Here is a 56760-nt window from a genome sequence, read left to right as displayed (position 1 = left end):
AAGCGAAATTTACAGGATTAATATTTAATGACATGTTATGACAACCTTTATAAGCATGCTTATGTTGTCTCTTTTGTTAAAATTTTATTGATCTTATAGGTGTGTCAGAAGATTCTGCAAAAAGATTTCATTGATCATCACAGTTAATTGAAATGCTCATGAAATATTTTTCAAGACACGATTGATATATGAATAATATGTGAGCAGCTACTTTCTTTTGAAAGGGAAAGACATTCGATTATTATTATGTAAACTAGCTGCCAAAGTTTGATCCTGCAATAAATGTTCAAAACATACAGTTAATCCGACCACAAAGTAAGAAGATTTTGTCTTATCCTTGCCAAATTCCAAAGATAAAGATCAAAAAAACATGTTTTTATAGTGAGCGCAGAAGTATCTCAACCTATGAATGGCTCGTCTTGCAAGTAATCCAAGTTTATAAGAATGAAATAATTGTTCAAAATAGACCATTTTGTGAGTGAATATCGAACTAACAAGCTTGAAACTTACAGGGAAATAACATGAATGAGATCGAGAACATTGACAATGTCGAATCCAATAGCATTTTTTAACTTAGTGAATAGCATGAGCACAAAAAATTATATCACAGTAAACTGTAACATGTTAACTTATTTTCATGTGAATAAATATGTATTTTTGGGGAAGGTAGGGAACAAACTAATGTGATGATTGATTTAGAATACAAGATTTTTATGATGCAAGTAACTTTCATAAATGATAAGTTGTAATTTTTTAGGTTGAGGTACTTCTGTAAATAAGCAGGGCTTGACCGATCAGAAAAAAAGTAGGCGCCATTAGAATTTCTAAGTTAGGCACAGTCAAACACTGGGTTATAACGGCATTGAAGATTTTTAGAAATTTTGTTGCGATAATAGAGGTGTCATTACAACCAAGGTCGTTGTTTTCAAAGGCATTTTTAATGTGAAAAATGCACTCAGGTACAATCCAATACCAACAAAAATTAAGTTGTGTCACTATGATTAGGGTGACCACATTTTGTTGTGAAAAATATGGGAAATTAGGGTCATAAACACATGACATTACCTTTTCTTGTCAAAAATGTGGCCTGTTGTCCACGAAATCAACAGTTATTTCCTATAAATTACCATGGGCTGCAAACAAAATGCTTCAGCAGGTTTGCAAGGAATTGAAAATTATTTTAAAGGGGGGGGGGAATTCTTACAGCAATTTAAAAATTATTCAAATTATCTTCATCACTGATTTTAGCATTTGAATTAGTTAAAACAAGCATTGTTGAAAAAAATATGTTAAAAGAGTTTTCTAGGAATTTTTTGGATGATACAGAAACAACAACAGAAAATGTATCATTATAATCGAGGTTGTTACGTTTTCATTAACGTTATAAGCAAGGTTCATTAACATTATTTTTCATAGGAATCCACAGACACTGCAAATTATGGACGTTATAGCCAAGGTGTTGTTACGACCAAGGTATCATAACTGAGTTTGACTGCATATATTTTGCAGATAAATGTATGAAAAATGTCTAGATTAATGCTGGTTTTCTGTGACCTCCCTATTTCATATTGGTAGACACATAAATTTTGAAAATTTTATGTTATCCTCAGACTATTTTAGTAACCATTTACTGAAAATTTTAGGCGCCAACTCCATTTTTTCAGTTGCCATGAAAACTTGGGATTTGTCAAGCCCTGATATAAGGGACCATAAAAGTAAAATGCAGAGAATCAAGTTTTGTGAAAGTCATTCACTATGTAATATTTCATTCATCACAAAATGTCATTTCTAATTTTACCATTATCATTCAGTAAATAATGAATGCATTCTCAAAACATCTGTCAGTCATAAACTTCAAGATATGATTTTGATTTTAGTCTTTATATCCTTTCTCTCTTCAAATCAACTTTAAAGCTCTCAACAAAGCAGTTTGTCATATTAAAACCAAATGTCGTAATCAAAGTGAAACCTCCATTATATTATACGTGTAAAAATAATATGTATATATACAGTCACAAACTTCATCCTATGCATAAAATCTGTGATTATATGTTTACATCAGATTGTATAGTTTTTTTTTTTTTTCAATTTTATATTATCATTGATCTCTCAAATCAGATTTTTATTGAATATTAATTCAATTGCAATGAATTATTATTTTTTTAATTATCACTATAAGGTATACTGTAATTTAATTTGGTCACTATCAAATTTTGAATGATTCTTCCAACTCTTCATTCAAATCAGTGTTCTCCTCTGAATTTTTTCACAGCCAAATTGTAGCTTTTACAAAAACATGGTAAAAATGCATGCATATAACAATTTTTAAATTTAATCCTTTGACTATTTTCACCTTGAAGGGATATAAAAATTGTGTGAAAAATTATTTCAGTAAATCCAGCCCTATAATGAGCTGGAAAAGTCATTGTAGCGAATCTAATTGTGGAAATGAGAAAAGCTGTAAATGTTTCATTGTTAAAATATTTCAAATACTGCAGGGATGGACAAATCGCAAAAAAATCTAGCTCCAAAAATTTTTTTTACCTGGAAAAAAAGTACAAAATTATGCTTCTTTTGACTTTTTTCAGGGGATAGTCACCCTCTTTCATGTTAGCAGTTATACTGCTATATATTCCAAACATTTTGTGCTGCTCTCATCCTGCAAATTAGTAACTACATAAAGAAAATTTGAGGCGCCAATAAAAATTTTTTTAGTTGCCATAGCTACCTAGCACTTGTCCAGCCCTAAAATAGTGTTAGCCTATATATTTTTGTATAAGCCAACTCTTCCCCCAGCCTCCCCCCAAACTTGCAAATACCGAAACAGCAAAAAGTTTTATACCTTTAGATAAGCCAACCCTGAAAAATAGGTAAATTTTTTCTGCTCTAGAATCTCTTGGTACACGAGGGATCTCAGGTGATTTTGCATAGCAATTACCAGCAGTTGTCTCCACCTTCTAGGGCAGCCTTTTTCAACCTTTCCTATCTTGCAGCCCACTTTGAACTTACAGTTCAGTTTCCACGGCACACTTAAATTGAGATTTTAAGAACTGTATTTTTAATTATTAAATTATTAATAATAATTATTAATCATAAATTATTAACAATAATTATTAATCATAAATTATTTGTTAATTATTAGTCAAAAAGAAATTTATTGCTATTTATAATTAAAAAAATAGCTGAAATTCCTGAAACAAAACTTCATTACATATCTGAGTTACACTAATTTGTAGAATATTGTCTTTTTTTAGACAGGAATGCTCATAAAGCTTTTTCCGAAAATTCTAATTATGATCCGTTTTTATTTTTAGTATTGTTTATTACAGAAAAACTTGTTTCCACATGAATGTGAGGCTAAGAAGAAAAAAATTTTTTGTAAAATTTCAGAATGTGCTGTTAATCGAATCCTGAATTTAAATATTTTAGTAAATTAAATCACAAAATATAACATCAATTTTTCAATGGTTTAATTATGATCCTCTGTCATTTCATTGTCACTCCTATTTTGAGAGATATCACAGCATTTTTCTGCTTGGAGGGACACATGATATTAAGATGGTTCTGCTGTCGCATGCTAGATGGAAGCCATTTTGTGGGCTGTAGTTCATAAATCTTGGGTTGAATTTCCCCCAATCAAAAACTGACAAGCATATAAGCTCTCTCTGTCCCCCCACCCCAATATAGAAATGAATTTTTGAACAGAATTATTTGGCTTATGCATGAGTACATATAATAAATTTTGCATAGAAAGAAAAAAAGCAGATTCAGTTGTGAAAACAATAATCATTCCAGAGAAATGCTTTCACGACTGATATTGCCCCCATGGTCCACTCAACTACTGGCTCTGTGGAGAAAACATTACAAACAGATGTTATTTATATCTTGTTATATTTTTGCCATTCATTTAAAACTTTTACCAATTCACAAGATTTAACCATGATATTAACCGTTTATTTCATTTAAGTTTGACTAGTCATCAAATTTGGAAGGTTATTTGACAAATTAATTTTTACTGAATAGTGTATGAAGGTAATCACAAAATTTCTCAGATGAGCATAGACTCTGAAATCGTGGCCTCAGCAGAATATTATGTATACCTAGATTTACGTATGTAAATAAAATATAAAAAAAGTTCAATTTATTTCATGCATGTTTCATGGTTTTGTGCTATACTATTTATCGCATCGAGTGTATAATTGTTGTTTTTTTATACATAGGGACGAGTTTCCAGCATTTTGAAAAATATATTTCCTATCAATAGATGTTATATCCCTTTCAGTTGTAGAAATATCATGATTTTATTTTGTCTGCTTGTGCATATACATATATTGTTTGATTCATAATCGAGGCTGTTATAAGTGGTGTTTAAATAGGTAGGGCATTGTATGAATGTCTGAATTTTTGTGTGTTGAATATGTGCATGAGAACTATATTTTTGTAACTGTGGTTAATCTGTAATGTGTAAGGAAATGTCGAAATTCAGCTTGGCTCATGGTGGCTTGTATTCTTCACTTTTCCAGTCACATTATGTGATTTTATACATTCTATGAATATTCTTGAGAAGCCCAGGTATTTCTCCTTCGAAATGAACCCACAAGTTTTTAGTCCATGACTAAATTATTAAATATTTAATCAGCTTGTGCTGAAAAAAACTAACATTTTTCCAAGCTTATTCTGCTATTGTACACATATTCATATTTGTAAAAAAAATGTAAAATTGGCAATCTCTGTATATATGTTCATGAATTTTAACCGATTAATATTTCTTGTGATAAAATGACAATAACAGGTATTGATAAAGATTTGATGAAATTTGTCACAGAAACATCCTCATATGAATCATTGAGTGAGACCAAATGAATTCATTCTATTTTGGTTTATTGCCAAATAATACCCAAAAATTTATACCTTTAATGCATGTTAGTTTGAATTCTTTTTTTTATGTTGTATTTGTATCGTAGTTGTAGCCTAGTACCCAGGGTTAGGGAGGGCCCAGCCAAGTAAGGTATGAGATGAAGGTGATATTTTTTTAAACTTTCCCCGGGAGTTATGACCTTTTCCCATGTTTGAAAACAGTAAGTTTTTCCCTCTACCCACAGAAACTAGGCAGACCTTCTACACTATATTTATATAACATGAAAATTCAGGTATTAGCCATTTTCAATTCAAAATATAGAAGATGGATGGCGCACGAGTAGAACAAGAAACAAGCTTAACTCTGAAACATAAATACGCAAGGATCACACATACACTCACACATTCTATATGTACTAATTCATTAAAAATTTTCAGAAGGAATGTTTATGAGATGCATGCACTGTTAGATAGTAGTGGTAGTTTTTTTTTCCTGACACTGTCATGTGAAATCAGTAAATTTTGTGTCATCCAATCTGACAATCGCACGTAGATAATTTCAGGTGCCAATACCAATCTTCTATTCGACATGGCAACCCAACACTTGTCAAACACTGATATACAATATACTTTAGAGATATATAGCTTTTCTTTCACTGACTTGAATTAGACAAAAAGAAATGGAAAAAAATATTGAGATTTTAATATAATTAAATAATTTTAATAATTAGACAGATAAACACTGTCTTTTTTTTCATTTCCAATAATATATAAACTAAGAATAGCTGCATTTTTCTGCAGTTGCGAGGCTAGATACATTCCGGTCAGATGAAGTGAGACTGAGATCTCAGTCTCTCGCTGTTGATCAGTTGAAATTTCACAAGTTGGAAACTTTCATTTTTATCCATTATACCTGCCCAAGTAGGGCCGCTGCTGTTTTATTGTTGCAAAGAAAAGTGGTTTTTTTTAGATATACGAACAATATTGGGATTCTTTATGGCTGGACCATGATATGTATATAAGTTAAGGCTCACATGAATGTATTTTTTTTTCCTTAATGTACTCTATTTTAATATGTTAGTATCATGTACAGTCATCAATACGGTAAAATCTTGTTAAGTCATTCATCACTTACATTATTGAGAAATTATGACGGCTTAAGTGAAGTGCCACCAGTTTCAATGTGCAATATTGTGAAAATTTTGTATAATTTTAAAGTAATTTAAAATTTATCAAATTATGAATTAAAATTATAGTATTAACAAGTTATAGATTACAAAAGAAAAAAAAACAATGTTTACTTTTTTTTTGCTTTTACTATTTTATTTATATAGTAAAATGTGCTGATGTACACTTATCAGTAATTTATGATACAAATACAAGATAAACTCAAACACAAGGCTTAATTTTGACTTTGTGGGGGGGGGGGGGTCTTAGGCAGGGCAAAGCAGACACTAGAAGGCCTCAACTTGTGAAAAAATGTTTTGGTTTTCCAAGATATTTTGTTTTAATTTGAAGCCTTAAATTAGTGAGGCCTATGCAGAAATCTTGTCCAGCTTTAACAATCCCTGAAGTTTCTGGAACTTGTTTTTTTAGTTGGCAAATTGACTTTCTCGGCATAACTTTTATTACTAGAGCTGTTCCGTTTTCACACGTAAGGCTTTTATGGTCACTTTTGAACTTCTCACAAAGCTGTTATCAAGCTTTTTTTTGGAGGATGCCATAGAAGTCATCGATTCCTCTCTCTCAAACTTTCCCATAGTGATGAGTTAACTGAGTAAATCAGGGTTTAATAACTTTTTATCTATGAAAGAGCTAGATGGGGCTGAAGAAAAATGATGACTTAATTGGAGTGACGACTTATTAGGGCGATGACTTAACAAGGTTTACTGTATTTGTTCATTCAAATATAGTTCGATTCAATTGCTAAATCAAATGTTACATGAATGTTACTCAGGGTTTGTTAAATGAATGTCTGTGAATTAAGATTTTATTTACTTTATGTAAAGATCCATCAGTTTTGTGTGTTTTTCAAAAAATACTAATATATTGTCCTCCCTTATGCCAGAAACGTATATGTAATTTCTTGGGGGAAAAAAAACTGAAAATGTCCTTTGCATGTTTACTCTACCCATGTTACTCTATATGTGTTATTTTCTTAAAATGTTTTGTTACATGTGTTTCCATAGGGAATACACATTAGTGTTTCTGGCAAAACATAGATAGCAAAATAAGGGATCCAACCAGCCAGGGCCACAACTAGATGCTTGGTCAGCCGCACATTTTGGTGCCCCTCCCCCCTTGTAATGTTGAATGAGAGGTTAAAGGGTGAAATTTGTGCCTCTTTGGGTCCAGCGCCCAGCAGCGGACCTGCCTGTGTCCCGCACCCAGCTGATAAACCCAAAAAGTAAAAATTTGCACATTCATGTTTCTGGCATAAGGGGGATGGTATTTATATCAGTATTTTTTTGGCAAAATACAATCTAATAGAATCTAATTTAACTACAAATGGATGCAAGAATATTTTAAAAGATATGAAGTGTTAAACAAGTATTTTTTTCCCGCTCATCAAAAATATACCAAATGTGAATAGATCCAAATATATTTAGATCCATTCTCACATTTGGTATATTTTTGATGAACGGAACAAATGCTTGTTAACTTTAAAATAATACTTAGTTATTCTTGCAGAAATGAGACCAAGACTTTTGTATATCCTTAAAACCAAAAAGTGCATAATCTCAAAAAATAATTCTGCATTTCTATCAATCCATAATATCATAGAACTCTTTTACATTGCAATTTGATGTACTTTGGATACTATCATGTTTCTCATTATTTTCAAATCTATTTTTGCATGGTCCTTTTGGGTATTCTTGGTCCCTCTTATGTTTGAGAATGGACATTTGTCTGCGTCATCTTTTACTACATTTTCAAACCGAGCATAACTCAGGTCTATCGCCATGGGCAATTTACTACCTAGGGAGTTGTGCCAGAAGTGTGTGTGCCTAACAGTCTGAGTGAGTATCTAGTGTTGTGGCTGATTTTTCAGTGCTGCCATCTATATTTCAGAAGTGAAGTGTTGAATATTTGTAGGTCTGTTGCTCACTGTGGCGAGATTTTTTAAAGGGGAGATCAGTTCACATTCATGCCTTGAATTTGGGAACCACAGAAAACAAACTTCATCCGACCACCACCATGGTGACTGGAGTTCGAACCTGGGTCCTCACGATGTGAGTCCATCGCTATGACCACTCGACCACCACAACAACCATCTTTTACTACTGCTATGGTTAGAGGGGCAACGCTTTCTGCTAATGAAATTTCGTCTATTTCTGTGAATTGATGGGCTGTCAAGGGGTACCCATTTGGGTCATGAACCATGGGTTAAGAAACATTGCTTTTAATATGACTAATTAGCAAAAACTTCGTTTCGCAATGGCGACCCTGCAATTTTTTTCTCACTGAGCCTCTCATCTGGTAAGGGTGGCCCTGTTTTAAATCCTGTTATGTAGCTAAGAGGCAGCATCAGTCAATGAACATTGAAAGTGAAATTAGTGAAGCCTAACACATATTAAGTATTAAACAAAGCATTTAAAATAAGAAACGTGAATAAAGGTGGATTTGTAACTTCTCCACCTACAGACTATTCAGATTACTGCCCTTTTTCCTGTTCTAGTTACAAATACTTGAGTGTGATAATTTCTGCCGACCTTCATTGGAACATCAGCACACATTATATATTTCAAAAATGCCTTCAAAAACTTTTTTTCCTCTGTCGTAACTTCAAATATTCCACCCACCACCTTCGATATCTATCCTTCCTGTCCTCTCCTATGCCTACAAAATTTGAGATCCCTATACACAAAGCAATATAGATAAGCTGGAATCTATCCAAAATAAATCTACCCGCTTTATTTTAAACTGCTGTTTTCCTCTGTTTCTATCACACAGCTCAAATGCCAACTTAATATCCGCCCACTTACCTCCCGTAGATATATTGCTTGCATGTCATTACTTTCAAAATTATCTGCGTTATTTTAACATTGACACTAACCACATTGTAATCAAATCTTCACATTTTTCCAATAGACTCAATCACTCCCAAAAAGTGAAACCTTTTTTGCATCCACAGATTGCTTCAAATTTAGTTCCCCCCCCCCCCCCAATTATTGATTGGAACAACCTTCCATCAAATTCTGTACTTCAATCTCTGATTTTGTATGTAGCATCAATTGCCTATGTCAAATCCTATCACCGCACCTTTTTTTATAGGCCTTGGGCATACAATATTGTATAAATAGTTTAATGTTCTTGACCACCTGATGACTAATAATTTAAATTTGCCACCCTGGGCTTATAGCCTGTTTAGCCACCCCACCCAGTAAATACCCCACTCTGAAAATATATGATAAGCATTACCCAGGACAGCCATGGATTCTATCTTCCTTGATATGGCACTTAATGTGATATATATATATGTCGATGTACATTACATATCCAGAAGGTTAATATGCTCGCAGTGACACCTTAGAATAGGTGCCTTTAACCATAGACACAGCACTGAATAAATTTGACATTTGCATGAGGCCAATAACCAATACTGCACACGTCTTACCAAAGAGCTCGGCAGGCCACAAGTTAAAGACCCTTGTGTTAGAGCAATGTTCTTTAACCTTTTTTTGCTTGTGGACTGGCGAAAAAAAAAAAAAAATAGGAAGGAAATTTTCTACAGAGACCATCTGACAGATAAGGCAAACAAAAATTAATAGCCTACAGACACCATTTTACTTATTAAATCTAAAAAAAAATTTAAATTTTTTAAGTAGTTTGACATCCTTCTGCTATGTGGTCGTCTAGACGGTGTGCTGTTCTCTCATTGTAAGCAGGACTGGTCAAATCGCAAAAAAATCTAGATGCCAGAAAACATTTCACAGCCCAAATATTTTTACCTGAACAGGTCCAAAATAATGCTGCTTTTGACTTTTTAGGGCATAGTGACCCTCTTTCATGTTTGCAGATATTTTGCTATAAATTCCAAACATTTTGTGCTGCTCTCAACTTGTAATTTAGTAAAACTGTGCAAAGAAAATTTTAATGACCATAGTGAAATGGCACCTGGGATTTTTCCAGTCCTTATTATAAGGATCCAAGTTCGAACCTCTGTTGACATGGTTTTTGAACTTCAAGACACGAGTGCAAGCTGGTCTCCCATTTGGAAAAGGTTCTCCACAGAGAGCAGGCAGACCTACAACACAATACTTACTCAACATGAAAATTCAAGCATTCACCACCTTCACTTCAAAACATTTGTAATCAGATGGATTTCTTTCAGATGGCAAGCACCTGCAAGAACATGAAACAAACAAAACTCTGCAACATAAATACACAAAGGCCAGACATAACGTAGAATACACATTCTGGCATGTACCGATTCATTAGAAATTCTGCAGAGCAATGTGTATGAGGTGCATGTACAGTTACATAGTTCAACATCCACTGCTTCTTTGTTAGAAAATTCAGATACATGGCTGCAGCATTGTTTCTGAGACATAAACCATTGCAATAACTTCAATTTGATTTTTTTTACTGGCATGGCTCAACAATTCTTTTCATATAAATAGAAATTTCAAAAAGCATCCTTCTTATCCGGCAACACTGTAGCTCCCTAATAATGTAGCGTGCTAAATAATTTTAGTGAAAAGTTTTGTGATTGAAGAACACTGTCTTAGAGAAATCTTTTTTTTTAATATTTAACTTTGTAGGTCATTCTCACGAAATCAAAATAAATGTTAATAAAAAAAATTCTTAGGGACACACTTCTTCGCCAGCTGATAAATAAAATATCAGCCAGCAGCGAAGTTTGTCCAAAATTAATAATAAAAAAATGCATTTAAGTTTAACTATGTTAACAGATAGGCAAATTTGTCGTGGCATTTTGACTATTTCAGCACTAATTTGATATTTATGCTTGACACTCGCAACATATTTCACCTATTTTGGTTGCTCACTTTCAACTTCGGATAGGCACACAGGTACTCCAATCAGTTTTTTTTTGTGAATTGCATTTTTTATCAATTTCATGGGGGAACAACAGATTTCTAATTTGTCTTCGATTTGTTAGAGCATGATTTTCATATTCTCAAAGCAATCTTCAAATGATACTGTAGCTAGAATGTTGCTACCTAGAAATTTGGATTTTTTTTACTTTTTCCTCTTAACTTATGGCCAAACTTTTTTTTTGGTTACCTAATGCCAGGAGAAAGACTATTTTTGTTTTAGGATAAAAATTTATTTTAAAATTTCAAAAATGGAACAGCCAGGAGAAGGACATTCCCTTGCGAAATGAAATTTTTTTTTGAGTGAATTTTAAAAATCTAGTGATGAAAAAATTATAAATAAAATAATGACTTGCCATGAAAAAGGAATATAAAGAGAAAGTGATGAAAAAAAAAGAAAATTCTGTGCCAAATATATTAAACCTAAACTGTTGGGACACAGTTTAGTCCAATTTCGTGAGAATGACTCATATGTTATTGAAACTTTAATGGAGGGAGGAGATATACAGCTTATTATGCACTTCTGAATAATAACCTCCCTCTGGCCACAAGGAATAAAATAAAAATTATATTCAAGCATATTTATTTTATATATAATTTATTTTGTTTTATCCATGTAGTTACTGACAATGAAATCATAAATGTTGTGGACTTGTGAGAATGTATATATATCCATTTTTGTGTATGAATTGACTTTTTTTTTAATACTCTATCTCAAAATAGAGTATGCTTTATGCAGACAATCGTAAATTTATTTGATGCAGTTTACAATGCTGAGATGAAAAAGCTTTAAAATTTATTGTTATTTGATTCAAGGAATGTTTCTGTGAAGACATATTTTTTAAAACTTTTACCCATTTTTGAAATTGAAAATTTTCAAGTACTAATAAAAAAAATGCTTGCTTCTCAGAAAATTCTTTTGAACATTGATTTACATAAGATATTTGTTTTATTCTATGAAATTGTGGCAATGGAACATTGTGACATTGTCCACGGAACCTGATTTAACATTTTACCTATACAGGAGAAATATTTGAATTAAAATGGAACCTCTTGATAATGAACACCATGGAACTGGAGAAACTGCAAGACACCCAGGCTCTGTTGTAAGAAGTAATGTAAGCACTTTGGGCCCGCCAGGGCTCCAAAGCAGAGCAATGTGCCAAAATCTGTTATGTACATCGCAGAGCAATGTGCCAAAATCTGTTATGTACATCGCAGAACAATTAACGCTACTGCAGAACAATTGGGAAGAATTTTAAGAAAAAGTGTGATAAACACTATTACATGTATGGGGGATTTTTATCGCAGAACATTTCTAATCAGCCGAGTTCTCGTTGCAGGATAGTGCTAAACATTCTGCTTTGGGGCCCCAGGGCATCTCTAGCAAAACCAAAATTTATTAATACATCGATCACATATAGTGCAAGGTAATTAAAAATTATATAAATTGAAGAGAATTAATTTAATTAATTTAAGAGAAGAAAACTTATAAGTTAAAGTGCATGGGCAACAATAATAATAAACAATTATAGAAAGTTGTATAAAATTGTATCGCAGAAGTTTGATTGATCAAGGATTGTATGACAGAGAAGGGTAAAGCACCCCATATTGCTCGGACAGTTCAATACACCCAGCCTAATTCACTTTTGATCACTGTTGAAGATCTTTAAAATTTCTCTGGGACTTCATTAGATTTGGGATTCATTTTGATCCTCACTTGCAAACAGTACTACCAGTGCACTGTCAGGTTCAAGACGCAGAGATCTCCTTAATGGAGGAGCTGGTACCAGAGTTACAGGAGACGGATCCCTTATCTTCTCAGGATATTCCTCAAGAAATTTCACCTGTTTTATCTTTTGATTCCTCTCGACGTAGTATGTCAAGCATCCATGGTCTGTGTAGATGGGCAGCCGGCCAACAGAAGTGAACGGACACCGTGAGACTGAAATTTTTATCAGCTAATGGAGTGTGTCCATAAAAATATACAGGGTGTCCTGTAAATGCTGGCAGGGCATTTACCTCAGCAACCTTCCATCGTAAAGTTATGATTCCAATTTAAAAAATTCTCAACAGGTGTTCAAAAATTACCTTGCGTCAGTTTTGGTTTTGCGAGTGAAAATACAGAGTGTAACAAAATGAAAAATCTAAATTTGTACAAGTAAGTAATTTTGCACTGCCTCTCTTGATGTCAACAAAAAAAATTCCATGTTTCAAAGTGCAATATTCACAGATATATTTGAATTCGAAAAACAAGAAATTTGGGACAGAACAGTGTTAAATTCGGGTAAAACGGTTTTTCCTCATTTAACGAAAATGGCCACCCTTGTTCGTGTCGGGAGAAGTACCGTGTCGACGGTAATAACAGCTTATAGCAAACAGGGAAAGACATCATCTGCCAAGCATAACAATGGCCAAAAGTCGAAGATGACTGATAGATCCTTGATTCTCGACCTGTGTTCCAAGATAATTCGTTCGTTCACACAGCTGGAATTGTCTGAGACTGGCTTGATGAACCGATGATGAACTGCAACACCTCGTGTGGCCTGCTCAGTACTCTGATCTTAATATAATTGAATCTTTGTGGGGTATTTTGAAGGGCAAACTGCGCAGTAGATTTCCACCTCCAAAGACACGTTCTGAATTAGTGACCTTTTTGCAGGAGGAGTGGCTACGTATCCCTGTGACTGTTGCACATGACTTGTATTTGTCCATCCCACGACGGATACAAGATGTAATTAATGCAAAAGGAGGGCCAATAGCTTATTAATAAAGATTTTGTCTCATTTCACTTTTTTCCAACCCCTGTACATAGGGGCTAGACAAGGGAAATTATGGAAGGGTAGGTAAACTTTGCCCAAGAATATTAAGAAGTCAACAGATAACACAAATATAACTCTCAATGCATTTCGACACACAGTGGGTGTTGTCTTCAGAGGAAAAAATATTTAACAACTAATCACGTGCTAACCAGGGATCCCTCTAGGGTTGGATACCAAATCTTGACTCTCAGTCGAAAAAGTATATCTGTTCACTTCAAATGTGGTCAGAATGACCACAGCATTTGAGGTGAACAGACTATGCTTAATTTTTCATTTTACCCATGCGGTCTCTGCAAATTTTTCGACCGTATTACACTTCAAACTTTGTCCATGGACTGCCAAGTGAAAATGAACACACGAATTACAAGAGCTCAAAGAACCACAATCAGAACCCATTTTATGGCAACAAAACACAAGATTAATCTTTGTTGTAACAAACAATGAAATTGTCCTAAATTCCAAAAAAAAAATTGGTACATGGACAAAAGTTTATTGCAAAAATAAGTTGAAGAGACTGATAGATGCCAATTTACAAAGTTTTGTAAAAGAAAAATAATATACATATGTTCAACTTTCCCTGTTGTGGGTAAAATAACCAGTTTCCATTGTTCTAAGTGCAGTAAAACCTCTTAATGGTCACTCCTCTTTTATGCCCAAATAATAATTTTCCCTTATATAATAAAAGTATGCATCTTGAACCCCTGATTAACTGCCACCCCTCTTTTACAGATGCATTTTTTTGTTTTGCCAGTGTCCGCAAGAGAGGTTTTACTGTAGTTTGAAATTCCTGTTGAGAAGATTTTATTGTTAAAGATTTCACACAACAAGGATGCTGAAAAGAACAAAAACAATTTTTCAGGTGCGCCAAACAAGATAGCTCAAATAAGGCATACTCTAGCGTCTTCATGCTTCAGTTCCACCAATGGTTACACGTGAATTAGAAACCTCTGCTACATACGAGGATTGACAGGACGTATCAGATGGCCCCAATGGCAAGAGATTAGGATTATGCATACAGCATACACTACCCACAATACAAAAGTTTAAGAAAAATAAAGTTTCCAAAAACAAATGAATTTACTGAACTATTTATTTTTTGATTTTTATAATTGAACAAAAACTATAATATATGAAGGAAAACGTGATGGCAGTTAAAAATTTGAAAATACTCTTAAAATAAAACATTTAATTTCAAGTTGCGAATATTCTACAGTTTCTCTCATCGGCAGTATAAACAAATATGAACACATTCTTAATAACATGAAATGATCAAAAAACCTGATGAAATTCAACACATTGACATATCAGAATACAATAGTGAACATTCTTTAAACCACTCTTTTTAGTTCCCAAACTTTGATGTCATACTCCCTAAATGTCAAATTTTATTGAATTTATAATTTTTTGGCAAACAAAACAGAAGTTTGGATTTCCTTGAATAAGTGCTTGACAAATCTAAAAAAAAATTAGGCACCAACCAAATTTCTTAAGAACCAAGCAGGATTTATTCAAAAGAGAGATGCCTTAAAAATGTTTTCATTGTGACTTTTCTAGGACCAAATGACCCCTTCTGGTGTTGGAAGACACTGTCATAAAATCAGAAAATGTCAACCTTAGCCTCTGATTTAGGAATCACAAAATCTTAGGCACCAGCGTCTATTTTCCTATTCATCACAACAACACGGTATCTCAGTCACCAAGCCCTGCTTCAAATGTAAATTAATAAATATAAATTGCTAAACATGGTGGCATTTACAAATACATGAAATAAACCATCTTGCAGATGAAAAAATTCAATTGAAAATCCAACCAAATATACAAAATTACTTGAATTAAATTGCCTTTTTTGCTAGTAGAAAACTAAGGAATAAACATTAAATTTCTTTCTTTGTAGTTGCTGCTTTTCTGATTGCACAGGAGTATCAAATTCTGCACTGCGGTCAGAGTAGATTGTTCGTTTTGACCAGTGACCAAGTGTCTGTCGATAACCACATGAATTTCATCAGGGTCAGTACCTGAATAATTTGAGAAAGCCATTTAGTTTCACATGGCATATGACTACATTTGTCTGATAAACACAGGAAAAATTTGATTGAATTTTGTTTTTATTCAGATGCTCATTTCTATCATGCATATTTCTTGAAAGATTTTCCTCAGTTATTTCCAGAATTATTTTTTATAACGATTAGGAATAAAAATTATTTTGGCAGCTAAAACCATGAAGACATCACTAGCATTGCCTGTTTCTTGTATAGCAAATGAAGCCTGTGTGCCTAGGGCCCATAAATTTTTACGATTCACATAAATGATTAAGTTAATTTCACTTTGCCCCAATAATTTTTTTGTTGGGGCGGGGGGGGGGGGTTCAAATAGGATAAGTCCTCTGGGTACTGGAGTCTACTTCACTATGCAGTATTAGCAAATATTTTTGTGATTTGTGAAGTTAAGGAATTGAAAACTGTCATTTTTCAAGTCTCCTAGGTTTTGGAGTGTTTTCAGTAGGGCCATGTGAGGGGAAAACGGGCAACTAGAGTAGTTAGTCGAACATTCTCTTGACCTCCATGCTACCCGAGATGGATTTGAGAATGGCCTAACAAGGGTAAACTTCTGGTTGCAGAGCCACCAATTATATTATAAAAATGCAGATGGAAAAGAGATGGCAACATCACTAGAACATGAAATATGCATAACTCCGACAGCATAAATATGTTCGACACATACAATACCTTCCTCCATGCACCAGTTTGTTATAAATTCAGAGGAATGCTTACAAGGTACATGTACAGTGAAATAGTAGTAGTATGAAAATGCATTTTGTTTATGAACTTACAACTATACATTGCTCCTCTTTCTTTTATCATATCCTCTGGAATTACTGGCAGCTTATCAAAACCACTGCTTCTTGCCAACTCGAACACAGAAATCTATTAAAAAATAGTATTTCAAACATTCAGAAGAAAAATCACATAGATAAATGTCAATCACCAAAATTGCACACCATCATCAAATTATTAGGAATCGCCACAAGAGAAGGATGAAGGCACATCGCCAGTCATTGGAGAGCTCTACACCCTCCTAGATTTGTTTCTAAAAATAGGAATCTGGTTTCTTTTATATGAGGTATTGGCATTTACATGTTTGTATTAAACCGAAGATATCATTACAGCTGACACTCACTATAATGACCCGCATTGTTCCATAGAAAACAGACGTTACATCAAGAGGAAAAAGTATAGGATGGTGGTAATATAAAATGTTTGACTTATCCTACCGGTCGTTGATGAAATGGTCGCTATAACATTAGGGTCATTATAATGAGCATCGACTATATTATTTTTTGGTCTCAATCCAATGCAAAAAATATTTAATTCATATCAAACTAAAACTCATCTTTAGTAATTCTATAAATAGGGATTATCATTTTAGGATAAAAAAAACTTCAAGGTGTCGGTTTCTTTTTGGTAAATTACAACATTAGGAGAGATAGATGGCTTTTTTCTCAACCCAATATACCAAGGAAACATATTTTCTGGATACTACGCCAAGATGAACTCGGAAAGAAAAGTCATCTGGTCTTCTCCAGGACTAAAACCCAGGCTCTCAAACTGGGCAAACGTGCCACCATCTACACCACTGGAGACATGACACTGCCTTCCTTATTTCACGCACTGTGGTATATATTGGGCTGAGAAAAAACTGTCTATTTCTGCTTTCCATCCCACCTAGGGGCCATTTGGGGGAAGTTAAGAGAGGCTATTAATGCCTCTACTTTTACTGTATTATTTTTTCTACTGCATTATTTTTATTTCTTCAGTAGTGTAGATGGTTGCCGGTTTGCAAGAGGCCCTGGGTTCGAGTACCAGTGGAGACCAGATGACTTTTCTTTCATCTCAGTGTAATAACTAGAAAACGTGTTTCCTTGCTAAATTACAACATTGACTTGAATTTCTAATAGCAGTTATTTTGCCACGATTTGTGGGAATTCAAGATTGCACAATTAAATCAAAAGTCTTAGAAAAATTCAACAGCAAAAACCTTCATAAATGAATAATTTCGTGAAAAAAATGTTTGTTTCAACCTCCCTCACTTACAGATGTGAAATTATAACTACGAAAGAGCCAAAGTGATTCTTCTATTGCAGGGAGAAGAGCTGCAACACCCATACCAATGGCACATATTGGTTCTACAAAACAAAAATAAAAATAATTTTTAAATTTAAATGCATTCTATGTCTGTCAATACAATTGAAACAATAGTTAATATGTACATCCCATATTTTTACAGTTTTTCCACAGTTATCAAACTTACATCCATATTTATATTTATTTGATAATTATGCATAATCACCAGTAAATCAAAAAGTATTTATATCAAATTTGTTATGAGCATCTTTTTTTCTCTCAGCCACCTCATTGAAAAGTTTGTCTGTTGTGGCCTTGTATTTGTATTTATAGTGTACGGTATTTAACGTGATTACATCAGGACTCAGGATACAGTATAGAACCTCAATATAACAAACTAATATGTGCTAAAGGTTGTCTGTTTTCATGAAAGTCTGATTTATAAAAAATAATTCTTATCGGGGTGTAATGCAACATGGTGTACATCGATGAAAGGTGTCCATTATAATGAGGTTCTACTGTATATCCAAAGGAAACCCAGAAGCAAGTGTAAGGACCATTTTGTGTGAAAAAAAACCGGAAAAGGTTTATTTTTTGTAGAGAACTGATTGCAAAATGTTCAATAGTTCTGATGCAATTCTACTGACTTATTGCTCATAAAGTTTGTTATGTGTTGAAGTTGGGTTTTTTTTCCCCGCCACCTCGTCTCCCTTTAAGCTGAGATCTCGGTTTTTTTTTATTTTTTATTCAGCAATTGTGAGGATTTAGAATAGAACATAGGCAGAGATAGACTTCAAAGTCTGGGGGGTAGGGGCATGATGATGATAATTTATACATATGCATACATTAGGTCAGTTGGCTCCATTTTTAATGCGAGGGGCAATGAGCCTCCCTCTCCCACATCTCTGCCCATCGAATAGAGATCTCTTGAAAAAGTCTTTTAATTGAAAAACTGACTAAGAACTGAACAAAGGGATTTTTACATTATGCTTGCCTTTGCTATAGGTCAAGCCATAGGTTAGCCATTGCAAAAGCAACTTTACATGGATCATAGCATCGATTAGCCCAGGAGTAAAATATTTAGCATTGTCCAGCAACAAGCCATCAGCTGATTGAAAATGTGCTGCTGTAAAAATTTCCACAATACTGTGTACACAGACGAGTGTTTTTTCTTAAAAAGATTAATCTGCAATGTACATCACAGTTTTTGGCATGTTCTGCTTTGGGACCGATTAGGACATTGTAAACTGTATATAAATATTAATCCTTTTGGTGGGGAGTAAGTGGTGCAAAATGATGTTATTAGTCACCCTCTGAAGGACAAAAAAAGGTGACAAGTTTAAAAACATATTGAAGGTGATTTTAAATGAGATATAAGAAAAATGTCCTTGCAGCAATTTCAAGATCTCTTCAAAAAATATTTTTATAGAGTAATTTATCACCATTAAAGGATAGCGTTGTATCGCGAGGAGTTCAGCATTAGACTAAGGGTAATTCCAAACAAGATTTGAAAAAATATTGTCGTAGAGAGATCTATCGTTATATCGAGTATCATTGTAGCGAAGTTTTACAGTAGTGTTAAGAGATTATATTAGAATTTTTCTCTTCTGGAATTGACTATTCTTTAAGTTAGAGAAAGGGCAGGGGGAAAATGCACGAAATCAGAAAAAAACCTTCTTTTTGAAAAAGATGTGACGTTTTTAATGGGAATCAGTGAAAATAAACAAACACCAAGTTAAGGGGTTAAATTATATTTGAATAATGAATTTGAAACAGGAAATATAAAAGAAGAGACATACTTCTTTCCTGAACAAAGTGTTTCAAAATTTGCTTCAAATCTTCATTTTCTGCAAGGTCATATGCAGCTCCAGGAGAATGTGGAATGCTTAAACAAGAGTACCTGAATGCTGAAGATAGAAAACATATTTGAGAAATACTAAATATATTTTTTTAAATTATAAATATTACAAGCATATCTTTCTTTCTTTCAAGCTGAGCACAACTCAGGTCCATCGCTATGGACAATTTACTGTCCATAGCAGAGATGTAAGTGTGTGTACCTAACAGTCTTAGTGTGTATCCAGTGTTGCATCTGATTTTCCGGTGTTGCTGTCTGAAGTGAAGTATAATGATTGAATATTTGTATCATTTGTAATCTTTTTATATCATTTACTCTCTTTGTTGAGACTTTTTAACAGGGAGATTGGCTAGCATTCGCACCACAAAGTTGGAACCCACAGAAAACCGACTTCAGCCAACCATTACTGTGTTGCCAGTGAGGTTTGAATCCTGTACCTCACGATGAAGTCCATCACTATGACCACTTGACCACTAAGGTGGCTATTACAAGTATATGCAAGATAAGAAGGAAATAAAATATAAATTTAATTTAAAGAATTTCCTCTGAAGTGATAGCACCCATAGTGCATCATGAAAAAATACAAAATTCCTAATGCATTTACTTTTTTCTTAGGTGATTTCCGAATACTAGGAAGCAAAATTTATCTATTCTTCAAGATAAATCTTCACAGATTTTAACAAAAATCAAACAAAGTTTTCCTATATAATTTTCCTCTTCAGTGAAAAAGATGCAGTATGAACAAATATATATATATAAATGCAAGCTTACGGTCAACAGTTTCCAGGCTTATAGGTACTGCTATAGGTCTCATTCGAAATTCGTTCAGATTTCTCCGGATAACATCATCTTGATTCACAAACTCTAGAGGACGAGCCTGGAATGTATAAAAAATAAGAGAAGATAAATAATTTAACATTATGAAAATACTATGCGCTTCATCAAGTTCAAGAAAGGAATGAAATATTATGGTTATTTCATTGCATGAATCAAAGGCTATATATTGATAGGGTCTGTACAATACATACGCGGTCTCAGCACCCTTCCTTAAGTCTGAATTCTAACTGGCGAGTTGCATAATTTGTTTTTATAAGAAACTGATTCGAAAAGTAAAGATAGAGTGGTTAGCGCATTAATTCAAAATGTTTTTAACTTTGTAAAACCATCCCCTGCAAATTATTTAATGACATATGTCAGTGCTAAACAAATTGAAGAAAATGTAGGGACCAGCCGAATACTGTGTGTGTTCGTGTGTGAGTTTTCTCGAGGCAGTAGCCAGTAAACACACATAGAAAATTTTAATACCAAAACACCAATATCAATTTTTTTTTAGTTGCAATAGCAACCTGGTGCCTGGGATTTGTCAAGTCCTGGTATATACATCATCTTTCTACATAGCCGTTTACGTGTTTGTCACGAACATCATTCCTGCCTCAAGAGAATTGATTGTAACACTTCATTAGTTTTTATCTATTTATTATGTTTCCATAGATGTAAAAAATGTCTTTGTGAATATTTACTGTGAAATTTTTTGTATTGAGATAACTGAAAAAATGTTGCATTTCGTGCAGCCAATTGTGTTAACATGTGTTACAATTAAACTCTACACACTGAGTGAGCAAAACAGTGACTTGAAGACGGCGATGGGGGGAACAGTCAAATTTGAGGAATGAATGGTACAGAAAAATTTAACTATAATGGGGAAGGGTGGAAAAATTTGTGTAGCTGGGAAGTGAAACAGTCAAAGTCAGTGTTATGCCAATGTATGCATAGAAACATCACAATTCTGCCCATACATAATGCATCTTAACTTTCTGGACAAGTTACACATATAATTGTGGTATATATGTTTCATTTTGCACAAAATATTTTGATTAACAGTTTAATGATTTTATTTATACTCATTATCATATTTCCATTCCTTGAAGAAAATTTTTTATATAATTTAACCAATGAACATCACTCACACCAGGAGTTGCCAACTGGACATTGAAGGTTGAATGCAACAATGAAAATGATTGCATAAAAGACTTGGCAGAATTTCCTGGAAGAATCCAAAAAATATATATATATATTGCGTACAGAGAAACTCAATAACTAACAACACTCAAGGGACTGAAGGAACAAAATCATTATAAAAAATTTATCATTGCAAATGGAATAAATTAATACTATGAAAAACGAATCAAGACCCAATATTTTTATATAGGCAATTATCATTATAGAGGGCATCTTTTATAGGATTTTCATTTTAAACTTGTTACGGTAAATTAGATTATTATGCACAACTGATAAAAATCTGAATATTATGCATAACAACCACTAAAAATCTGGTTATCATGCATAATATAACCAATTTATCACATTTACCATAACATATCTGTTTCTGCCAAAGAATGAGGTGCAGCCAATTTGCAAATCGGCAAAAGTCCAATTTGCAGAAATGATTTGGGCTTCGCATACGTGGCCGGAGACCCCTGGCTAATGTTTGATGTGCTTATACAAAACGATCTGTTGGGTGCCAAAGCTATTTTTTTTTCATTGCTAATGTGTGATACATGACTATATATATAGTAGCTATATTGGATTAGCTCCATGTAACGAGAGAGAAAAAAAAGAAATTTGAGAGGAAAACTATATAATCTCAGACATATAGCTTTTCTGCCAAACTTTGAAAAAAACCAATTATTACTGCATTGGTGACTGCGATACGATGGGTTGCCATAGCTAATGTGGGCATAATTACAACGGAAAAATGTGCCAACTTGGCGATGACTCTGAAACATGTATTTTCTTTTCGAACTTTAGCCAGGGATCTCCAGTCACTTTATGAACTGGCTAGTCAAAGACCAAAATTCAGGAATTCGCAGGGTTAATTTACAAGATTGGCTAATTAGCAAACTGCCCAATTTCAAGTTTCGGCCATAACGTATACACTAAGGAACTCATGACAAATTTCCTGAATTAATCTATAAAAAATGCATGATGGCTGCAAGAAATAATTTTATGCACATGGCAGCAACTAAGGGGGAGCAGGCGAGTCTGATTATCATAAAGAATCACAGCCGCACTGGCTATCATTCTGTGAGTGAGGTTGCTGCAGAATTGGCAATTTTTTTCTGTTGCCAATATAGTTATTGAATGTTAAGATATTATGCTTACTATTGAAGATATTTGAATGATAGAAATTTTTTTTTTTCTGGCCATCTTCAATTTCTACCAGGGCTGTAACTGGATATTTTGTTAGCTGGGGCACGCATCTTGATGTGGTAAAATTGATAAATCATAAAGGAAAATTTAATTGTCTACGAAAATTGAATGGTCTTCACTCTTTGGGAATAAACCAAGTGTAAGGACTTTTTCTATTTCTAAGAACAGATTTTTTTTACAGCAGGTAGAATATTTTTCTTATTTTTAGGGCTTCTTATTTTCACCCAAGCCTTTTATCTGGATGGTAGGCACCATCCAGTAAAGATTGGTTTATTCCTATTGTCATCAAGGACGTTTAACCGCTTCTTACCTGGTAAGGTCTGGGAAAAACCTATTCTTATTTGATAGTTCACCGAAATTTTTATGAGATGAGAGAGAAACAAAAAATATATGGATCAGGTTAAGATGTAAAAAAAAACAAAAAAAAACCATTGTAATAGGTACAAACAAACATTTATTAAAAATAATGTTATGATAATATGAATTTTACACTTACATCACTAATTACTAAAATGATTTATGCTATTTTATACTTGCATACACTTTCAAACTGTTTAAGAATGATATTGGACAAAAAGTATTTTAGTTAGTTTGTAACCTATTTCTTTTCTGTCATCATTTGACCCGCTTTAGAAAAAATGCTTTCACAAGGAACTGAGCTGGCTGGTATGCAAAGCCTTCTCATTGCTATTTTGTACAAATGGGGGCATATTAACTTCCTTTGATCCCACCAAAGGGTCAGACAGCCTAGGTAAAAGAGGTTCAGATAGCCTAGGTAAAAGAGGTTCAGATAAGTATTTATCTATTTCCACGATACTAGCCCCTTTAGGGTTTTGTCTTGCAGTTAGAGCTACTATTTCTTCATAGAATTTCATCCAAATCTTCAACGAGCTTGGGGAACCCGGGACAAAGGAAATTTGAGGTTGAGCGAAAAAAAGGAGGGGGGGGGGGTTATTTTGGTTTTGGTCCATGGTGATTAATGTTTGGATTTTTGTGACTAACCCTTTATAAACTGCATCAAATTTCCTTGTATTTTTAAACATGCACTTTCTTTAAAGCGATTGTCAAGCAACACTGCTTCAGGGATTAATTCATGCTCCTTTGATTTCAGCCTGTCACCAATTTCCTTTAGTAGCTTATCACAAATTCCTTTTATTACAATAGGAAAATTTGGAGTTTTTGACATGTCTGACAAAATCCTACAAATTCTTGGACAAAACCATTTGTTTTAGACAAAGTTACACTTTTAGCAGCACTCAATTCCTTGATTAGATTATTAAAAAAATCTCAAGAGTATTAATGCTATGCTCATTAATAATCCAATCACTCCACGAAAGTGTTGTTTCATCATACTGTAAAAGTGCAAGAGTGGATAATATTGGGTCGTTATTACTAAATAATCTCAAACATTTCATAAGCGAAGTTCCAACGTGTTGGTACAACTTAAATTCATTTCTACTCCGGCAATTTCACTTGTTTTTGGATTTTATGAAGCCTAGTCAGGGCATTTGAGGTTTTTCTAAAATATTGTACAACTGCTTTGCATTTTTCTGCCCTATTTCCCACCCCCAAATGTTACTGATCCCGCTAATATGCATTAAGGGGCAGGGCTGACAAAATTTTGCTGACAGGGGGGGTGGAAGGGGCCAGTTTGTTGACTTTTGCTGACTGAATGGCTACAAATCTGCTGACATAATATTTGAACAACCTCTTATATAACAAAAATCTGGAGCTGTTCAAGATATACAAAAAAAAAAAAAAAAAAATGGCAAAATATGTTATTTTCAAAAATTCAGTTTTTCAAATTTTTTAAAAAAAATTTCAGGTTTGTCAATCTAAAATAATCGTTGATTGGTTACTGGTCTACAAATTTTTACAAAAACATTACTTTCTGATAATTACTTAGACAAAAAACTAATTAAAACAAAAAACTAATTAAAACTTTAAAAAAACCTTCCTTAACCCTTCGGCTCCAAAACGTGAACAACATCATAGTTCGAAGAACGAAGGGCTCTGAACTGCAGAGCCAATTGAACAAGACAGGTTGTATAAAGTACGGTATGTGTAACAGGAGTAGGAACTAATCTGAATTGAACCAACTAATGAACTGAAAGGAAAACAGAAAGGTTTCTATTCAAATTTTGATCCTCAGAGTTCGGACATTTAGCTTTGAGTGGCGCTGCATGGACTTGGGGAACGATCGTGCATGCGCATTACAATAGGTAGTGGAGAGGGGTAAAAAACTAAAGAACGATAGTTCACTAAAACGAAGAAAGCTACGTACAGTGCTTTTTCCCGTACAAGTTCATTTGAACCAGTTTGTTCATGAACTACACATTCCTACTCCACATTACTTGTGAGCACAGCAAGTGATATGCAAAAACCTGAGTATAAACAGCTTCTAACCACATGCTTTCTTTCAAACCTAGCGCAACTGCAGTCATGGCGGTTGCCATGGTCAATTTGTTAGCGAATGAGTTGGGCCAGAAGTGTGAGTGTACATACCTAACAGTCTGAGAACATGAACTTGTTTTTTGCATGAATTTCTTTGGTTCTGTTATCTATTTTTCAAACTATGAGTGAAGTGTGATGATTGCATATCTGTACAAGTCGCAGATCTTTTTCTCTCTATGATGACACTGTTTAATGAGGAGATAGGCTCGCATTCACTCTTTGTTCTAATTACATGTTGCTTAGTAGTACCGAAAGTAGGTGATATGCATTCCTATTTTGGGACTAGGCATGTTTATCCGAGGATGATGTCACTCTTCACTATGCATACAAAGGGTTTTTTTTAACAGCTGGCTGGTAGGTGTATTTAACCTAAAATGATGCAGAATTTCATTTTTTGTAACAATTATATTACCGGCAGTATTAAACTGCATAACTTAAAAAAAGAGACCACAAGGTTAAAAAGTAATAGGCCTTAAAATTCAGTGATTACAACAATTTTTACAGATGTGCTGATTTTTTCAAAATGTCACCAGATGGCATTCATCACAATTACGGATGGAATACTCTCTCTCTCAATAGGAGACACAATTCTCTCTGCCTTCCACAAACTGTGGTGTAAAATAAGGAAGAATGCTTGCCCGAATGGCAAAAGGGCCTGGGTTTGAGTCCCGGTGGATACAAGATGATTTTTCTTTCAGAGTTCACCTCGGTATCATGGCTCCCACAAGGGGTAGGCTGACAAGGCTCCAGCCCTGGGGCCCGGGATGACTTTCATCATTTTTTTGTTTTTCACACTATAAATTTGTCATAAAGGGGCCCGTGAAAGATCCCAGCCTAGGGACCCTGCTTCAGGATGTGGGGACCATGCTCGGTATAAAATCTAAAAATATCTGTTTCTTTGAAACATTGGGCTGAGAAAAAGCTGTCTATCTCTATATTTACTCTAGACTGTTTTAATCTCGATCCCCTTTCATTTAAGAATGCTTTGTTTTTTTGTCCTTAGTGTCCCCCCCTCTAACAGCCATAGTATAATCCCTTTTTGGCAATGCATTGGGGATTTTTTTTCTTTGGCAAGAAAGACATCCGTAAGCACGACGCCGTTCCACTCTTGGCAATTTCTCGTTGTAAAACATATCGCCGAAAAAGGGGATTGCGTTATAGCTGTTGCGAAAAACATTGTAAGCGGGGAAACGCTCTACACAGGAAATATCAATGAATATTAGTACGAGTTAAAACCAGGAAAATAGTTCGCACTAAGCGGGGGGAAAACGTTATAAGCGGGATTCACTGTATTATATCACTACAGTGAGCAATGACATCCACCAGACATGAATCGAGAAAGGAATTTGATTCACGGATATTTTGTATACGTAACCAATATTTTTTTTTTTATAGAAAATGAAAGTTGCTTTTTAAAACTATTTCAAATTTCTATCAATTAGATGAAATATTAAAAAAACAAATACTATTTTTACAATGAAAAGTAAATTATTATTCATATCTCAACCTTCTTTGGATCCGCTGAGAACCATCAAGCAATTCAATTTGCCGGACATTTTTTTACTAATTTTCAAAGGTTCATCAAATCAAGATTTAATCGTTTCAATAACAGGAAGATTTAAACGCTCATCTTTACAATCCACCACACGACAGAGATTTAAAGAGCATCTTTATGGGGAAAACCTCCCATTATGTTTTCAAAACACCTCTCCTGTCAATCAGTTTCCTCCATAGCGTTTTGAACCCTTTAATACACCTAGGAAAAATAAAAATAAAAACCAATTAACAAAAATATCTGTATTTTTAGGACTATATAAGAGAAAATTACTTTGTTCTGCACAATTCTTACCAAAATCATATTTTACCATAAAAACTAACAAATAAAGTGAAAAAAAATTTGTTACACTATATCTAGTAATAACGAAAACCGAAAGATTGTCTAACTGTGTGATCTAGTAGTACCCTTTTTGTTTATGATGACGTGTTTCTAGATGATGATCCCTTCAATGTGAAAACATTCAACATCGCTCTCGAGGATCCTAATTTATCGGAACCGAAATAACTTCACATCATCCATTTTCCACTCGTTCGTGGATCCTATTTATATTGCATTTAAGTGGACCCTTAGTGAAACTGAAGAAATTCAGTAAGAAATATTCCGCCCGTGGTCTATTTAATATTTAAGTGTGAATTTCCCAAGCTTTTTTCCGGTTAAACTATATTTGGGAAATTTTATTTGTAACCAATAAATGAATAATCGATGCCTTTAACTGTCAAATATTTGACTGGAATCGCCAGCTGATTGACAAACACATTTGTTGCGGCTCAGATCTTCTTTTATGTACTGAATTCGCCGCTTGGGTAAAGCTGGCTTTGATCAAGGACCCTTGATCCTAGAAATCAAGGGTGCTCAACCTTTAAAGTAGTGCAGACCACTTCTTCCTTGGCTTGCAAACGTGTTGCGGGCCACTTAAGTGATTCGTAAATGTGCCGCGGGCCGTTTGAATGCTTTGCAACTGTGCCGCAAGTCAGTTAAGTGATCTGTGAATACGCCGCGTGTCACTTCAGTGATCTGCGAGAGTGATGACTGCAGATCGCTTAACACATTCACTGCGGGGCCTAAATTGCTTGTTGAGTCCGTGGGATGCATTTTTTTGTAAGATTAAAACTAGTTTTGTACATGATGCCACCATGTCGTCATGAGCCCCCTAGTACAAGTCATTCATGACGCAACCATGGCGTCATTAGCAGTGAACGTGTTAAGTGATTTGTGAATGTGCCGTTTTGTTAATTTTTACAAAATTTGGTTTGAGGTCGCAAGTCACACCAGATGCTGCTGTGGTGGTCGAGTGGTTAGTGACGTATTCACATCACGAAGAACCGTGTTCGCAACGTGAACCTGACCAGTGCCATAGTGGTGGTCGCTAAAATTGGTTTTCTGTGGTTCCCAACTTTGAGGCATGAATGTAAGCCGATCTCGCCGTCAAAAAGTCTCGCCGCAGAGAGCAACAGGCCTACAATGGGCAGATATTCAATCATTATACTTCATTCATAGTTTGAAGAATGACAGATGGCAGCACTATAATGACAATTGTACAAAAACAAAATTCTCAAGTTAGATTCACAGCATGTACACGCACATTCCAACATGTAGCAATTTGTTAGAAGTTCCACAGAGGAACATGGATGAGGTACATGTGTGGTTTAGTTGTAGTAGTCATATGAGATGACTTAGAGGGTCACATTTGGCTTGTGAGCCATGAGTTGAGCATATAGTGCTGCAACAGAAATATAAATCTTGCGTTTATAGTGTTTTAGATATCTGAAGTCAGTTAAATTTCAATTACAATTTTTTTTTGTATATCCCATACGTAAGTGGGATGAAAATGGAAAATGAATTCACTCAAAATGGAAATGTGCTGTAAACCAAAACCAGAACTAGTAAATCGAGTATCCATCCTTAACTTCACTGATCCGAAAGATGCTAGACACTAGATTGAGCCAAACATTGTACGAAAATCTCAATTTTGTAGTCTCTGCATACAAATCATAGATAACTGGATAGGATACAAAGATGAAATTTCTGGAAGGGAAATTTCACATGCCTCAGCTGGGTATCAAACCATCATCCCCTTGTGATCCGGATGAGTGTGCCGACCAATATGATACAGAGGACTGATAACTTCCTTCATTTGAGCCTACTAAATTTTTTGTTTTCATCTCTCTCATGTCTTGACCGTCGTGAGATAGGTTAGTTTTACCCTACTGTTGATAGGCTGGGCTTTCCAGATTGATACAGTTGGCTGAGGCTTCAGCTTCGTACACGTTTTGCACTAAGCCCTGGGGCAGCGGCTTTGGCTCTGTAGCCATAGCCAAAAACCACACGACAGACATTAATGGGGGGCGGCACATCCCCCTCGAATCACTCTCCACCGGTGCTCAACTCAGGATTTATTTCCGTTTCACCCTGCAAGATGGTGCCGTCCGATTTACGAAGTTTACCTGCATACCCTTAGGGGTGGGACACGGGTGCATCATTGAGATCATCTCTCTCATCCAATTTATGCATTTTACTTATAATGGAGAGTGAAATCATCTTTTTCTGAAGGAACTAAGAAAAATCCCAACAAAAACTTAATTGTCTTACGCATGATGATCGTGAAAACCTCACAAGCTATATCATGTTTAATGAATGTTTCATTACTTATTTAACTATGAAGTGTTAATAATTATCAAATAATTTTTATCAAACTTCATCCTATATAGAAAGATGACGATTATCTGGTGCTATAAGAAATTGCTTTTCCTGATGCTTGCACTTGCCTGCCTATGCGAAGCCGTGCCAAAACCGGAAGATGCCAAAAAAGACAGGGTGATGGATCAGGTTCGTTTACTTTGTCACATCAGAAAGATCTTTTTCATTGCACCTTAATTGGTAGCTTGATGAATCCCAGGTGCTGGGGGGGGGGGGACTAAAAAATTGACATCTGCACTTAATTTTTTTATTTTTTGTCCTATAACTGAAGTGAAGTCTTAGGACAACACAAAATTATTGGAAATTATATCAGTGTGTCTGCTAGCATATAAAGGGCTCTCTTAAGTCCCAGACAAGTCAAAGAATACATTATTTTGGACCCATTTTGTTGATAAAGAAATACTTGGTGTCTAAATTTTTTTAATAATTTGTGAAGCCCCATCTTAATGAGCGTTATAAATTTTCATAAAAATACACGAGCATTTTATATCCTTATGCTAGTCACTATATCATGAATGTATCATGACTGATGTACTATGCTCAAGGGAGAGGGATTTACACTGCTGGCCACCCAAATTGCAATACCAAGAAAGACAAGAGATATCGCAACAATATTTATTTTGTAGATAACATGTTGACCAAGCAGGAAATGATTAAATTTATAGATTTCTGTGAAGTGTGGTTCCTGCCAAAATCAGTAGCCAGAGTAGCCGCCATTGTTGGAGATCACCGCTGCCACACGCCTCGGCATTGATTCAAAGAGACTTTGGATGTGTTCTTGGGGTACAGCAGAACAAGCAGCTTCCACGCGCTGCCAAAGTTGATGTGGTGTGGCAGCTGGGGATTTAATCTGGGTCAATCATTGAGCAACCATGGACCACATGTTTTCTATCGGCGAAAGATCCGGAGAGCGAGCTGGACAGGGAAGCAATTCAATCTGGCGATTGACAAAGAACCTTTGGACAATACGTGCCACGTGTGGTCGCGCATTATCCTGTTGAAATATGGCTGTGGGCAAGCCCTGAAGGTAAGGAAGGACAACTGGCTCCAACACCTCGGAGATGTAGTGCTGGCTTTTTAAAGTACCGGCAATGCGTACTAGAGGAGTGCGAGAGTGATATCCAATACCGCCCCATACCATAATACCCGGTGCAGGACCAGTGTGGCGGTGCATAACGCAGCTGTTCAGCATCCTCTCTCCACGGTGTCTTCAGACTCGAATCCGACCATCGTGGTGTTGCAGACAGAAGCGTGACTCGTCAGTAAAGACAATTTCATTCCATTGGTGTCCACATCCTTCTTTCATCGCACCATTGGCGGCGGAGACGTCTGTGGTTCTGCGTCAAGGGTAGACGAAGCAATGGACGTCTTGCGGACAGACCACTCTGCTGTAAACGCCGTCGAATGGTACGTGCAGACACTGGATGATGCGGTACAGACTGAATGTGCTGTGCTATGGTTCGTGATGTGGCTGAGCGATCCGTCACTGCCATGCGCACAATACGCCTATCATCACGTGAAGTGGTGCACTGAGGTGGATGCGATCGAACACGTTGGTCCGTCGTACCCTCCTGCATCCAACGATCACATATCCGCATTACAGTTGTTTGGTTTCGTCCAACACGACTACCGATTTCCCTGAAAGATAATCCACAATCTCGGTAGGCCACTATCCTTCCTCTGTCGAACTCGGATACTTGATCAAAAGATGATCACTGTTCAAATCGTCGAAATCTCCAAGCCTTAAATAGCGCTTTGAAGTGCCGCCACAGGCGCGCGTGATGTGCGTCTGCGCTGAAATTCTAATCATTTGCATATCTCACCTCCGCTAATGCATGTTGTAAATTTCATATTATTTGCATGCTTCCTTCAGGGTGTTGCATTTACGGTGGCCAGCAGTGTATATAAGCCGGAAGTGTCATCCAAAACTCATTGATATGAAGCCCCCCACAAATTTCTAGCGACTTTTACACTTGTCACCAACTTAGATGTTTGCTAAATTTTTTGTTGGTCACTGGAATTGGGGCTGGCTAGATTTTCTTCAATTTGAAAGAAATTTAAACTGAAAACTTTGCTGTGTGCTGAAGAAAATAGACAGTCACTGATTATGATATTCTGTTAATTGAAATAAGTAATTTTAAATTTATTTTTGACCTCTCGCGACACAGATTTTACTTGTGCATCTGAGATATCACTTTCACCTGATGGTGTTACGATTCATGTGGTGCAGGATTTCCCTATAAGCTAGACCAGGTGGCTTGACAAAGCCCAGGTGGCCATGATGAGTGGAAAATCTGTATTGGCGCCTAAAATGTTCTAAATGTGGTAGTTAAATTTCTAAATCAGAGTCTAAGGGTGACATAGAATTTTCTGATTTCATTAAGCTAAATCTTATAACATTGTAAAAGAAACATTATTTTTTAGGGGACTGTTTTTCTTAAGCAAAACATCATTCTTGGCACCTAAATCTAGGTTGTCACCTAAATATTTATTTGATTTGTCAAGCTCTAGGCTAGACAGGCTGCAGCCTAGGGGCCCCCCCCCCAAGGTCTGCCGGGTGCCTAAAAGATCTCGAACTGTTATTTTTTGAAGAAATTGCTCAAAGATAAAATTTTAATACATTGAATTGGGAAGTTAGAATTTTGTTACTTTACATAACAGTCAAAAATGCTTTAGATACGTTTTAGCTCTATAAATTACCATATAAGCCTATCATATATTCAATACAAAAAGAACTTGTCATTGACAAAAAAAAACCACAATTCATCATTGACAAAACAAAAATAAATTGTCATTGACAAAGGATATCTGGAGTTGGGCATAAAATGGGCCCCCCCCCCATCAAACCTCAATCTGACTCGGGATCCATATTGACCCAATGATGGGTTGATAGATGAATCTGAAAAAAAATATCTTCATCAACAGTTTCAGTTGTATAATTGCAGAATTCTCTTCATTCAATTCATAGAACCATGCGTGAAATATTTATTTTCTTTCATTTACATTTGGAATATGTTGTAATCGTAAACATGTATCTTTCATGTTTCAGTCATTGAGCGATGAGACTCATTATGGGGAAAACGATGCTCACAATTTGGAATATGACCACGAGGCCTTTCTAGGAAAAGATGACGCAAAAGAGTTCGATCAGTTGTCTCCGGAAGAAAGCAAAGAGAGGCTCTCGAAAATAGTAGACAAAATCGATAAGAACAAGGTACCAAAAGAAGAATATCCCACTCATTAGAGCTTTCTGATTTAAAAATTTCTAGATGTAATTTATTTATGTTTCTCATACAGTAAAGTTCATTCAATGAAACCTCTAAGATAGGCACTGTACGAGACAGAAACTTGATAATAATGGGAATAACAAATAGACAGATGAAAAATAAAAAGTAGTCTGTTCAATGATTAGTGCTTTGATGTGAACCTTTGTGAAACGTAAATCTGTCCAAAACAGAATATTATTTCAATTTCTTGATGTTCCGTTCTGTTTCATACAGGTTTCACTGTTTTTTTTAAAGTCGGTATATATTTTGGAAAGGTAACTAAAATTACAAAGTTTCTATTAGTGTGAAATTTTTTATTGCACAGAAAATGTCGATGTGATGACTGTCTGTGGGTAAATATGTTTTACATAAGTGTTATAAACTCATTATGGGTATTAATAGCACATTATTCGGTTATAGGATGGCTTCGTCACTGAACAAGAACTTAAAGAGTGGATAGAATATACTCAAAAGAAATACATTATGGATGATGTGAATAGACAATGGACCTCTCAGAATCCAAAAAATAAAGATTCTGTCAGCTGGGAAGACTATAAGAAAGCGGCTTACAGCTTCATAGATGGTAAGTCTCTTAGTTGAAACATTGTTTCAGACTCTGAACAAATTCAATCACGACATGCTAATTTATTGATTAGACCCTTACTACATCAAAATAAATCCTATACCTGTACAGTTTGAAAGCGTTGACAAGTGGTACCTGTGAAACATGTGGATATGTGATGAATAATCAGCAATGATGGGAAAAGTGCTGAGAAATAATTTGCGGACCATTAAAAAATCAAACGAGAGGAATTACCGTCAAATAGAGTGACTTGGGTGCAAATTTTTGATATTTTATGTATTATCTCCCTTACAAATTAAATTGTTTTACTAAACGTTGCATCACTAGAAAGAAGAATTTTTTCCTCTGTATTTTTATGCAAGAATAATTGTTTTGCAACTTACTATGATGGAGAAAAATTATCACAGTCGTACCCAAGTCACCCCGTCAGGTGGGGTGACTTGGGTACTGTACTCTTCTCTTTTGTCTTGATATTTTGCCTGTAGAAGTGAATGTTTCCATCTCACCCATTAGAAATGATTCGGAACAAACAAAAGAAAGTATAAGTGCATAAATTTTGTTTTTGTTACAAATATTTAGATTATGTGTATAATATAAATCTGCCTAGTCAATTATGCCTAGTATTTGGAGAGTATATTTCTCAATATAGGGAGTCAGATGAATACCAAATCTCATCTTTCAGCTGTGACTTCCAATATTTACCTTTTTTTCCACGTGATGTTAATCATCACGAAATTCTGTAATCTGATCTGGGTATTTTCTTTCCTCATATTTTACTGAAATCCCCAACTCTGATGTCGGGTCTACTTTGTCCTTTATGAAACTGTTCTGTAGTAGGAGTTAGAACAATGCGTTTATCTTTCATTTCTTGTGGTTCAGAAGCATCAATTTCAGAATCTTCTGGTGTGAAAAGGCTACCTTTACTTTTTTGTCTCTTATGTGATGTATTTATTTATTTTTGGTTCCACTATGATTAGTAGGCTAGGCTACCACTGGTTGAAGCTACCTCAGGGTTCAGACTATCCAGCTCATTAGTGGTTATTCATTTTCCTCGAGGAACTAATATAAAGTACTGTCCCCAAGTCACCCCACAATTCTCAAACATTTCACTAATCGTACAACTGTAGGTGTTGCTGTTAAAATTCTATGTCACTGTAATGTTATCACACCCTATATTATGTCGATGTGACGTCACCGCTAGTATTGTATAAAAGTGTGGTTGATGACTCACTCTTCGCATTCAACATTTCATTCTAACCTTATGAATCACTGTTATCCGTTTTAACTTATGTAATTTTTTTTCATGTTTGTTCTGAAGTTACGTTTTTAATAAATTAATCGTTCAATTTACCAAAATCTGGAGTAGTAACATTTCATGGAGTCAGATCAGTAAATTAGTTGTTATCACCATGTGGCTCTGAATAGCAATAATTTCCTCAGGCCACATCCATGGTAGTACACAAACATTAATTTATAAATTAATTTAATGAGATAATTCATCATCCACAATTGAAACAATAAGTATATCTACCAAAGCAAACTTCTATCAAGACTGGTAGATGTAACCACTAAGCTCTGTAAACAAAGTTTTGTGATGGTTTCATGAAATTTTAAAAAACAGGTTATGAGATAAAAAAGTAGGCATAAAAAAAGGCAGGGTAAAAAATTATGAGAGATTTGGGCACAATTTTGATCCATAGAGCCTCATTCTTGCGGCTGCACCAGGAATCACCTCTATTTCATTCACAGTGGCTATGGCTTCATAAGAAATAAAAAATTAGTGCATGTACCCAAGTCACCCCATTTGATAGTATTTTGTTTTCCGGATCCCAATAGGAAATTCCGACCGTCAGGACCAGCCTGCAGACCGGTGGTTGAAAACACTGCCTTAAATTATACAGAATCTTGATTTTTTTAAAGATTTTCGAGAGACAATTTATACAGATGTGTAGGAAAAAATAAGCATCAAACCTTAGAATTTTGTGTTCTTTGACATTGATAAGAAATGCCATCCGAGGCATAAATGAGATGAGAATTATTCAAGTTTTTGTAAATACCAGTGTAAACGAATATATTCTTCTTATTGTTATTGGCTTCAGAGTCATTTCATTTATTTTTATTTTGTAGAATTCACAAAAGAAGAGAACGAAGATGAAAATATCCAGTCATACAGAGAGATGATGATTCGTGACAAGCGACGGTGGACCACAGCTGACAAAAATAGTGATGGGAGTTTGACCAAAGAAGAATTCACTGACTTCCTTCATCCCGAAGAAGCTCCCCACATGCAGGAAATAGTCATCATAGAGACCTTCGAAGACATTGACAAGGATAAAGATGGGAAAATATCTCTTAGCGAATACATAGGTATGTATATGACTTACCACACTCATGAGAACACTCATAACCTCTTGACAGGCCCACGCTTGCTTTTTTTTAAATTTAGATACTTTATTTTGAATAAAAATTTTATTCTTTATATTGAGATCAATGCATAAAGATGAAAAGATTATTAAGAGATTGTTTTCATGTATGAACGTGCAATCTAAATGCGTAATTGGTACACACAATGCATGAGGGATGTGTTTTTCATGTTATATGGCGTTTCTTGAATCAATTCTACTTTCGTGTGCCCATTTGGTTCAAAAACATTTTAATTTCAACATATTACCGAAAGTGCTTCGCATAGAATAAGCCTTCTATCAAATGAATATGGTTTGTTGCAGAAACGTCCCCCCCCATCCATGAGCAGGATATCTTTTGAATGCAAAGTGACAATTGTATAAACTTTTTGTTATGAATCATTGAAATTTCCATCAACATTGTTGTGCATTAAATTTTAATTTCAGGCGATATGTACAGTGGAAGCGAGGAAGAGCAGCCAGAGTGGGTTCAAAATGAGAAGGATCAATTTTCGTTGTATAGGGACAAGAACAAAGATGGCTACATGGACAAGGATGAAGTAAGAGACTGGGTCTTGCCGGCTGATTATAGCCACAGTGAAGCTGAGGCAAAGCACTTGCTACAGGAAGCAGATGAGAATAAGGTATAGCTTAAAAATTTTCGTTTCTTCGAAATATGATTTGATTACCACAAAAAAGAATTGTCACCAGTCAAATTTTCTAAGAGACAGTCATTTTTTTTGTTTCCAAAAAAACGTCCAAAAACTTTTCCTACTTTTTCATGACTTATTGAAACTCTTTTCACATTGGTGGACACATGGCCTCCCCCACATCCTAGAACAGGGCCCATAGGCTTCAGCAGGCCCCAGAGTCAGACTTCTCATGGGTCCTTTCTGGGGGCCCGTGGATAAGCGTTGATTAGGGAAAGGGGTGCCACACATGGAAAAATTTTGATAACCCCTGATTTAAAGCATCAGTGCTTTTGCCAAATTTGTTGCCAACTTGGCAAGATTTACAGATAAATGCGCTGATTTTAGTTTTCACTTAAGATAATGACTATATACAGGCAAAAAATGACGAAAACAGGGGACATAGCAGTGTCACGATGAAATAAAAACATTTACACAACCTGGTTGTGTTCTTGCAAGTTTTTTTCATGGTTGTATAAGTATGTGGATGGAAGGAGGAGTGTGTGTGTGTGTGTGAGAGAGAGGGGGGGGGGACATATGGTATAAAAATATATTCAATTTAAATGTATATGGCAGGACTAAAAAGACTACAAAATAAAATAATAAAAAAACATTCTTCCCTGAGAACAACAACCGCGATCATTCACAAGCACGTTCGAAAACCAACTGTGGATACATTGTTGATGATCTTCACTCTGTGGTCGGCTTTGACCGATTCCCCACAGGTAGATTAGAGACACTCTCTCGCCAGCAATAATGAGAGAACTACTTGCAGGGCAACTTGAACCTGACCCGCTTACCCGAGTGGGTGGTCATGAGAGGTTGGTCCTTGTCACTGGAAGTCTGTTGATCTTTTGAAGTTGTTGTTGCTTGTGGTGATTGTTGGAAGGTTAATGAATGGTGAAGGTCATCACAGCAGATGTAACGATACAATACTTTATTAGTGAGAAATGTGGAATACAGAGAAAAGGGGAGGAAAAAAATTACCAAGGAGCCAAATGGCCCTTACTGATAGGTCATGTAGTGATAATATTCTGATTGTAGAAAAAAAAGGAAAGTTAATTTATAATGTAAAAGTAGGTCAAAATGTAGGACCACCACTGTGGTGACAGTGGAGTGTTCGAACCTCCACAGTCACTACGTCGCGATGCAAGTCTGTCACTATGATCACTCGACCACCACAGCAGCTAATTATAACAGGTAGTCTGCTTGGTCCATGCAAAGCTAGTCTATTTTTTATCTTGGTACCATCATGGGTTTATCTATGATTTTTTCAATACTATATATCCAATGACTAGCTTTTGGCATGCTTTCCATCTCAATAATAAAACACCTCCCGAAGTCTACTGGCATGTGAATCAATTTCTTGAGTGTCTATTTGACCCGTGCTGTCCACTGGTTGCCAAATCAGGAGTAAGGGATGAAACTAATTGCAGCAAAATATGTTTTGTCAGTGAAAATTTCAAACTATAGATGTAATTGAATGGACTAATTTGCAAAAGAAATAAATTTTTTATGCATTACATCTACTAGCGAGGAACCAGAGAAACAATGAATATGTATCAGTTTATGAAGAAGTGGAGACCCCGGGGTAAATTTTTGACTAAATTGCCCGTTTTTCACCATAATTTTACAGGTGCGGCTTATATACTGACGTATTGTCCTCGGTGCAGCCTATGATGCTACAACTGACCATTATGTTAGCCCTTCAATAGTGAGAAGTTGGCCACCCTGATATAGGCTTTCAACTGATAATGACCCAACACCAACAGCCAATCAGGAAATGTTGTAGTAGTACACGGAAACATGTCTTGAACGCAATCAAAAGATAGTCCCATTCATGATTAGTGCGCTGATGTGAACCTTTGCGAAATGGAAACGTAGCTAAAATGGAAAGTTATTTTGGTCTCTTCATGATCCATTTAATACAAGCTCCACTGAATACAGAAACACAATGGGAGCTCTCACCTTTGTTTTCTACCTTAGCCACGTGTGATTGCGAGAGTCTATCTACTGAACAACCTGTGGAGAAATGTCAGGAAAGTCCTGATCTCAGTGAGATCTTATGGTCAATTTTAAGTTATCCTTTCCTTTGAAGACAGTGTGTTGGTACGCATCAGGATTAAAAAAAAATTCTCAGCTATTTCTGTTGATTATAGAGTCTACGAATGAAATTTTTGGTTTGAATACTGTACCGTAGCTTAATCAGCCATATAAATTGACTGAATTTGTTATAACAACCATTTTATTAAATTGCCTAGTAAGATAAGTTCTTATGCCTTGATATCCCTAAGAATGGCATGCCTGGTGTTGGTAGTTAGCGAGATAAATCCCAAATGCTTTTTAAATGAGTATCCTATGTCTTCCTTTCAACCGCTTCATATAACGTCAATTTTTGATAGAATGATGGGGGTTGTTATAACAAATGTTGACTGTATATGATTATTGGAATGACTTCAGTCGTGGAGAATTAGTGACATTAATTTGTCACACAATTAGTACCACAAGGACTTAGACATATAATTTGAGTGAATTTTTTTTTTCAGTTTCTTAATAAAGAAACACACCTTCCTACATCTTGTGTAGACTGCTTTGGGGCCGTTTACGTAATTATGTCAGTAAATTTTTCAGCTATTTTTGACCCCCCCTCCTTGTCAGCAAAATTTCGTCAGCACTGCCCCTTACCTCCTAATGCATATTGTTGGGATAAGAAACGTAAGCGGGAGGGGGGGGGCATAGTAGGCTCTTGCACCTCCCCCTCCCAGATGAAAAAAAATGTTTCTAATGTAAAAAAATTAAAATTTTGAAAAAAAAATACCTTTATATGTTGTTATAATCGATTTCTGATAATTCCAATGCTATTTGAAGGGTAAGAACTCAAAATTTCTCTAAGAAATTCATTGTGGCCCACCCTTTAAGCCCTATATGGTAAACCCTTGACCCGCGGACCAAATGTGTCCCCGAAAGTTATCTGATGTGGGTTGCCCCCTCAAACCCAATTTTGTAAAAATGAACTAAGCGGCACATTTACAGATTGCTTAAATGACCAGCGGCACAATTCCAGAACATTTAAGTGGCCCATGGCATATTTTCAGATCACTGAAGGCCCGTGGCACATTCCAAGATCACTTAAGTAACCCATGACACAGTTCCAGAACACTTAAACGATTCGTGGCACATTTAGAGATCTATTGAGTGACATGTGGCACAATTTTAGAGCACTTAACATGCCATCAAGCATCATCCAAACCCCCCCCCCATTGTCATCAAATTGGAAACCCCCCCCTCCCCCTTATCAATGCTGACAATACTTGAATGACCCCTTTGAATTTCAAATCCCCTTATTTTCATGTTGCTTACTAATGCAACATTTTCTTCTCTTTGCTCAACAGGACCAGAAGTTGACGAAGGGAGAGATATTAAACAATTATGATCTGTTCGTTGGGAGTCAGGCCACTGATTTTGGTGAAGCTCTGGTGCGACATGACGAGTTTTGATCAATAATGGCTTTATTTCTCTCGATATTGACCCCTTGAATATGTTTGTGTACTTTTGTATTATGTGTGTGATGTTCTATTCTAATTTTATACATGTTCTGTATACCTGGTATTAGCAGGCTCAGTGTGATAGCATACCTTTCTGTGAAACAAAAAATGTCGTTTCGAACAAAAAAAACCACCTTATTTACTAAGAGCTGCTAGTCGCGACCTTTCCCCTTAGAACTCAGAAATTCCTGGTACACATATTTGTGAACAAATATTTTTGAAAAGCAGTGTAATTTTGCCTACTTTGAGCAGTACTTAATTATGTTCAACAGTTATAACGGTTGTTAAATTTCATTGCACGTATTCCAGAGTTATTGTTGATATGCTTACCAGTGCTTCCAAGAACAATTTTTTATAGTTTTATTTTTTTTTGAGTTGTCGGCAAGTAACTGCCATTAGTTTCACAAGCACTTTATGGTGTATATTTTTAATGTTAGGTTTCACTAGTCGTTATTTCAAAGTAATACTCCTAACTTAAATGCATCAGTTGATTTTTTTAATGTGCAATAATGAATTGTATTCTTAAGAATCATTTTTATTTTATACTTATGCTAGGGCAGGGCTGGACAAATCTCAAACACCAAGTCGCCATGGCGACTAAAAAATTTGTATTGCCGCCTAAAAAAATTCTTCTGTGCAGTTACTAAGTTGCAGGCTGAGAGCAGCATAAAATGTTTTGAATTTATAGCGGCATATCTGCCAACATATGAAAGAGGGGTCACTATGCCCTGAAAAAGTCAAAAGAAACATTATTTTGGACCCTTTTCTTCAGGCGAAATTTTTTTTGGTGCCTAAAAAAATTGTTCTGGCATTTAGATTTTTTTGTGGTCCAGCCCTGCGCTAGGAGGTTCTGTAATGCATGGCCTGCTTAGCTTTTTGATATGTTTTATATAGCATAGTGCCCTGCTGGCTTCATTTTGGCAAATGTTGAAGAGGCCTTCCTTATGCTTATACTTGATCTCTGAATCATATACTTATAAGATTGCAATTGATGCCATTAAAGTCTGATAACGTTGCAAAGGTTATTTAGCTGAAATTTAACCTGCTTCGTCAATGACTTACCATCACTGCTGAAGATTTGGGTGAAACTACGAGAAAAACTCAGATTACATTGGCCAAACAACCTGAATAACCTGACATTGTAATGAATGGGTGTGAAAGTCTGATATCTTTCATTATACAGGGTGTCCTGTAAGTGCTAATGCAGCCTTTATCTCATCAACCATCTGCCGTAGAGGTATAATTCAATTAAAAATACTCAAAAGGTGTTCAAAAATTATCCTGTGCCAGTTTTGAGAGTGAAAATACAGTGTGTATCAACATAAAAATTAAATTTTTACACATTCCCCTTGTGCTCTAACTTTCAATTAGAAAGTTGTTGCCAGTCTCTTCAGGCCAACAAAAAAAAAAAAAAATTTAAGTTTCCAAGTGCAATATTTACAGATATATCCGAATTCAAAAAATTGGAGAAAAGTTGTTAAAGGACAGCATAAATGAAGGTTAGGAGTGTTCTCCTTTAGTTTTCGCTGTTCTTTCATAACTTTTCACCAATTTTTGAATTTGAATATCATAGTGAGATACATGCATTTAGGAACACGGGGGGGGGGGGGCACACTTTGGGGATGATCAGTTACAAGGATTGTTACAAGTTGGGGGGTTACACTGATTTTTCTAAACCTATTTCTGTAGTATTGAGAGTGTCTTCCGTAGAAACTTTGGGCAATCCGTAGCAGTTGGCAACTCAGTGTACAGGGCAGGGTTTAAGCTACAGTCGTATTTTGCGCAAAATGCAAAAGTAGTAGTTACTTTCGCAAAAATGCTTACAGGAAGTACGAAACGAGAAGACATCCAACCATAAATCATTAGCATTGCAACATTTTGCTAAAGCTTTTCCCCCCATTTTCGCTAAAGGAATTTTTTTATCTAGCTTAAACCCTGGTAAGGGTAATTTTTGAATGGCTTTTTTAAAATTGGAATCATACGTCTATGATGGATAGTTGATGAGATAATGTGCCACATTAGCACTTACAGGACACCCTATATATAAGCCTGATAGCAAGAATTCAAAGTTAAATCTTTAAATACAAAAAATCTTTTGGCTTAGTATCTTAGCAGAGGAAATTATTTTTTTACTACTTACGAAGATTAATGTGTGGTCACATTTTTAATGTGTGAATTGACGGTGTGCGGAAATAAGAATAAATTTCTGCTTTAAATACAGATATTCTAAATGTTTTAACTACGAAATTTCTTATGCAATGTTATTTCTATCAAAAAGTTTCTTATTTTTTTTATAAACCTATAATCAATGTATTTTTATGTACAAGGAGCTTTTATACGTGTGTGAGCATACATTTGATATTTGATGTATGAATTTTTTTTCCTAAATAAAGAAGAGTATGACTGAAAAGTTATTGTCGTCATTGGTAAATGAATTACACAAAATTTGGAAGATGAGATCTGTGTTATACGTATAAACTTAATGTAATAACCCACCTTAATAACTTTAAAATTATCTCAAGCTGGACCAAAAAAAAAAAACGCTGGTTCCATTTCTAAATAGGCTAGAAGTACTCAATGAATTCCAGCTTGAAATTACATGAGAAATTGGTTCTGGTTTTGAACAGTGACGTTCAATTGCCAGACTTTACAAAGTAATAAATGAAATAGCTATATTCTTATGCTTTAAAAAAAACTCAATTTTTCATTTTAATCTTTAAGGTTTCTTTGTCTATGATGAGCTTTAACCTCAGTTCAAGTAGGCTCATTGTTATGCATGGTTCAAAACAGATTCCATGGGTGCCAATTTCCAGACTTTAAAAATATGTAGTTTAAACAAGATGAAATATTTCCCACCCAAGAAAACATCTTACAAATGAAAGGGAAAACGGAATTTTTTAGGATTACAGAGTGATCATATCACCCATTTTCCCAGGATGTCCTTGTATTTTTCAATAAAGATGTCCCACTTTTTCTGTATATTTTCAACGAAACCTTACTTTAATTTTTCATCCTTTACTGAAATCAAGGATTAAAATTATGACCTTATAAATATGGATATATCTCACAAATTTGTCATAATTGATTTTTTTAGTATAGTTAATTTTAATTCACGGTAATTTGCAGTAGTGCTTCATTTCCAGCCATTAGTGATTTTAGCAATAACTGTAACTTTGCTTACTTTTGGCATCATATTTGGTGACAGCTGCCGATTTCCTGTACCTGAAATACCAATTTTCCATATTTTCCCTGAAAAAACATGGTCAGGCCTTGGATTATAAGGACTGAATAAGCATTTTTGTTAGATTTTTCATTCAAGCGAAGCATAATTTAAGGATTTTTAGGGATATTTCTATGACGAGACGAAAAATCATAAGAATCTGGTTTCAGATAGGAAGATTTTAATTATGGTAAAATAATCTTCTGGGTAAATCGCAAGCATTAGCAACTATGCAGATTCACTTAATGATTTGACTTCAGAAAAACAAGCATTTATGGCCGTGAATAAGTTTTATTTTTAAAATGCCAGCAAACATTCTCTCTAAAGCTAATGCCATACGAGCATGAAACTTAACAGAGGCAAAAATTCTGTGAAAACAAACTTATTATCAGGCAAGGTCCCCCCCACCCAATGAGCATATCTGAGAGCAGTTGATTCTTATACACTTATAACTTTGAAGGTATTTCATTTCATGCATCTCATTATCAAAATGGATCACGCAGAGAGAGAGTGTGTATGTTCTTTTATTACGCATATAGATTCAGCCTTCTGTATTCATGGATTTTGTATTCAGTTTTCATACCTGCTGTCTCTTTCCCAGTTTTTAGGAAAGCACAGTTGAGTGTTAATTTTTGTATTGGAACAAAATAGTTAAGAACAATAGCTTGGACTTTAAAAAAAAACACTTTTCTTGGATTAGATTAAACGCTTCGCTTTGTGAGTAAGGACATGCTATTCAAAGTTCTTTGCATATTGGCCCTGAACATTATGGCATTTAAAGCTGATATATGCCTTCTAACTGAACATCTAGCATTCAGCTACTTGATTGGATGATGTTATGCAAACATTTATGTGGCTCTCTATAAGCATTACTCGATGGTTGTGCAGGTGATCGAAAAGATGATGCAAATGCAGGAAGTTTCTTAAAGTCATGGATAAATTTTACTAATGTCATCAGTGCCATTGTTAGAGCTGTTGAAGCTATAAAGATGTCATCTCGTGTTGGCAGAACTTTTAGTCAAATTTGTGCTTGAAGATGCATCCTTTTCTACAGAGCCAAAGATTATGAAAGACGTTGACATATAAGCAAAGCAAGTGAATGGAGAAGTGGATGATGTGGATTAATTAACAGCAATTCAGAAATCTACAGAGGAGGGATTAATCAAATTGGCAGCTTCTGAAACAGAAGCGATACTCCATAAAGATGATTAAGAAAGCGAAGACAAGTTCATTATGAGAAACAAAGCGTAAGGGATTAATAACTATAAATCGGCAACAGGTTGTTTCTATGACACAGACCTATCTATGGTAAGTTTTTCACAAGTAGAAAAATTGGTGGAAGAAGTCTTGTTACCATACTCTAACAAATTAACCGAAATAAAGAGACAGCTTACAGACCTAATATTTTTTCGGAAAACATTGCTGAGAATCACTGGATACCCTTTTCCACTTCTGCCATACAAAGCAGATATAAATGAGATGTCTAAAAAACAAATGATCATGGTTTGTGCAGGGCTGGGTTAAGTGGGAACAAAATACAATAATAAAATTATCAAATTTTAAAGTTATGGGGGCCCGCAAAAATCTTAGTTACGTCTCTAGTTTGTGTTATTCGCGGCCACCTCTGGAATGTAACCTCAGCAAATACTCAGGGACGCCTGTAAATACTTAATATAAAAAAAATAGATACACTGGTTGATATAGGATACATTCAATAAATACATTCTTATGTCAAGCATCCCTCAGCTGAAGCAGTTTCCTGGAAGATATTTCTATCTAATTATCGGATATCAAAATCACTGTTTCAGGAATTGCTCCACAAAATGAGGGTGCTTATATGGATGCCCATTTCCTATTAATTAGAAAAGAAAACATACAGGTCTCACAGCCTAAATAGCAAAGGGCCCCAAAGCAGAATATTTTGCATTGTTCTGCAATGAGCCCTCAACTAACTGGAAATGTTCTGCAGTTCCCATAATAGTGTTTTCTACATTTTTCTTAAAATTCTTCCCGATTGTTCTGCGACGTACGTTGCAGACTTTGGCATATTCTGCTTTGGGGGCAAAGGGTAATGACCTGCTACGTTAAAAAATAGTTTTCTTACATTCTGCATGCTGGGGGTGTCTGGGAATCGCACCAGAAAACCAACTCCAGCCTATTACCGTGAGTGAGCAGGTGAGAAAATGAACATGTGAGTGAACAGATGAGTAAAGGAGCAAGAGAGTCAGAAGGTGAGCAAGTCACTCATATGGTCACTCAGTAACTCAATCACTTACTCACCCACTCCATCATTCATACTTTCACTTACTCAATCACCTGGTCACTGGCTCACTTAATTGTTTGGTCAATTTGGAAGGAGTGGTGAGGGACACAACTCCTTCCATCACTCATACAATTACTCATTTACTTACTCATGGGGGGAGGGGGTCCACAACCACAGTATAGACCAGTGTTTCCCAAAGTGGGCAATATCGTGGTGGGTATAACCCCTGGTGGGCGATGGAATAGTCCAGGGGGGCGATGGAAACTACGTTTATATCATTGGATTCTATAGTTGGGGGGCGATGAGAGAGAAAAATTTCTGAAGAAGGGGGCGATGGAACGAAAAAGTTTGGAAAACTATGGTATAGATCAAGTCCATTTATCTTTATTACAGATAATAACACCTTTGATAGATAATTAATTCAGTTCAAGTGATGCAAAGGAATTGAATATAACAAAGTTCAGTTAAAATTATAATTTTTTAGTGCCCTGCTTTAACAAAATTTGCAAAAGCAGGGCTTTTGCAAAAACTTTAAGACATTATTATCCATAATAAAGATAAATGGACTTGGTCTACTATGGTTGTGAATCTCCCTCATATAGTCAACCACAATGTTGTTTACTTGATTTTTCTGTTCGTGAATTTTCCTATTGGTGGAATTTTTGTCAGTGAATTTTCTGTAAATCACCAGTAACTTACCACATATATTAGAATGATATAATTCTTTTTATTTGATTAATAAAACTTTTAGAAAGCGGGGGGGGGGGGGGAGGAAAGAAAGGGAAGGAATACAATCGGAACAATTAAAACATCTGTAGAAGCATCAGAGAGGTAGGGGAGGAAATGGTTTTGTGCCATAATATATAAGTTATAAAATACCATACTAAAACAAAAACTACACAGAAAACAAATCACAAAATGTATGTTAAATATACATCACACATTACACAGAGCTTATAGGAAACTAACAGTCACTGGGAGAGAGTTCCGTAACTAAAAAAAAATCAAAAACCATTAAAAAAAAAATTTTTCCATTAGCTAATTTTAAACATCATGAGAAATTTCAGAATTATTTGCGAAAACAGACTACACCATTGAAAAATTTTACACATTGTACGGATCAACGACAATTTCGAATTTAAGAAGTTATTCAATTTGTTCATCTCACTCTCTTTTGTTAACCCCCCTGAAAGAAAGCACATGTTGGTATCTCACAAGACCCATAAACACACAAGTAAAGCTCTGATATAAAGCTATTAATTCCCTATTTAGTAATTTTTTTTTCTCTTCAAATACATTCCAACATGTTTTTCGCTCAACAAAAATACTGACTTCTGATCAAAGTATAGAGTCCAATAATATGCATTTTTGGAGGAAGAGGAGCGGCAGCATGATCTCTCACTTGAGCAGGTCTTTAATTTCTTGTTTCTCGGCAGCGTCCATGTAACTTGCACCATCAGGAGTCGTACCTTGTTTATTGGCTCCCTGAAAGAACAAAAGTATGCTTGTGTTTGTATTCCTTGAAATATGTAGTTAATGTAGGCGGTGTGCGCACTATAAACATACAGTAATACCCTGAGTTACGCCACACTGTGTTTAGGCCATTTCGTCGTAAAAATTATTTTCTTAGATTAGATCAAGGGTGTTCAACATGTGGCCCTCAGAGTCATGTATCCTCATGAACTCAAACCTAACTTTGTAAAAAATAAACTAAGCAGCACATTTGCAGTTTACTTGAGCGTCTCGTGGCACATTTTCAGTTCACCTGAGTAACACACAACAGAGTTCCAGAGCAGTTAAGTTGTCTGCGGTACACATCCACGTAATGACTTGAATGGACCACAACACATTTCCAGCTCACTTAAGTGCCCCATGGCACATTTACACATGATTCAAGTGGCCTGCGGCATATATTAGATCACCTGCAGCACAGTTCTAGAGCACTTAAGTGGCCCATTGTGCAGTTTTACATCACTTAAGTTACACACGGCACCAGGGTCACAACTGGGGGGAGGGGGAGCAGACAGGTCTGGCATGCTAGACCATAAGGGCACAAAAAAATTTTACCCTTTAATTTCTCAAAAATGGTATTGAAATGTTTGCTTGTCCCAGCTGTGGCCCAGCACAACACAGTTTCAGATCACTCAAGTGGCTCATGGCATATTACTGAATTGGCTTGCAACACATTCCAAGATGACTTAAGTGGCCTGCGGCACATTTACAGATCACTAAGTAGCCTGTGACACATTCTCAAACCAGTGAAGTGGTCCCAAACTCTTCTAAAGGTTGAATATTAGAAGGATTAGATCAGGCATCTTCAACCCGTTGCTCGCGAGCACTACGTTGCTCCCTGAAGCACCCATTCAAGGACTGAAATCATCTTGATTTCATGCATTCGTATGTCAAACTTGGCATAAGGATGCTCTTCTTTTGATGATGGATATGGGCAGTGCTCGTGACTAGAAAAAGGTTGAGAAGGTTTTTTATTTCTGTCATTGCCCCCTATCTCAAGAAAACATACAGGGTCCCATGTTATATTCATAGCTTCTATTGCCTTCTGGACCATTCCATCGCCTCCTAGAGATATTGCCCATTTTGGAAACACTGGATCAAGGGTATTCAACTTTTTGGAGAGCACGAGCCACACTTCACTGATTTGAAAAAAACATGTCATGGGGCTACTTAATTGAGTGATCTGGAACAGCACCGCAGGCTACCTAACTGATCTGCAAATGTGCTGCAGGTCACTATATAGAAGACAGTGGCAGCATAGCAGGAATACAAACAAGTATAACTCTAACTAGATTATTATATTGGGAGCCATGCATACACACACATACAGCACATTTTTGCTTGTATCGATTCGTTTAAATTCTGCAGAGGAATGTGTACAAGGTGCATGTATGGTTAAGAAGTAGTACTAGGTCATTTAAATGATCTGAAAATGTTCAATGGGTTGATTGAGTGATCTTAAATTGTGCTGTAGATCATTTAAGTAATCGGCAAATGTGCCATGGGTCACTTAAATGAACTGGTAAGGAGCCACAGAACACTTAAGTTATCTAAAACTGAGTCATGGATCACTTAATAAGATTTTCGAATGTGCTACGAGCTGCTTGAGTGATCTGGAACTAAGCTGTGGGTCACTTGAGTGTAGAGATATAAGAGAAGACTGGGAATATTCACTGCGAACGAGAATGTGACATATTTTCTTAAACTTATAATTTGACCATATTCATTTCACCACAGTCATTTTCTGTGTGCGAGGGCCAATTAGATGGATTATATGATTTATTGCTGATTCTGAAAGACAGCACTTTGCTCTTTTTTTATACTAACTTCTGGGTATAGAACTTCTTGCGGTAGCAATATATATATTTTTGGTCATGTTGTTGCCATTTCTGTTACACCTCCCCATCAGGAAAGTTTCTGACAAAGACGAATGAGGTATCAAACTTGCGATGCTTCTAAACATCCTTTGGTACTTTAGGCAAGTATCTTATCGACCTGGGCTACTGAGCTCATTCAAGACTAATTTTAGGAAGTGACTGCTACATTTTTATGACGAGCACATGCTAATTTGTAATTCAGATTTTTTCAACAAAAAAAATTCACAACAGATAAAAACACGAAATCCACAACTCACTTTTTCTATCAATAACTTCACACAGCTTGTGTGCCCTTCCCATATAGCTGCTAGAATTACACTGATCCCATGTTTGTCTTTGGCCTAAAAGAAAAATCATGATTTTTCAAAACAATTACAAATAAAGTCAAAATATTTATTTGATATTCAAAAAAAAAAAAAATAAATAAAAAAAAAAAAAATAAATAAAACAATAATAATAATACTCAGATTCCAAATCTTTTTCGTTTATGGCAATCCTGCTCAATCTTGAGGCACTTTCATACAGATGAGGGAGAATTGCCTTTCCCAAGAGTCCAATAATAGGTCTGTCTCATAAAACATGGGATAATATTATAAATCTATATAATGAATCGCCCCTCCTGACACATTGCCATATATTCAAGAGTGCTCTGATGGCACCCCTAAATTGCAGTGAAATATAGTTGGAGATAACAGAGCTATTAAAGTAAATGCACCAGTATTGGGCCATTGCTGCTGTGGTGATCCAGTGATCATAGTGATGGACTCACATTTAAAGGACCTGGGTTTGAACCCCACTGTGCCCACAGCGGTGGTCAGCTGAAGTTGGTTTTAGGTGGTTCCCAACTTTTGACGCACAAATGTGAGCTGATCTCACCGTCAAAAAAGTATTGATACAGAGAGCAACAGACCTATAGCAGTACAATTATTCAATCATTTCACTTCACTCATAGTTAGAAAAATTGATAGCAGCACTACACATAGCAAGCATTTCACAGAAACAAAATTGACATTAGATTTATAATGCATATACACACATTCCGGCATGTACCAATTTGGTAGAAATTCCGTAGAGGGATGTGTTTGAGGTGCATGTACGGTTGAGTCATAGTAGTATTGGGCCACTTAAGAACATTTAATTCATTATTATGAATTCACATTTAATTATTTATTTAAAACTTGTAGCAATATATATTTGATAATTATTTTTTAACACAACCTAAACTCATCCATTCTTTCTACCCCCACAGAACCAATAACGTTAAAACTAAAACAGAGAAATCGAAAACATTTTTGGCTTTGATACCAGGTGGGCTAACGTCGATTGTACAGCATTTAGATGTGAGCATCAACAAGCCTTTCAAAGAACTATTTGAGAAATTTGTGGATTGAATGGATGAGTTCCGATAATAAAGAAACTAAAAAAATGGTGCCTTAAAGAAACCTGCTATTGGCCTAGTGTGCCAATGGGTACACAAGGCGTGGAATTCTGTTTCCACTGAAATTATCATCCAATCCTTCAAAAAGTGTTTCTGTAAGCTATTCATTTTGCATGAAAATATAAGAATTTTTAAACGATTGGCTGTCGAGGGAGCTCGACAGCCAATTGTCGCCAGACACCACTTGCAGCCAATCGGCGCACAACACATCCACACAAGCCAACCAATGTGGTTCTTCTGCGGCCGATCAAGTCTCAGAGATGCATATAGAGAACAAGTCGATGACAGTAGATGTACGAAGACTTTCTCGCTTGCCGCGGAGACTTACGTCCAAATAACCTCAGATGATGCCTGCCACAGATGTGGGCGAAACGTCAGGAAGAAAATCTCCTAGACCATGGCCTAATAACCCGGAAACCGTTTGCTAGTCATTTAACGCCGGCCATGAAAGCCTCAGACAATAGTTTCTATAATTTCACTCATGAAGTTCGAAATGGGCCAAAATGACCCGCCTGATAAACCTAGTGTTAAAGCTGAATTTAATTTGCAGTCTTGTACCAGACTTTTTTCATCAAAAAAATAAACAAGGTAGTAAACTTTTCATTTCAGCTGCGGCTAAGATACAATAATGTCTGGAAATGTTATGTCAAACAGTTTTCTACTCAAACAAACCTTTTATTATTTCTTATTGATCGCAAACCTTAAACATATATAAATTTTCCCTTTTATTTCCTGAACCATACATAAATGTACTTTGGAGCACTTTTTTTTTAGTTTAACAACCGAAAAGCGACACAAAGTTGCTAAAGATTCTTCCATTTTTCTTTTGACTTGTTTTCTTTATTTCCATTCTCAATTTTGTCTATTTCTAAAGCTCTTTAATGTCTTTTATTTCTTTTTCTAAAATATTGAAACATTTGAGAAGTCACTACTGCAGAAATTCTGGCTCTTTTTTTTTTTTTGTCCAACAAATGCCTACATATCTGGCCAGAAAAATAGAGCCTTTGAAAAAAAAGGTATGTTTAATGCACCGTAATATACTCAACAAATAGCATTTGGATTGTTTATGAAAGGCTTCATCTCTCTAGCACGATTGATTGATAATTACAATAAGGACATGTGACCCGCTACTGGAACAATTAAAAAATTATTGACCCTAAAGTGGGCCACCCCTTTAAATTTATGTACTATCAATTTCACCACTTTAAACCACACCAGATAAAATATTCAGAATGTACTGACATGAAATAATGACACTTTAAAACAAAATGAAATGTACTGCAGAGGGGAAAAAATATTTAGTACAAACATATGTCTTAAGAAAAGTGCTAAGAATCAGTCAGAGCAACACCCCCTTTTCACTTACTTCTAAAAAAATTCATGCAGCCTAACACAAACTGAAAACTAAAACAATGCGACTTAGTATATGGTAGAAAAGAGATCAAACTATTCAGGTTTTTTCTCATAATTAATCTTTGATCTTGAAATCTGGTTTTTTTCCCAACTTTTAAAACAAGTGGCCCAATTTTGGTACATAGCCAACTACTGTTGCACTTACCTTACTAATAAATAAAATATTATTCCTATAATATTCTGCAACACAAGGGCTGTAGTGAAGCTTTTCATTTTCAGTGCCCTTCTTGAAAGTATTATTATGCAAAATACATGTACATTTTTTTTGCCCCCCCCCCCCTATTCGGTTTGGGCCTTGGAGCAGTGCCCTGGCTAGTTATGGCCATGTGTAACACTCATTTTAGAAATCACTGTTATATCTGCTCATAGCCACTTGAAGACTATAACTTGATTTAAACATAATAGTTCTCTTAAGTTATAGAAGTCAAATGCTATACAGTAGCACATCAATTAACTGAATACTGATCAACCGAAAGCGTTCCAGTTGGAAAATTCAAATTTGAGTGCCAAAGAGCCTAGCGACGATGGCGACTGTGTTGAAAAAAAAAAATTATCCCGTGAGGAAGCTTTTCACTGCCTCGAGATGGCTATGAAATGATTAGAACAAGAATAATGTGTGATGCTGTCTAATTACTGCCTTTAAAAAGTTTGCGAGAATTAATTAGCAAAAAAAAAAAAAAAACTAGTCTCAGCTCTAAAGCAAAAGAAAATTTTGGACTTCTTTTCTAAACTGTAAACCTACTTCAATGGCCATTTTGAACTTGTCAAACTAGGCTAGTCAATTATTGTTATTTGTAAGACATGTGATACAAAATATTTAGTTTTGTGTTTAATATCACAGTTTCTTTATTTCATATTGCTCCTATGACACTAGTACAATTTTTTTCTGTGAATGATCGGTTGTAAATCAATTATTCAAACACCCCCCAGTGTCTGCAATTGCTTTGGATAATCCATGCTCTACAGTATATATAAAAATACAGTAAAGAAATACATGATGATATATTAAGGTAAGATATACAATTACATACAACTTACATTCATATCAACTCCTTTGTCGATGAAATACCTCAATACTTCCGTTTGGCCATAATCAGCAGCATAATGAATAGGCAGTCGACCGTCAATGGTTTTATTGATGTCAATACCCTATAAATATTTTAAAAATTCCATCTCATAAATACTTTAAAAAATTTCCCTCGAAAACTAGAGAGAAAAAAATTTTAAGCACAAGAGATTATGAAGATAACAATAGTAAATTGTTTGTGCTCGAGTCATTTTACTTTGAGAGTCTTCTTGGTATACATTCATTTGGATGCCATTGACTTGCATCATATCTTGTTTTTTCTGGCACTATGTTTGAACACCTCCCACTCCCCCCCATCCACTATATTGCATCATGCACACTAATATGAAATTCCTTGCGAATTGCCTTGCCATGGCTGGAGTCATGTACTTGGACTGCCTTCACACTTGTGTATTAGTGTTATAATGATATTTTTCCATTACATAACCATTCACATATTTTGAACACCAAATTGGAACATTTGGCTTGCTTCTTTCCACACGCCTTTGGCACAATACTAGGCTTGTTCAAGTGATATTTAGGGTTCTTGGCGTGATATTTAGAAAAACATTATTATATAAAAAATATTTAACAGAATTTATCGGAATATCTCGATGTAAACCAGCACCGCTGAAAAGAGTTCTGATGAATCACGAAACACCTTTAATATTGTACAGCTAAGTTAAGTAGTTACAGAAAAAACCATATGGTTTTAACTAAATAGTAATGAAAATGTGGTTGCGTGAGAGAGCCGAACTGACTCTGAGAAAAATCACCAAGAAAGAAGCTGAGCCAAACTGTCGGGGAAAAAACAAGCAAAAACGGTGCCAATTGGTCAGAGAAATGGTCAAAAAAGGCAAAAAATATGCCAAATAGATGGATTATAATGGAAAAGTATCATTATACTTAATATACATTATTATTTTTCATTATGTTTTGTCTTTACCCAGTGAGATGCTCCTCCACTGCTGTTTTTTCATCTGAACATGAAGGGCCCCATGTTTCCCCTCCATATGCGTCTATCTTTCCAGTTTCAACTCCCCCTCTAGAGATAGTAAGCATGACTTGCTTATGAGTTGTTATACCCAAGTTGTTGTTGGTTAAAAAGAGAAGAAATAATGCAATGTGTTAGATTAGAACCTTCCTAAGTCATTTCACACCATCCCTCCATATAGAAAACTTTTCCCAATTCCCAGGGGTGTATTTACAGGGGAGGGGGGGGGGGGGCTTAACAGGCTATAGCCCAAGGCAGCAAATCAGCAAACTTGAATTAATAAAGGAAATTCGCAGAATGGGAGGTCGGAAAAATTTCTATAGACCACAGGTGGTGAAAGCACAAACCCGCATCTGCCTAGAAAGCGAGGAACAAGGGCAGTGAGTGACTAAAAGAATAACCTGGAGAGTGGGTGACCACAATAGTAGACCTAGAGAATTTGTAAGCATGCCAGTGACCAAAAGAGTGGCTTAGAAAGCAAAGGACTATGTTTGTGAGCGACCAAAAGAGGGAACAAGCAAGTAAAGTATGCAAGCATGTGAGTGACCAAAAGTGTGACTTGAGAGATATCTAAAAGGGTGAGAAATAAGCAAGCTTTAGAGAGAGAGCTAAAAAAGCTTTTCTCAGGGCGAAAAATTTGAGGAATGAGTGAGTGAGCAAGTAAATCCCACCAGAATGGGAGTACATTCCTATATTATACCCACAGCTTTTAACACCCCTACGAAGGAGAGGGATACCACCCACATCGGAGGAAACAGAGTGTTTAGATCAGTTTTACAAACTTTTTGTTCCATCGCCCACTTCAAGATTTTACATTTCTCATTGCTCTAAACTCAAAATCAACCCATAGGATATTAAACCTATAGCTTCAACCGCCCCGGAGGGCGATATTGCCCACTTTAGGAAACAATGATTCAGATTGTAATGAATGGCAAATAACTCTACAAAGGTCAATATTGTGACAAGGATTAATCAGTATTAGAACACATTTAGCACAATTTGTTTCCGGTTATTAGCTAGTCATGTATATATACTCTTCTCTGGAAAGCAAAAATTATGGGATGTTGCTGAAACGAATTATGGAGTAGGAATTATCAATTATGCAGTGATTTGTAACTCGGGGAAAATAATTGAGTGACTCACTTTATTTTCCACGTGCTCTTTCACTTGATCTAAATCACCGTTTTTAACGCTCCATAAAAAATCACTCATTTTCGCTTTTGTTATTTTAAAAACAATAAATGACAGCGAAATTTCAAGCCAGGGCAAAAAAACCACAGAAATGAAAACAGTTTACGCCGCTTCGTCTCAGTTAGGAAAACGAGGAGGATGTTGCCAACCAACAGCGATTAATTCTTTTTCTCCTGAAAATTCATATCAATCTAAATGTCAGCATACAGTTGTGATTTGTTGTAACCATATGACCCGTATTTTTCGCAATTGTTCGTTTTTGTCGCTATGAGTGAAGATATGAGAGGAGGCATGGGGAGGGGGGCCCAGCTTGAAAGGTGGAGTCGATTCATCTAATGTATATGTGCATATATGAATTGACATCATCATCATCATTTATCCCACCCCCAGACTTCCATGTTTATCTCCGCCTATGTTTGTCGCACCAAGACCGGACTTGGGCAGATCAGAGCCAAGCGATTTCTTTGAAGCCCTGCCTGGCGAATTCTCGAAAACTTCAACCAGTTATAATTTTGTCATGGTCCCCATCTTCTCTGGAGGCCCTCGGCCCATGCGTTAACAGGGCAATGGGGCGGGAGCGAAAGGTGTATCCACAACGGAACGCTAAATTTTAGGGGCCGCAAAACGGAATAAAAATTCTTTTATTAAATGGATTTTACAAATGAATTAACAATCAATTAATGAATTAACAGACAGGCGTAGGGTTTTGACTCTACAGCCAAGAGTGCGTGTGGGTTCTGTGCTTGGATCAGAAGGAACGCTAAATTCTACTTTTAATGACGTATTCAAAACTACTTGAGGAGAGAGATACATGCTTGCCCCACTGAGCTATAAGTAAACTTTACTTATAGCTCAGTGGCTTGCCCCAACCGAAACAGTGTTTAATTGAGTGTGTGTGTATGTATATATATAGCATAGGTGGAGATAGACTTCAAAGGCTCGGGGAGGGGGGAGAACATGATGATGATGTCAAAATTCATATATGTATGTATATGTATTAGATCAGCCGGCTCAGTCATTGACGTCATGCTCCCCCGACGTATCTCCTCCCATTATATGTAGCGGTCGTCTAGCCGTGACAATTTTTTCACTGTGGTTCCGTCCGAAAAAATATTTTAGACATAGCCTTATAGGCCGCTGTGGTGGTCGAATGGTCATAATGACGGAGGACTCGCATCGCGAGGATCTGGGCTTGAACCCCACCGTCGCTATAGTGGTGGTCGGCTGAAGTTGGTTTCCCGTGGTTCCCAACTTCGAGGCGCAAATGCGAGCCGATCTCCCCATTAAAAAGTCTCGCCACAGAGAGCAACAGGCCTACAACGATTAATTATTTCGTTATTTATATAATATATATAATTATAGAATATAAACACTTCACTCATAGTTAGAAAAACTGGTGGCAGATACATATAACAAGCATTACAGAGAAACAAACTTCACATCAGATTTCACTACACGTACATTCCCGCATGTACCAATTCGTTACAGGTTCCGCAGAGGAATATGGACGAGGTACACGTGTGGTTTAGTAGTAGTAGAAAAGGGTTTATTGGCTATGTTCTTTGGCAGCCCTTCTGTAGTGAGTTATAGGAAAAAAAGAATAGGAATCATTCCGGGCTGCAGCCCTGGCAACCTCTACTCTCACAGAGCCATGATTGTCGGGCA

The 56760-nt window shown here is 35.7% G+C and overlaps 3 protein-coding genes across 3 annotated transcripts; 1 reads left to right on the top strand and 2 right to left on the bottom strand.

The window, feature by feature from the left end:
• Positions 1-14909: 14909 nt before the first annotated feature.
• Positions 14910-27113, bottom strand: LOC149063870 (glutamine amidotransferase-like class 1 domain-containing protein 1). Its single transcript, XM_089255194.1, has 7 exons — positions 26889-27113; positions 21685-21761; positions 20489-20594; positions 19659-19766; positions 17830-17921; positions 16569-16662; positions 14910-15753 (listed from the first exon to the last, which is right to left on the bottom strand). Exons 1-7 carry the CDS (start codon positions 26935-26937, stop codon positions 15599-15601), a joined length of 681 nt encoding a protein of 226 aa, XP_089111320.1. The 5' UTR covers positions 26938-27113; the 3' UTR covers positions 14910-15598.
• A 216-nt stretch (positions 27114-27329) lies between these two features.
• Positions 27330-42528, top strand: scf (Calumenin B scf). Its single transcript, XM_089254654.1, has 7 exons — positions 27330-27527; positions 29648-29765; positions 32686-32850; positions 33323-33485; positions 35613-35852; positions 36335-36531; positions 39969-42528. Exons 2-7 carry the CDS (start codon positions 29652-29654, stop codon positions 40071-40073), a joined length of 984 nt encoding a protein of 327 aa, XP_089110780.1. The 5' UTR covers positions 27330-27527; positions 29648-29651; the 3' UTR covers positions 40074-42528.
• A 3783-nt stretch (positions 42529-46311) lies between these two features.
• Positions 46312-55210, bottom strand: LOC149063868 (myotrophin). Its single transcript, XM_089254968.1, has 4 exons — positions 55048-55210; positions 52883-52993; positions 49251-49334; positions 46312-47089 (listed from the first exon to the last, which is right to left on the bottom strand). Exons 1-4 carry the CDS (start codon positions 55114-55116, stop codon positions 47003-47005), a joined length of 351 nt encoding a protein of 116 aa, XP_089111094.1. The 5' UTR covers positions 55117-55210; the 3' UTR covers positions 46312-47002.
• Positions 55211-56760: the final 1550 nt, after the last annotated feature.

Source organism: Pholcus phalangioides, unplaced genomic scaffold, assembly GCF_987345545.1.
Source record: "Pholcus phalangioides strain wild (caught in Gottingen) unplaced genomic scaffold, Ppha-v1.0 ptg000042l_1, whole genome shotgun sequence".
NCBI classification, from domain to species: Eukaryota; Metazoa; Arthropoda; class Arachnida; order Araneae; family Pholcidae; genus Pholcus; species Pholcus phalangioides.
Note: the sequence above shows the minus strand (reverse complement) of the source record. Positions and strands in the feature narration are given on the sequence as shown.

Excerpts from the sequence above, each read along its gene's own strand:
- LOC149063870 (XM_089255194.1), bottom strand. The coding sequence starts at position 26,937 with ATGTCCGGCAAATTGAATTGCTTGATGGTTCTCAGCGGATCCAAAGAA. Across the intron at positions 20,595-21,684 it reads TCCAGTTGGCAACTCCTGGT|GCTCGTCCTCTAGAGTTTGT; the intron begins GTGAGTGATGTT and ends TATACATTCCAG. Across the intron at positions 19,767-20,488 it reads AAGCCTGGAAACTGTTGACC|CATTCAGGTACTCTTGTTTA; the intron begins GTAAGCTTGCAT and ends TTCTATCTTCAG.
- LOC149063868 (XM_089254968.1), bottom strand. The coding sequence starts at position 55,116 with ATGAGTGATTTTTTATGGAGCGTTAAAAACGGTGATTTAGATCAAGTG. Across the intron at positions 49,335-52,882 it reads ACAAAGGAGTTGATATGAAT|GCCAAAGACAAACATGGGAT; the intron begins GTAAGTTGTATG and ends TTTTTCTTTTAG. Across the intron at positions 47,090-49,250 it reads TGAAGTTATTGATAGAAAAA|GGAGCCAATAAACAAGGTAC; the intron begins GTGAGTTGTGGA and ends TTGTTCTTTCAG.
- scf (XM_089254654.1), top strand. The coding sequence starts at position 29,652 with ATGACGATTATCTGGTGCTATAAGAAATTGCTTTTCCTGATGCTTGCA. Across the intron at positions 29,766-32,685 it reads AAGACAGGGTGATGGATCAG|TCATTGAGCGATGAGACTCA; the intron begins GTTCGTTTACTT and ends TTCATGTTTCAG. Across the intron at positions 36,532-39,968 it reads AGGAAGCAGATGAGAATAAG|GACCAGAAGTTGACGAAGGG; the intron begins GTATAGCTTAAA and ends TTTGCTCAACAG.